We start from the raw sequence: 72,089 nt of genomic DNA on the forward strand, positions 1-72,089 counted from the left end.
GTCGGACTGCCAGATGGTGAAGCGTGATTCATCACTCCAGAGAATGCGTTTCCACTGTTCCAGAGTCCAATGGCGGAGAGCTTTACACCATTTCATCCAACGCTTGGCATTACGCATGGTGATCTTAGGCTTGTGTGCGGCAATGGAAACCCATTTCATAATGCTCCCGATGAACATTTCTTGTGTGGACGTTGCTTCCAGAGGCAGTTTGGAACTCATTAGTGAATGTTGCGACCGAGGACAGATTTTTACACGCTACAACACTCAGCGGTCCCGTTCTGTGAGCTTGTGTGGCCTACCACTTCGCGGCTGAGCCGCTGTTGCACTTACAGTTGATCGGGACAAACTGACTTGTAGGAAAGGTAGCATCCTATGACGGTGCCACGTTGAAAGTCACTGAGCTTTTCAGTAAGGCCATTCTACTGTCAATGTTTGTCTATGAAGATTGCATGGCTGTGTGCCTTATTTTATACACCTTTCAGCAATAGGTGTGGCTGAAATAGCCGAATCCACTCATTTGAAGGGGAGTCCACATACCTTTATCTATATAGTGTATGTGGGATGCTGGTCTGAAGGGAGTTGTAGTTTTCATGAAGCAAATATTCAACATAGTTCAGCGCATAAACGTGGTAATTAAATACAATGACCACAATCCATTGCGCCTGTTCTTCCTTGCTCGAACAGAGCCTGCACAACAGACTGCATGAGAGGAATGTACACAACACGACGAGAGGGATAGAGACATTTCGTGAGGTAGCTCTACCCGATTGATAGTTGTAGGAGCTGGTAATAAGCAGTCTTCAAATTATGCCACATCTTCTTTAAAGAACTAGTCAAATGATTTTGTCAGACAGCTCTGCAGCATACTTAGGCAGCTACCAGCTAGCCACTAGCCTAGCTAAATAGGATGACTAAGAGACGGTAGAGTATGGGAAGCACTGAGATACCGTTAGATGGTTGGCCTGAGCAGAGATGAGATGATCAAATAAAAACGAATAAATATTTTGTTATTTCATAGTAATTTCCTATTGGTGTCTACCTAATGTTGACCTGACACAGACAATGGAATATTTTCAGCCACTTGGGACACTAACAATGTTTGGGTGCTTCCCATTCTTAAGAAAGGCAGGTCACTGCATGAAGATGAGATGGCTGTCACTTCCACACCTCATATCATTGAGGACAATATGAGTACTTGAGGCTGTTAAACAATAAAAAAAAAAAAACATTGTTACATCATTCCACCCCCCAAACAAATTCAAGTACAAATGGCATGCCTACCAGCTGGTAAGAGATCCACCGGACCTCTGACACTTTGTCTGAACAGAGGGTCAGTGCTATTTGTCTGAGGTAGTTATATACATCATCGTGGCTGTACAACTCCATGATCAAGATCAGCTGCCTGTGGACACACACATGAAGACGTTCTGTTCAACACGCACTGGGGTCATCTTACAAAAAGTACATTTTCTTTCTCTGCTATCTTCACTCCATAAGGGAGTCCAACAACACTTCTATATGCAGCGGGAGCTCAGAGTAAATAAAACCAAGAGGGCGACTGCTTTTGTGACAGCATGGAGCGCCATGTTAACCTGAGTGACAGTCTGTTTGTGCTATCATGCCAAGTCCCTGTCACTCATTGTCGTGTTTGGCTTGATGGAGTAGACAAAAGCACAAACAGATACGGGGCCAGGACCTGTATCCACAAAACTGTCTCAGAGTAGGAGTGCTGATCTAGGATCTGTCCATATCATCTTATTACGATCTGAAAGGCAAAACTCATTCTAGATCAGTACTCCTACTCCGAGACACTGAGGATACGGGCCCAACGTTAGGGATTTACTGTCATATACCGTCCTGCTCAGGAGCATAATTCATTGGCTGATCCATCCTGCTGACCTGGATGAAACCCTGTGATCCATTGGAAGGCCCATCCAAGTGGAATACTAAAAGTGGGCATGCCATCACAGTCTGGTGGCAAGTGCGCCCTCTATTGGGAGAAATCTGGAGGCCTCGATCCTAGTAGAATGAGAAAGATTGGCCCTGATCTAAATGAATGGGAAACTCACCCGGCCAGCTGGTATCTAAATGAATGGGAAACTCACCCGGCCAGCTGGTATCTAAATGAATGGGAAACTCACCCGGCCAGCTGGTATCTAAATGAATGGGAAACTCACCCGGCCAGCTGGTATCTAAATGAATGGGAGACTCATTCTGTTGTCCGTCACCCTGAACTCCTGAAGCTGGTACAGGTACTCTCTCCTGTTCTCCGCATGGAGCAGCTGCCACAAGACAAGACATATTATTATTAAATGAAGTGCCCCTTAATATAGACCAAATAGAGAATTCAAGAAGTAAATTTTTTTACATGAATAAAGACTGGCTAAAGTACTAAAATGATGCATTTTTACATGTCGCTCTGTGCACCCTCTGGGACTTCTAGGAAGATTAGAATCCACATAACCCCAAGTTTCCACCATCATTGTAAAGCCCTAGTTATTTTGTTGCTTTGACAAAGTCATTTGTGAAGATTACTAAGATGAAACCGTCAACCCTGTTATGTACAACTCAGTTACTTTATTTGACACTTACTTAAGATGAGAGAATTAGTTTATGACAGAATGATAAAATTGGGTAAAACCAATTTTTTTTTAAATCAAGTTACACATCTCAAATGACACCGAATTGGTGGAAACACCCTTATCATATCTCCCCAAAGCTACCATTATTCATCATTACAAAACCCCTGGACAACAAATTATCATTTATTAGTGACGCAAGGCACAAGTATCAAAAGAAGTGGAGACAAACAATATACGAGTAAAACGAGTCTACCTGTAAACTAAACATGTTATTGTGAAAGAGAAATTGGTTCTATGACAACCATATGAACCCGGTACACAGGTCAAGTCAGGCAGACATCCACATTTAAAATCCACTCTAGATGTACCATGTGACACGTAATATGGTAGCCTGAGTTCCAGTCTGTTTGTGCTCTCATGCCAACTCCTTGTCAATGTTTGGCTCGATAACGAGCAACGTAGTTGGTAAGAATAGCACAAACAGATCTGGGACCAGGCTAGTAAAACAGCACAGCAGGTGGACCAAACGTTTTCATTTGAATGTGTAGCCTATGTAGATAGCCCATTTAGAATCGCTACACAGTTGCTCGTTACACGTATGGTGGTCTCACCTTGAGGAAGTCATAGAGGTGTTTGAGCACGCCGATGCGCACCTCGTCCAGGTCCTTAAGGAAGCCGTTGAAGATGGGCACCAGGTCGGCCGCCGTCAGCTGGTCCCCCAGGATCAGGGCCAGATCGTGGATGGAGAACGCCAGCGTCCGGCGCACTTTCCACTGTAGGGGTAATGAGTACAGCCAGGGGGTTAGCTTGGCTCGTCACAAAACAAGACGTTTCCATGTTAGAGAGAATTAGGAGGAGTATAGTCAACATGACCTGTCAGGTCAGAGGTGGTAATTGAGAGTATAGCCACTGCTATTTCAGCACACTCTCTCCTCTCGACCGCTGTCCCATCTAATTTGCCCAGAAATAAGCAAACATTTGAGGTAACTGAAGTTCCGTACAGCCTTTATGTCAAAATGACAAGCTGTATTGCTTTTGGTTGCAAACTAACAGGTCAATATTACGTCATGAGACCTGTGACCAAGCAGTCACTGGACTGGCCATTAGCATAGCAACGTGCATAGGATTTAAAACACAAATGTAACGGTTGTTTTCTGACGTATCAATCTCCAGTGATGAGATGATGTCAATACAATAGTGTGTTGTTCACTTTTCGTTCCAAACCAAGCTCTTATCAAGACCCTGAGTTTCCTCTGTCGTGTTCTTGGACACGCAAAGGAAAACTTTTGAATCCAAAAGCACCCACCTGTACGTCGGTGGCGAGGGTCTCGTACGTGTCCTTTAGGCAGTGCCAGTTCTGTTGGCCCAGGGTGAGGGCCACGCCAGGTAGGCTGAACGCACAGTGCTTGGCGAGCTCAGTGTCCACCGTCTGGGCCTGCGCCGGGTCCGTCATGGAAAGATACTGGTCCAGCAGCTGCTGGATTTGATTTGATTTGATTTGAATCACATTCTGGAGGTGGGGAAACAAGAGTGGTTCAAACGTGTTACTATCATAGAAATGGCAGCAGCGCTCAGTAGAAAGGACAAAAGGGTCTGGTTTCCTGATTCACATTCAACAGCTGAGACGAGAATGGACTGCTTTAAGTGTTCGTGATCTGAATGGTGTAGTTTTAGAACGTATCATGTCGGATGCTGGAGTTTCCAACTTGACTGGATCATAAATGTCCCTCTATGTGTATAGTAACAAGGCTTATTAGAAATTCAGTGTTTGACAGAACTGACTAACTGACCTGGACCTTGGACTTCTCCTCACACACCTGGTTGAAAGCAGAGTCCTCTTTCCCCTCCAGGCTCTCCATCAGCTCCGACTCCTGACCAACAACAGGAGTAGATACAAAGACAAATATACCAGTCAGCTAGCAAAAACAAACATACCAGTCAGCTAGCACAGACAAACATACCAGTCAGCTAGCACAGACACACATACCAGTCAGCTAGCACAGACACACATACCAGTCAGCTAGCACAGACAAACATACCAGTCAGCTAGCACAGACAAACATACCAGTCAGCTAGCACAGACACACATACCAGTCAGCTAGCACAGACACACATACCAGTCAACTAGCACAGACACACATACCAGTCAACTAGCACAGACACACATACCAGTCAGTTAGCACAGACAAACATACCAGTCAGCTAGCACAGACAAACATACCAGTCAGCTAGCACAGACACACATACCAGTCAGCTAGCACAGACACACATACCAGTCAGCTAGCACAGACAAACATACCAGTCAACTAGCACAGACAAACATACCAGTCAGCTAGCACAGACAAACATACCAGTCAACTAGCACAGACACACATACCAGTCAACTAGCACAGACACACATACCAGTCAGCTAGCACAGACAAACATACCAGTCAGCTAGCACAGACAAACATACCAGTCAGCTAGCACAGACACACATACCAGTCAGCTAGCACAGACACACATACCAGTCAGCTAGCACAGACAAACATACCAGTCAACTAGCACAGACAAACATACCAGTCAGCTAGCACAGACAAACATACCAGTCAACTAGCACAGACACACATACCAGTCAGCTAGCACAGACAAACATACCAGTCAGCTAGCACAGACAAACATACCAGTCAGCTAGCACAGACACACATACCAGTCAGCTAGCACAGACAAACATACCAGTCAGCTAGCACAGACAAACATACCAGTCAGCTAGCACAGACACACATACCAGTCAGCTAGCACAGACAAACATACCAGTCAGCTAGCACAGACAAATATACCAGTCAGCTAGCACAGACAAACATACCAGTCAGCTAGCACAGACACACATACCAGTCAGCTAGCACAGACAAACATACCAGTCAGCAAGCACAGACAAACATACCAGTCAGCTAGCACAGACAAACATACCAGTCAGCTAGCACAGACACACATACCAGTCAGCTAGCACAGACAAACATACCAGTCAGCTAGCACAGACACACATACCAGTCAGCTAGCACAGACAAACATACCAGTCAGCAAGCACAGACAAACGTACCAGTCAGCTAGCATAGACAAACATACCAGTCAGCAAGCACAGACAAACATACCAGTCAGCTAGCACAGACACACATACCAGTCAGCTAGCACAGACAAACATACCAGTCAGCTAGCACAGACAAACATACCAGTCAACTATTACAGACAAACATACCAGTCAGCTAGCACAGACAAACATACCAGTCAGCTAGCACAGACAAACATACCAGTCAGCTAGCACAGACAAACATACCAGTCAACTAGCACAGACAAACATACCAGTCAGCTAGCACAGACACACATACCAGTCAGCTAGCACAAACAAACATACCAGTCAGCTAGCACAGACAAACATACCAGTCAACTAGCACAGACAAACATACCAGTCAACTAGCACAGACAAACATACCAGTCAACTAGCACAGACAAACATACCAGTCAGCTAGCACAGACAAACATACCAGTCAGCTAGCACAGACACACATGATGGAACTTCTGGACCGTATTTCTTTCCATTTAGTGGAACCCTTTTGGCTCAAGAGCATCTCCAGAGGCAAATATAGTCCCTTTAACAGTGTCAAAGTTCCATATAGTCTCTCAGTGTCAAAAAGCAATTCATCAAAGTCATTTTGACTCCACTCCTTCCGGGTCATCCCGTACTAGGACAGGCAGATTTGGGGGTGATTCATGAGGCTCATCTCAGTCTCACCTTCTGCCTCTTTCTCTTTCTGTTCCTCTGTGGGTGCTGGGTCCTTGGCCTGCTGGGTTGGTGGCTCAGGTGTCTGTGTCTCCTCTGTGGTCACTCTGTTCTGGGAGGACTCCTCATCTGGTTCTCCTTCCTCTGGTGTCTGGCTCTCTGACTGACCCCCCCTCCTCTGTACATCAGGTTCGTCCATGTGGGGCTGGAGGCAGTCCAATACCTTCTGGATCTGAGAGCAGGTGGCTGGCTCCAGACTGGACATCTTCCTGTCCTCTACCACCACCTCCTTCTTTTCTCCCTCTGTCCGAGTCCGAGGACCCTGGCCCTTCAGCATCTCCAGCTCCTGGCTGATATCCGCTAACGGAGGCCTCCAGTAGAGGAAAGAGTTAAAATTCTGGTCTGTTTGTTCCGTCACCTTGTTTTTATTATTTGTGGGAGGAAGGTTGCTGTTGTTGCGTGCCTGGCCTTCGTTTTGGTTTTGGGGAGGAGTGTGTGTGGAGTCGCTTTCGCTGTCCCCCCTGGACATGGATTCTAGGGATGGGTTGGAGCGGCCATCTTGGTTAATGGGTGTGTGTGAAGGTCTCACTGTGGGGCCGTTGGAGGACTCTTTGCAGAGGGGGGAATTGCTGCAACAGAGAGCCAACAAATATCAGAGAGCCCCTTTATCTCCCTCCAACTATATCAACATAATTTATTCCAAATGCATTTTTTTTAAATCACAACACAACTTTAACTCAAACCCATTTTACACCAGAACCGCTAAAATCAGTCATTTTGACTGCTCATAAATTGTATTAATTTATTACTCAATATTTTTTTGTCATGCCGTCCTCTGTCCTCGACTTCTCCTAAATAAGTCTATATAACACATTGACGTTGTTAGAATCTTAAAATCAGAACTGGAGTTACAACCAGTTTTCAGGTTAGGGTCCTTTTTTCTGAATTTCCACCTGGCTGACGTGCCCAAAGTAAACTGCCTGTTACTCAGGCCCAGAAGCCAGGATATGCATATAATTGGTACCATTGGATAGAAAACACTTTGAAGTTTGTAGAAATGTTAAATTAATGTATGACACAATAGATATGGTAGGAGAAAATCCAAAGAAAAACCAACTGGAAATTGTTTTTTTTGAGAGCACATGCTCTTACAATGGAAGGTATAGGGGCATATTCAAATCCAGCTCCCAGATTGCAATTCCTATGGCTTCCACTAGATGTCAACAGTCTTTGTTCAAGGTTTCAGGCTTGTTTCTTACCAAACAAGGAAGTTTGTGCAGTCTGTGCGCGCGCCTGCTAATATCATTTACCTATTGAACATACTTCTTTCCGTATTAAATATTATAGTTTAATTACATTTTAGGGTACCTGAAGATTAAATAGAAATGTATTTTGACTTGTTTTAACATAGTTTAGCGGTAGCTTTTTGGATTCCTTTCTCTGCGTGTTGAACGAGCAGATTTCTCAAATCGATGGCACCAACTAATATGACTTTTTGGGACATAAAGAAGGATTCTATCTAACAAAACGACACTACATGTTGTAGTTGGGACCCTTTGGATTGCAAATCAGAAGGAGATTTTCAAAAAGTAAGTGAATATTTAATCGCTATTTGTGATTTTATGAAGCCTGTGCCGGTGGAAAAATATGTTGATGTGGGGCGCCGTCCTCAAACAATCGCATGGCATGCTTTCGCTGTAAAACCTATTGAAAATCAGTGAGATGAACAAGAATTTAAGCTTTTAACCGATATAAGACACTTGTATGTACCTAAATGTTTAATATCCATAATTTTTATGATTATTTATTTGAATTGCGTGCCCTCCAATTTCACCGGAAGTTGTCGACAGGTGTCCCGCTGGCGGGATGCCTAGCCCTAAGAAGTGTTAACCACATGAGGCAGCAGGTGAGAGAGTGTGGGAGAATGTAGTGATGAGCCTTATGGAACCTTATGCTGGCAAGGGGACAAATGTCACCATGGACAATTTCTTCACTTCACGATAATTGGCAAATAAGTTGGCATGTAAAGAAAACAAGTCTGGTCGCACCATGAACAAAGTGAAACAGGAGCTCTCTCCCTCTGCGCAAAATTCAGCACCTACACAGCCATGGTGGAGTACAACAGTGCTGAAGAATGTCAAGAAGATAAAGAGAACCGTAGACTATTATGAACTACAACCAAACAAAGCTATGCCAAAGTGTCAAGCAAGTGAAAGTAACCAAAATTGTGTCAACTGTTAGGACAAGGAATAACAGCTGCTAAAACTCTCGACCATTGTTATACTACCTTCCGGAATGCATATAAGGCCCTCCCCCGCCCTCCATTCGGCAAATCAGACCACGATTCCATCTTGCTCCTCCCCTCCTATTGGCAGAAACTCAAACAGGAAGCACCTGTGGTGACGACTATTCAACGCTGGTCTGACCAATCGGAATTCACGCTTCAAGATTGTTTTGATCACTGGGATATGTTCAGAGTAGCTTCAGAATATAATAGACACATATACCGATACGGTGAATGAATTTATCAGGAACCGCATAGGAGATGCTGTACCCACTGTGACTATTAGAACCTACCCCAACCAAAAACCGTGGATAGATGGGAGCATTCCCGCGAAAACTGAAAGCGCGAACCATCGCATTTAACCAGGGCAAGAAGACTGGGAATATGGAAGAATACAAACAGTGTAGTTATTCCCTCAAAGCAATCAAGCAGGCTAAACGTTGGTATAGGAACAAAGTTGAGATCCAATTCAACGGCTCAGACGCGAGACGTATGTGGCAGGGTCTCCAGACAATCACTTATTATAAAAGGAAAACCAGCCACGTCGCGGACACCAACGTCTGGCTTCCGGACAGGCTGAACACCTTCTTCGCTCGCTTATTCACTAGCTCAACTATTTTGGTGGCTTGTACAAAATTGTTACATACATTGTATTTTGCCAGGTTCTCTCTGTGTTAATCCTGTTGCCCAAATGCAGTGGCTTGCACCCACCTTGGCATTTTTCCTATTTTGTTGCCTTACAACTTGGAATTAAAATGGGATTTTGGGTGGTTTGTACCATTTGATTTACACAACATGCCTACCTCTATGAAGATGCAAAATAGTTTTTCTTGTGAAACAAACAAGAAATAAGACAAAAACTTGAGCGTGCATAACTGTTCACCTCCCAAAGTCAATACTTTGTTAGAGCCACCTTTTGCAGCAATTACAACTGCAAGTCTCTTGGGGTATGTCTCTAAGCTTGGCACGTTTAGCCATTGGGATTTTTGCCCATTCTTCAAGGCAAAACTGCTCCAGCTCCTTCCAGTTGGATGGGTTCCACTTGTGTACAGCAATCTTTAAGTCATACCACAGATTCTCAATTGGATTGAGGTCTGGATTTTGACTACGCCATTCCAAGACATTTAAATGTTTCCCCTTAAACCACTTGAGTGTTGCTTTAGCAGTATACATAGGGTCATTGTCCTGCTGGAAGGTGAACCTCCGTCCCAGTCTCAAATCTCTGGAAGACTGAAACAGGTTTCCCTCAAGAATTTCTATGTATTTAGCGCCATCCATCATTCTTTCAATTCTGACCAGTTTCCCAGTCACTGTGGGGATGGTGTTCTCGATGTGATGAGAGATGTTGGGTTTGCGCCAGACATAGCGTTTTCCTTGATAGCCAAAAAGCTCAATTTTAGTCTCATCTGACCAGAGTACCTTCTTCCATATGTTTGGGGGAGTTGCCCACATTGCTTTTGGCGAACACCAAACATGTTTGCTTATTTTTTTCTTAAAGCAAATTGCTTTTTTTATGGCTACTCTTCCGTAAAGCCTAGCTCTGTCGTGTGTACAGCTTAAAGTGGTCCTATGGACAGATACTCCAATCTCCGCTGTGGAGATTTGCAGCTCCTTCAGGGTTATCTTTGGTCTCTTTGTTGCCTCTCTGATTAATGCCCTCCTTGCCTGGTCCGTGACTTTTGGTGGGTGGCCCTCTCTTGGCAGGTTTGCCTTCCTCTACTAGTACACAGCCCTCTCCCTCTCATCCCTCTACTGGTACACAGCCCTCTCCGTCTCTTCTCCTTCATCTACTGGTACACAGCCCTCTCCCTCTCTCTTCTCCTCCTCCTTCCTCCTCAGGGCCAGTCACGTGTGTTTAGAAGCAGACCTGAACTGGGTGCAGTTTTTGGACGTCGCTGTAGATCACAACCTACAGAAGATCAAAGCTCTGATTCAAGCGTCCAGCTAGACGATGAGTGGCACTCTGGGTACGTATGTATGAGGTGAATGAAAACAAAGAGGTGTGTGAAGAGGACTGGGGGTCTTTTCTCTGACCCTGAGCTCAATAGACTGGGACTTTGTTGAAAGTTACTGAAGTGTGTGTACTTCCCTCTTGTGTGTACATATGCTCTACACCATTTTAACAGCAGATATATTACAATACTGAAAGACAAATATTTGACAAACATACATTTTGCTTCATGAGTGTATGAATATTTACAGATTAATTTAGGCTTTACCACTTTTATTTTGTATTTTAGTGGGACATCATACAGCCAGATGCTTCGTATTTTGAATCAGCAATACAAAATTGGGTTTAATTATTTATTTACTAAATACGTAACTAATCACACAGAATTACATATACACAGAATGAATCATACCTTGATTACATATTACGTCATAAAGGAAAACGTCCCTGGCGGACGGAACAGATATGACAGCTGGTTACACAAAAGAAAAGGGGGCTGGGTTTGAGTGAAAGAGCGGGAAGACTTGAGGAACAAAGGGAGAAGCCATGCTATTGTAAATACAGTATCTTATGCATTCTAAATTACCGCCCATTTGGAAAAGGAAAATGCAATAAATATTTACTCTGAGCTGCACTTTGGTAGGTTGGTGGTAGATGGAAGGCCGTGTTGCCCAACAGAGTCCTTTGTCCTTTGAAGAATGTCTCTGCTGGTAAATTGGATATGTTGTAGTAACGTCGTTGTGTGGTAGACGGAATACTCTGTCTGTTCTTTCCTAGCCCACGTTTGCAGCTGCTGTTGCTAACTCAACGGCTAGGAGGTATCACTTCTGTAGTGAATAAGAGTTCAAAGTTCATACCATTCGCAACCAAAGCTCACACTGAGGTTGGCTTAGTTCTGTAGTTGACATGTTAGTCCTTTTAACGCAGAGGCTGCAGACCTTACGTACTTGGAACAGGAGGTTATATTGTCGTCAAGGCTTTATATAGGAAGGGAGAGGAGGGCGTGTTTGAAAAGTTTTATAACTTTAATTTTATAATTTTATATTCAAACATTTAAATTGAACAACAATTCCATGTGACTCCGATAACTACAATGTGCAGACTTTCCACTGTAGAGTTTATGTCATCCTATCATTGATGAGAATGTCTCAGATGACAACCGAACTGACATCATATTCATTAACCTTTCTTGGGCACGTGAGATGGTAGTGTCCCACCTCTTCAACAGCCAGTGAAACTGCTGGGCGCCAAATTCAAATACAGAAATACTCATTATAAAAATTCAGAAAACAAAACATATTTTACATAGGTTTAAAGATTAACTGCTTGTGAATCCAACCACGGTGCCAGATTTTAAAAATGCTTTACGGCGAAAGCATACCATACGATTATTTGAGAACATAGCCCACTAGACAAATCATTACAAACAGTAGCCAGCCAGGTAGAACAGTCACACAATTTAGAAATAGAGATAAAATTAATCCCTTACCTTTGATGATCTTCATATGGTTGCACTCAGCAGACATTCATTTACTCAATAAATGTTCCTTTTGTTCGATTAAGTCTCTTTATACCAAAAAACCTCTGTTTTGTTCGCGCGTTTTCTTCAGTAATCCACAGGCTCAAACGCAGTCAAAACAGGCAGACAAAAAAATCCAATTTGTATCTGTAAAGTTCATAGAAACATGTCAAACGATGTTTATATTCAAACCTCAGGTTGATTTTAGCCTAAATAATCGATAATATTTCAACCGGACAATAACGTCGTCAATTTAAAAGGTAAACAAGAAACGCACTCTCTCGGTCTGGCGCAGGAAAAAGCTCTGTGACACGGCAGGGTCCACTCATTCAGACTGCTCTTACTTCTTCACTTTTCAGAATACAAGCCTGAAACAATTTCTGAAGACTGTTGACATCTAGTGGAAGGCATAGCAACTGCAATTTGAGTCCTAAGTCAATGGATACTGTATTGGCATTGAATAGAAAACTACAAAACCAAAAAAAAACTACTTCCTGAATGGATTTTCTCAGGTTTTCGCCTGCGAAATCAGTTCTGTTGTACTCACAGACATTTTTTTAACAGTTTTGGAAACTTTAGTGTGTTTTCTATCCAAATCTACCAGTTATATGCATATCATATATTCCGGGCCCGAGATGCAGGCAGTTTAATTTGGGCATGCATTTCATCCAAAATTCCGAATGCTGCCCCCTACCCTAGAGAAGTTAAGTACCACCGCATATGTTCAATTGTTCGGATTACCAGAATATAGTTCATTTCCCCCCACCTTCTGATGTTCCCAGAATCTCTATGTTAACCAAAGGATTATAAAATGTCACATCAGTAGGGTCGAGAGAGGAAAAAAGGGGGGAGAGGTATTTATGACTGTCATAAACCTACCACCGGGCCAACGTCATGACAGCGGAGAAGGTACGGTGGGATTCAAAATGGTTGGTGATCTGTTTGTTGACTTGGCTTTCGAAGACTTTAGAAAGGCAAGGCAGGATGGATTTATGTCTGTAACCGTTTGGGTCAGTGTCTCCCCTTTGAAGAGGGGGATGACTGTGGCCACTTTCCAATCTTTAGGAATCTCAGATGACATACAGCCAGATGCTTTGTATTTTAGTGGGACATACAGCCAGATGCTTTGTATTTTAGTGGGACATACAGCCAGATGCTTTGTATTTTAGTGGGACATACAGCCAGATGCTTTGTATTTTAGTGGGACATACAGCCAGATGCTTTGTATTATAGTGGGACATACAGCCAGATGCTTTGTATTTTAGTGGGACATACAGCCAGATGCTTTGTATTTTAGTGGGACATACAGCCAGATGCTTTGTATTTTAGTTGGACATACAGCCAGATGCTTTGTATTTTAGTGGGACATACAGCCAGATGCTTTATATTTTAGTTGGACATACAGCCAGATGCTTTGTATTTTAGTTGGACATACAGCCAGATGCTTTGTATTTTAGTGGGACATACAGCCAGATGCTTTGTATTTTAGTTGGACATACAGCCAGATGCTTTGTATTTTAGTGGGACATACAGCCAGATGCTTTGTATTTTAGTTGGACATACAGCCAGATGCTTTGTATTTTAGTTGGACATACAGCCAGATGCTTTGTATTTTAGTGTGACATACAGCCAGATGCTTTGTATTTTAGTGGGACATACAGCCAGATGCTTTGTATTTTAGTGGGATATACAGCCAGATGCTTTGTATTTTAGTGGGACATACAGCCATATGCTTTGTATTTTAGTGGGACATACAGCCAGATGCTTTGTATTTTAGTGGGACATACAGCCAGATGCTTTGTATTTTAGTGGGACATACAGCCAGATGCTTTGTATTTTAGTTGGACATACAGTCAGATGCTTTGTGTTTTAGTTGGACATACAGGCAGATGCTTTGTATTTTAGTTGGACATATAGCCAGATGCTTTGTGTTTTAGTTGGACATACAGCCAGATGCTTTGTATTTTAGTTGGACATACAGCCAGATGCTTTGTGTTTTAGTTGGACATACAGCCAGATGCTTTGTATTTTAGTTGGACATACAGCCAGATGCTTTGTGTTTTAGTTGGACATACAGCCAGATGCTTTGTGTTTTAGTTGGACATGCAGCCAGATGCTTTGTATTTTAGTTGGACATACAGCCAGATGCTTTGTATTTTAGTTGGACATACAGCCAGATGCTTTGTGTTTTAGTTGGACATACAGCCAGATGCTTTGTGTTTTAGTTGGACATACAGCCAGATGCTTTGTATTTTAGTTGGACATACAGCCAGATGCTTTGTGTTTTAGTTGGACATACAGCCAGATGCTTTGTGTTTTAGTTGGACATACAGCCAGATGGTTTGTATTTTAGTGGGACATACAGCCAGATGCTTTGTATTTTAGTGGGACATACAGCCAGATGCTTTGTATTTTAGTGGGACATACAGCCAGATGCTTTGTATTTTAGTGGGACATACAGCCAGATGCTTTGTATTTTAGTGGGACATACAGCCAGATGCTTTGTATTTTAGTGGGACATACAGCCAGATGCTTTGTATTATAGTGGGACATACAGCCAGATGCTTTGTATTTTAGTGGGACATATAGCCAGATGCTTTGTATTTTAGTGGGACATACAGCCAGATGCTTTGTATTTTAGTTGGACATACAGCCAGATGCTTTGTATTTTAGTGGGACATACAGCCAGATGCTTTATATTTTAGTTGGACATACAGCCAGATGCTTTGTATTTTAGTTGGACATACAGCCAGATGCTTTGTATTTTAGTGGGACATACAGCCAGATGCTTTGTATTTTAGTTGGACATACAGCCAGATGCTTTGTATTTTAGTGGGACATACAGCCAGATGCTTTGTATTTTAGTTGGACATACAGCCAGATGCTTTGTATTTTAGTTGGACATACAGCCAGATGCTTTGTATTTTAGTGTGACATACAGCCAGATGCTTTGTATTTTAGTGGGACATACAGCCAGATGCTTTGTATTTTAGTGGGATATACAGCCAGATGCTTTGTATTTTAGTGGGACATACAGCCATATGCTTTGTATTTTAGTGGGACATACAGCCAGATGCTTTGTATTTTAGTGGGACATACAGCCAGATGCTTTGTATTTTAGTGGGACATACAGCCAGATGCTTTGTATTTTAGTTGGACATACAGTCAGATGCTTTGTGTATTAGTTGGACATACAGGCAGATGCTTTGTATTTTAGTTGGACATACAGCCAGATGCTTTGTGTTTTAGATGGACATACAGCCAGATGCTTTGTATTTTAGTTGGATATACAGCCAGATGCTTTGTGTTTTAGTTGGACATACAGCCAGATGCTTTGTATTTTAGTTGGACATACAGCCAGATGCTTTGTGTTTTAGTTGGACATACAGCCAGATGCTTTGTGTTTTAGTTGGACATACAGCCAGATGCTTTGTGTTTTAGTTGGACATACAGCCAGATGCTTTGTATTTTAGTTGGACATACAGCCAGATGCTTTGTGTTTTAGTTGGACATACAGCCAGATGCTTTGTGTTTTAGTTGGACATACAGCCAGATGCTTTGTATTTTAGTTGGACATACAGCCAGATGCTTTGTGTTTTAGTTGGACATACAGGCAGATGCTTTGTGTTTTAGTTGGACATACAGCCAGATGGTTTGTATTTTAGTGGGACATACAGCCAGATGCTTTGTATTTTAGTGGGACATACAGCCAGATGCTTTGTATTTTAGTGGGACATACAGCCAGATGCTTTGTATTTTAGTGGGACATACGGCCAGATGCTTTGTATTTTAGTGGGACATACAGTCAGATGCTTTGTATTTTAGTGGAACATCGTACAGCCAGATGCTTTGTATTTTAGTGGGACATACAGCCAGATGCTTTGTATTTTAGTTGGACATACAGCCAGATGCTTTGTATTATAGTGGAACATCATACAGCCAGATGCTTTGTATTTTAGTGGGACATCATACAGCCAGATGCTTTGTATTTTAGTGGGATATACAGCCAGATGCTTTGTATTTTAGTGGGACATACAGCCATATGCTTTGTATTTTAGTGGGACATACAGCCAGATGCTTTGTATTTTAGTGGAACATACAGCCAGATGCTTTGTATTTTAGTGGGACATACAGCCAGATGCTTTGTATTTTAGTTGGACATACAGTCAGATGCTTTGTGTTTTAGTTGGACATACAGGCAGATGCTTTGTATTTTAGTTGGACATACAGCCAGATGCTTTGTGTTTTAGTTGGACATACAGCCAGATGCTTTGTATTTTAGTTGGACATACAGCCAGATGCTTTGTGTTTTAGTTGGACATACAGCCAGATGCTTTGTATTTTAGTTGGACATACAGCCAGATGCTTTGTGTTTTAGTTGGACATACAGCCAGATGCTTTGTGTTTTAGTTGGACATACAGCCAGATGCTTTGTATTTTAGTTGGACATACAGCCAGATGCTTTGTATTTTAGTTGGACATACAGCCAGATGCTTTGTGTTTTAGTTGGACATACAGCCAGATGCTTTGTGTTTTAGTTGGACATACAGCCAGATGCTTTGTATTTTAGTTGGACATACAGCCAGATGCTTTGTGTTTTAGTTGGACATACAGCCAGATGCTTTGTGTTTTAGTTGGACATACAGCCAGATGGTTTGTATTTTAGTGGGACATACAGCCAGATGCTTTGTATTTTAGTGGGACATACAGCCAGATGCTTTGTATTTTAGTGGGACATACAGCCAGATGCTTTGTATTTTAGTGGGACATACAGCCAGATGCTTTGTATTTTAGTGGGACATACAGCCAGATGCTTTGTATTATAGTGGGACATACAGCCAGATGCTTTGTATTTTAGTGGGGCATACAGCCAGATGCTTTGTATTTTAGTGGGACATACAGTCAGATGCTTTGTATTTTAGTGGAACATCGTACAGCCAGATGCTTTGTATTTTAGTGGGACATACAGCCAGATGTTTTGTATTTTAGTTGGACATACAGCCAGATGCTTTGTATTATAGTGGAACATCATACAGCCAGATGCTTTGTATTTTAGTGGGACATCATACAGCCAGATGCTTTGTATTTTAGTGGGACATCATACAGCCAGATGCTTTGTATTTTAGTGGGACATACAGCCAGATGCTTTGTATTTTAGGTGGACATACAGCCAGATGCTTTGTATTTTAGTTGGACATACAGCCAGATGCTTTGTATTTTAGTGGGACATACAGCCAGATGCTTTGTATTTTAGTGGGACATACAGCCAGATGCTTTGTATTATAGTGGGACATACAGCCAGATGCTTTGTATTTTAGTGGGGCATCATACAGCCAGATGCTTTGTATTTTAGTGGGACATCATACAGCCAGATGCTTTGTATTTTAGTGGGACATACAGCCAGATGCTTTGTATTTTAGGTGGACATACAGCCAGATGCTTTGTATTTTAGTTGGACATACAGCCAGATGCTTTGTATTTTAGTGGGACATACAGCCAGATGCTTTGTATTTTAGTGGGACATACAGCCAGATGCTTTGTATTATAGTGGGACATACAGCCAGATGCTTTGTATTTTAGTGGGGCATACAGCCAGATGCTTTGTATTTTAGTGGGACATACAGCCAGATGCTTTGTATTTTAGTTGGACATACAGCCAGATGCTTTGTATTTTAGTGGGACATACAGCCAGATGCTTTATATTTTAGTTGGACATACAGCCAGATGCTTTGTATTTTAGTTGGACATACAGCCAGATGCTTTGTATTTTAGTGGGACATACAGCCAGATGCTTTGTATTTTAGTTGGACATACAGCCAGATGCTTTGTATTTTAGTGGGACATACAGCCAGATGCTTTGTATTTTAGTTGGACATACAGCCAGATGCTTTGTATTTTAGTTGGACATACAGCCAGATGCTTTGTATTTTAGTGTGACATACAGCCAGATGCTTTGTATTTTAGTGGGACATACAGCCAGATGCTTTGTATTTTAGTGGGATATACAGCCAGATGCTTTGTATTTTAGTGGGACATACAGCCATATGCTTTGTATTTTAGTGGGACATACAGCCAGATGCTTTGTATTTTAGTGGGACATACAGCCAGATGCTTTGTATTTTAGTGGGACATACAGCCAGATGCTTTGTATTTTAGTTGGACATACAGTCAGATGCTTTGTGTTTTAGTTGGACATACAGGCAGATGCTTTGTATTTTAGTTGGACATACAGCCAGATGCTTTGTGTTTTAGTTGGACATACAGCCAGATGCTTTGTATTTTAGTTGGACATACAGCCAGATGCTTTGTGTTTTAGTTGGACATACAGCCAGATGCTTTGTATTTTAGTTGGACATACAGCCAGATGCTTTGTGTTTTAGTTGGACATACAGCCAGATGCTTTGTGTTTTAGTTGGACATACAGCCAGATGCTTTGTATTTTAGTTGGACATACAGCCAGATGCTTTGTATTTTAGTTGGACATACAGCCAGATGCTTTGTGTTTTAGTTGGACATACAGCCAGATGCTTTGTGTTTTAGTTGGACATACAGCCAGATGCTTTGTATTTTAGTTGGACATACAGCCAGATGCTTTGTGTTTTAGTTGGACATAGAGCCAGATGCTTTGTGTTTTAGTTGGACATACAGCCAGATGGTTTGTATTTTAGTGGGACATACAGCCAGATGCTTTGTATTTTAGTGGGACATACAGCCAGATGCTTTGTATTTTAGTGGGACATACAGCCAGATGCTTTGTATTTTAGTGGGACATACGGCCAGATGCTTTGTATTTTAGTGGGACATACAGTCAGATGCTTTGTATTTTAGTGGAACATCGTACAGCCAGATGCTTTGTATTTTAGTGGGACATACAGCCAGATGCTTTGTATTTTAGTTGGACATACAGCCAGATGCTTTGTATTTTAGTGGAACATCATACAGCCAGATGCTTTGTATTTTAGTGGGACATCATACAGCCAGATGCTTTGTATTTTAGTGGGACATCATACAGCCAGATGCTTTGTATTTTTAGTGGGACATCATACAGCCAGATGCTTTGTATTTTAGTGGGACATCATACAGCCAGATGCTTTGTATTTTAGTGGAACATCATACAGCCAGATGCTTTGTATTTTAGTGGGACATCATACAGCCAGATGCTTTGTATTTTAGTGGGACATCATACAGCCAGATGCTTTGTATTTTAGTGGGACATACAGCCAGATGCTTTGTATTTTAGGTGGACATACAGCCAGATGCTTTGTATTTTAGTTGGACATACAGCCAGATGCTTTGTATTTTAGTGGGACATACAGCCAGATGCTTTGTATTTTAGTGGGACATACAGCCAGATGCTTTGTATTATAGTGGGACATACAGCCAGATGCTTTGTATTTTAGTGGGACATACAGCCAGATGCTTTGTATTTTAGTGGGACATACAGCCAGATGCTTTGTATTTTAGTGGGACATACAGCCAGATGCTTTGTATTTTAGTGGGATATACAGCCAGATGCTTTGTATTTTAGTGGGACATACAGCCATATGCTTTGTATTTTAGTGGGACATACAGCCAGATGCTTTGTATTTTAGTGGGACATACAGCCAGATGCTTTCTATTTTAGTGGGACATACAGCCAGATGCTTTGTATTTTAGTGTGACATACAGCCAGATGCTTTGTATTTTAGTGGGACATACAGCCAGATGCTTTGTATTTTAGTGGGATATACAGCCAGATGCTTTGTATTTTAGTGGGACATACAGCCATATGCTTTGTATTTTAGTTGGACATACAGCCAGATGCTTTGTATTTTAGTGGGACATACAGCCAGATGCTTTCTATTTTAGTGGGACATACAGCCAGATGCTTTGTATTTTAGTTGGACATACAGTCAGATGCTTTGTGTTTTAGTTGGACATACAGCCAGATGCTTTGTATTTTAGTTGGACATACAGCCAGATGGTTTGTATTTTAGTGGGACATACAGCCAGATGCTTTGTATTTTAGTTGGACATACAGCCAGATGCTTTGTATTTTAGTTGGACATACAGCCAGATGCTTTGTATTTTAGTGTGACATACAGCCAGATGCTTTGTATTTTAGTGGGACATACAGCCAGATGCTTTGTATTTTAGTGGGATATACAGCCAGATGCTTTGTATTTTAGTGGGACATACAGCCATATGCTTTGTATTTTAGTGGGACATACAGCCAGATGCTTTGTATTTTAGTGGGACATACAGCCAGATGCTTTCTATTTTAGTGGGACATACAGCCAGATGCTTTGTATTTTAGTGTGACATACAGCCAGATGCTTTTGTATTTTAGTGGGACATACAGCCAGATGCTTTGTATTTTAGTTGGACATACAGCCAGATGCTTTGTGTTTTAGTTGGACATACAGCCAGATGCTTTGTATTTTAGTTGGACATACAGCCAGATGCTTTGTGTTTTAGTTGGACATACAGCCAGATGCTTTGTATTTTAGTTGGACATACAGCCAGATGCTTTGTGTTTTAGTTGGACATACAGCCAGATGCTTTGTGTTTTAGTTGGACATACAGCCAGATGCTTTGTATTTTAGTTGGACATACAGCCAGATGCTTTGTATTTTAGTTGGACATACAGCCAGATGCTTTTTGTTTTAGTTGGACATACAGCCAGATGCTTTGTGTTTTAGTTGGACATACAGCCAGATGCTTTGTATTTTAGTTGGACATACAGCCAGATGCTTTGTGTTTTAGTTGGACATACAGCCAGATGCTTTGTGTTTTAGTTGGACATACAGCCAGATGGTTTGTATTTTAGTGGGACATACAGCCAGATGCTTTGTATTTTAGTGGGACATACAGCCAGATGCTTTGTATTTTAGTGGGACATACAGCCAGATGCTTTGTATTTTAGTGGGACATACGGCCAGATGCTTTGTATTTTAGTGGGACATACAGGCAGATGCTTTGTATTTTAGTGGAACATCGTACAGCCAGATGCTTTGTATTTTAGTGGGACATACAGCCAGATGCTTTGTATTTTAGTGGAACATACAGTCAGATGCTTTGTGTTTTAGTTGGACATACAGCCAGATGCTTTGTGTTTTAGTTGGACATACAGCCAGATGGTTTGTATTTTAGTGGGACATACAGCCAGATGCTTTGTATTTTAGTGGGACATACAGCCAGATGCTTTGTATTTTAGTGGGACATACAGCCAGATGCTTTGTATTTTAGTGGGACATACGGCCAGATGCTTTGTATTTTAGTGGGACATACAGTCAGATGCTTTGTATTTTAGTGGAACATCGTACAGCCAGATGCTTTGTATTTTAGTGGGACATACAGCCAGATGTTTTGTATTTTAGTTGGACATACAGCCAGATGCTTTGTGTTTTAGTTGGACATACAGCCAGATGCTTTGTATTTTAGTTGGACATACAGCCAGATGCTTTGTGTTTTAGTTGGACATACAGCCAGATGCTTTGTGTTTTAGTTGGACATACAGCCAGATGGTTTGTATTTTAGTGGGACATACAGCCAGATGCTTTGTATTTTAGTGGGACATACAGCCAGATGCTTTGTATTTTAGTGGGACATACAGCCAGATGCTTTGTATTTTAGTGGGACATACGGCCAGATGCTTTGTATTTTAGTGGGACATACAGGCAGATGCTTTGTATTTTAGTGGAACATCGTACAGCCAGATGCTTTGTATTTTAGTGGGACATACAGCCAGATGCTTTGTATTTTAGTGGGACATACAGTCAGATGCTTTGTGTTTTAGTTGGACATACAGCCAGATGCTTTGTGTTTTAGTTGGACATACAGCCAGATGGTTTGTATTTTAGTGGGACATACAGCCAGATGCTTTGTATTTTAGTGGGACATACAGCCAGATGCTTTGTATTTTAGTGGGACATACAGCCAGATGCTTTGTATTTTAGTGGGACATACGGCCAGATGCTTTGTATTTTAGTGGGACATACAGTCAGATGCTTTGTATTTTAGTGGAACATCGTACAGCCAGATGCTTTGTATTTTAGTGGGACATACAGCCAGATGTTTTGTATTTTAGTTGGACATACAGCCAGATGCTTTGTATTATAGTGGAACATCATACAGCCAGATGCTTTGTATTTTAGTGGGACATCATACAGCCAGATGCTTTGTATTTTAGTGGGACATCATACAGCCAGATGCTTTGTATTTTAGTGGGACATACAGCCAGATGCTTTGTATTTTAGGTGGACATACAGCCAGATGCTTTGTATTGTAGTTGGACATACAGCCAGATGCTTTGTATTTTAGTGGGACATACAGCCAGATGCTTTGTATTTTAGTGGGACATACAGCCAGATGCTTTGTATTATAGTGGGACATACAGCCAGATGCTTTGTATTTTAGTGGGGCATACAGCCAGATGCTTTGTATTTTAGTGGGACATACAGCCAGATGCTTTGTATTTTAGTTGGACATACAGCCAGATGCTTTGTATTTTAGTGGGACATACAGCCAGATGCTTTATATTTTAGTTGGACATACAGCCAGATGCTTTGTATTTTAGTTGGACATACAGCCAGATGCTTTGTATTTTAGTGGGACATACAGCCAGATGCTTTGTATTTTAGTTGGACATACAGCCAGATGCTTTGTATTTTAGTGGGACATACAGCCAGATGCTTTGTATTTTAGTTGGACATACAGCCAGATGCTTTGTATTTTAGTTGGACATACAGCCAGATGCTTTGTATTTTAGTGTGACATACAGCCAGAAGCTTTGTATTTTAGTGGGACATACAGCCAGATGCTTTGTATTTTAGTGGGATATACAGCCAGATGCTTTGTATTTTAGTTGGACATACAGCAAGATGCTTTGTGTTTTAGTTGGACATACAGCCAGATGCTTTGTATTTTAGTTGGACATACAGCCAGATGCTTTGTGTTTTAGTTGGACATACAGCCAGATGCTTTGTGTTTTAGTTGGACATACAGCCAGATGCTTTGTATTTTAGTTGGACATACAGCCAGATGCTTTGTATTTTAGTTGGACATACAGCCAGATGCTTTGTGTTTTAGTTGGACATACAGCCAGATGCTTTGTGTTTTAGTTGGACATACAGCCAGATGCTTTGTATTTTAGTTGGACATACAGCCAGATGCTTTGTGTTTTAGTTGGACATAGAGCCAGATGCTTTGTGTTTTAGTTGGACATACAGCCAGATGGTTTGTATTTTAGTGGGACATACAGCCAGATGCTTTGTATTTTAGTGGGACATACAGCCAGATGCTTTGTATTTTAGTGGGACATACAGCCAGATGCTTTGTATTTTAGTGGGACATACGGCCAGATGCTTTGTATTTTAGTGGGACATACAGTCAGATGCTTTGTATTTTAGTGGAACATCGTACAGCCAGATGCTTTGTATTTTAGTGGGACATACAGCCAGATGCTTTGTATTTTAGTTGGACATACAGCCAGATGCTTTGTATTTTAGTGGAACATCATACAGCCAGATGCTTTGTATTTTAGAGGGACATCATACAGCCAGATGCTTTGTATTTTAGTGGGACATCATACAGCCAGATGCTTTGTATTTTTAGTGGGACATCATACAGCCAGATGCTTTGTATTTTAGTGGGACATCATACAGCCAGATGCTTTGTATTTTAGTGGAACATCATACAGCCAGATGCTTTGTATTTTAGTGGGACATCATACAGCCAGATGCTTTGTATTTTAGTGGGACATCATACAGCCAGATGCTTTGTATTTTAGTGGGACATACAGCCAGATGCTTTGTATTTTAGGTGGACATACAGCCAGATGCTTTGTATTTTAGTTGGACATACAGCCAGATGCTTTGTATTTTAGTGGGACATACAGCCAGATGCTTTGTATTTTAGTGGGACATACAGCCAGATGCTTTGTATTATAGTGGGACATACAGCCAGATGCTTTGTATTTTAGTGGGACATACAGCCAGATGCTTTGTATTTTAGTGGGACATACAGCCAGATGCTTTGTATTTTAGTGGGACATACAGCCAGATGCTTTGTATTTTAGTGGGACATACAGCCAGATGCTTTGTATTTTAGTGGGACATACAGCCATATGCTTTGTATTTTAGTGGGACATACAGCCAGATGCTTTGTATTTTAGTGGGACATACAGCCAGATGCTTTCTATTTTAGTGGGACATACAGCCAGATGCTTTGTATTTTAGTGTGACATACAGCCAGATGCTTTGTATTTTAGTGGGACATACAGCCAGATGCTTTGTATTTTAGTGGGATATACAGCCAGATGCTTTGTATTTTAGTGGGACATACAGCCATATGCTTTGTATTTTAGTTGGACATACAGCCAGATGCTTTGTATTTTAGTGGGACATACAGCCAGATGCTTTCTATTTTAGTGGGACATACAGCCAGATGCTTTGTATTTTAGTTGGACATACAGTCAGATGCTTTGTGTTTTAGTTGGACATACAGCCAGATGCTTTGTATTTTAGTTGGACATACAGCCAGATGGTTTGTATTTTAGTGGGACATACAGCCAGATGCTTTGTATTTTAGTTGGACATACAGCCAGATGCTTTGTATTTTAGTTGGACATACAGCCAGATGCTTTGTATTTTAGTGTGACATACAGCCAGATGCTTTGTATTTTAGTGGGACATACAGCCAGATGCTTTGTATTTTAGTGGGATATACAGCCAGATGCTTTGTATTTTAGTGGGACATACAGCCATATGCTTTGTATTTTAGTGGGACATACAGCCAGATGCTTTGTATTTTAGTGGGACATACAGCCAGATGCTTTCTATTTTAGTGGGACATACAGCCAGATGCTTTGTATTTTAGTGTGACATACTGCCAGATGCTTTTGTATTTTAGTGGGACATACAGCCAGATGCTTTGTATTTTAGTGGGATATACAGCCAGATGCTTTGTATTTTAGTGGGACATACAGCCATATGCTTTGTATTTTAGTGGGACATACAGCCAGATGCTTTGTATTTTAGTGGGACATACAGCCAGATGCTTTCTATTTTAGTGGGACATACAGCCAGATGCTTTGTATTTTAGTTGGACATACAGTCAGATGCTTTGTGTTTTAGTTGGACATACAGGCAGATGCTTTGTATTTTAGTTGGACATACAGCCAGATGCTTTGTGTTTTAGTTGGACATACAGCCAGATGCTTTGTATTTTAGTTGGACATACAGCCAGATGCTTTGTGTTTTAGTTGGACATACAGCCAGATGCTTTGTATTTTAGTTGGACATACAGCCAGATGCTTTGTGTTTTAGTTGGACATACAGCCAGATGCTTTGTGTTTTAGTTGGACATACAGCCAGATGCTTTGTATTTTAGTTGGACATACAGCCAGATGCTTTGTATTTTAGTTGGACATACAGCCAGATGCTTTTTGTTTTAGTTGGACATACAGCCAGATGCTTTGTGTTTTAGTTGGACATACAGCCAGATGCTTTGTGTTTTAGTTGGACATACAGCCAGATGCTTTGTGTTTTAGTTGGACATACAGCCAGATGCTTTGTGTTTTAGTTGGACATACAGCCAGATGGTTTGTATTTTAGTGGGACATACAGCCAGATGCTTTGTATTTTAGTGGGACATACAGCCAGATGCTTTGTATTTTAGTGGGACATACAGCCAGATGCTTTGTATTTTAGTGGGACATACGGCCAGATGCTTTGTATTTTAGTGGGACATACAGGCAGATGCTTTGTATTTTAGTGGAACATCGTACAGCCAGATGCTTTGTATTTTAGTGGGACATACAGCCAGATGCTTTGTATTTTAGTGGGACATACAGTCAGATGCTTTGTATTTTAGTGGAACATCATACAGCCAGATGCTTTGTATTTTAGTGGGACATCATACAGCCAGATGCTTTGTATTTTAGTGGGACATCATACAGCCAGATGCTTTGTATTTTAGTGGGACATCATACAGCCAGATGCTTTGTATTTTAGTGGGACATCATACAGCCAGATGCTTTGTATTTTAGTGGGACATACAGCCAGGTGCTTTGTATTTTAGTGGGACATACAGCCAGATGCTTTGTATTTTAGTGGGACATACAGCCAGATGCTTTGTATTTTAGTGGGACATACAGCCAGATGCTTTGTATTTTAGTGGGACATACAGCCAGATGCTTTGTATTTTAGTGGGACATACAGCCAGATGCTTTGTATTTTAGTGGGACATACAGCCAGATGCTTTGTATTTTAGTGGGACATACAGCCAGATTCTAACAGTGGTATAAGCTTGTTTGGATATCCTTCTTTGAGTGACAGATGTGAATTCTGAAAGAACAATAAGTTAACAATAAGTTAATCAGGATATTCATGCAACTTATGCATTTGATTTTATTTGACAATTTAAAATGAATTAGGAAGCCACACCAGTCACCAATACACGTACAGCAATTACAGAGGATTACATAGACAAAGTCAAGCCTTGTTCCCATTGTGGTCCATTATGAAGGAAAGAGATTTCTGTGTACTTCTGTTGCCCACACTTGAATCATTTGACTTTTTGCAGATTATTGTTCAACAATTTGACTATCAACAGTAATAAAGACCATGCTATATATAGTGATTTTATTTGACAATTTAAAATGAATTAAGAAGCCACACCAGTCAACAATACATGTACCACAATTACAGAGGATTACATGGACAAAGTCAAGCCTTGTTAGACTTGTTTTCAACAATAATGTATACAGTAAGATGTACAGTAGGCCTGAACATGTTTCATCTTCATGTGTGACAGACCAGCTCGATTCAGTCTTCTGTAGCAAAATTTGAAATAGTTTTTTTTACATTGGATAAAACTAGAGACTCAGAATTAGAAAATGTTATATCATACACCACAGTTGAAGAACAATGCTTAAGTAATTCTGCTTTGAAAGTTGATAAACTTGTTAACTCACTTTTGAGAAAATGACCCTTGTATATTTGGTACACCTACTGGAGAGCTCTTCTTTGTCTGCACCCATTCAGCATCGTTCACACCCTCTTAAGCCTTAGCCCCACCTATCTCTTTAAGGATTCACATGTGAGGCTATGTACTAAACAAGCAAAGATTTCAAGACTAAAGGCTGGTTTAAACTACGTGTATCGACAGTTGTTGCGGTGACATCATAAACATGAACATATTGTTGTCCGATATCAAATTTGTTATTGGCTCTATGAAAAACTATAAACACAAAAACTACAGGCTGCATGACATCAATAGCCTGGGGGTCAAAAATAGCATAACTTGAAAATAGCTAATGGTTGTGTGCGATGAAATAGAAGCAGGACATTCTACCAGAGATTTATAGAACTTGGACACTAACGTTATATTCTAATTTGACTTAACAGGAATTTAAGGTATAAATTGGAGAACTTATTTGAGTTATTCTCACAAGGGATTTACTATCTACGGCAGTCGGGGGACAACACCGGTGACGGGTTTGATGTACACATTGCAGCTTGCCTTAATGTCCCTGAATTGATCACAGTTGAAGCCGGCCACTAGCTTCTTAGGACCGGGTCTGTATGGAGTAAAGGGCATCTTCACACGTAGTCGTTGCCCTTGTTTTAGCAAAGGCATTCTGAGGAGACACATGTGAAACAAATTATACCTCAAGGCAGCTTTAGATCTCTAAACTTCAACACACTAGGAAGTGTAAAATATTTCAGATGGAAAAACTCTAAACTTTAACCACATGAACAGCCCATGAATGCAGGTTCTTTCTAGTTTAGCCAAGAGCTAAATAATCTCTTGTGGACAGACTACGTAACAGAAATTGTATTGAATCATCTGTCAAAAGACTGATGCCACAGCTAACAAGGAACCGTAGTTCCGGTGCTTTGGTGTCCTCACTAGATATCTGGACATATCAGGATTGGGTGGAGGTGGTGCTAAAAGTATGGGAGGGGAATTCAAGCAATAATTTCAGACAATGATTTCAAGGTGAAAGTTTTCAGAAGGGGGGCTTGGCTGAGAGTTTCTGTTTAGGGGGCTGGTGATTTCGCTAGTCTCATTGGTATCTTTTGTCAAACATTTTCCCTCAGAACCTAATCAAACATCTTACACAATTACCTGAGATTTTAGGTCTGGGTTTCTGAGATTAAGAGCTAAATTGTCAACTTGACGAGCAAAGTTTCGGTTTGTCATAAAACCCGAATCCATCCCACTTGGCAAAAACTGGGTCCACATCCAGGATTCAAATCTGGACACATTTCACTGGACACAGACGTCAGTTCAACGTCTAGTTCTGATTTACATTTGGTTGAGTTATCACCTAATGTGAATTAGAACTCAACAAAAAAGGTTAAAAGTTTACTTTTTGCAAATCCAATCAGTTTTCCATGTTGATTCAACATCATCACACTGATTTTTTGGGTTGAAATGACATGGAAACAATGTTGATTCAAGCAGTTTTTGCACAGTGGAATGGATTCAGGTTTTATGACAAACTGAAACCTTGCTTGTAAAGACATCAGAGAAATGTCACAAAGGCCTACCTGGCTTCCATTGTTTCAGTCAGCAAGCCACTGCCGGTCACTGTTATGAAGCAGTCTCTTAGACCTTCGGATAGAGGGTTCTCAAACACCACCTCTGCCGTCATGTCACTATACTGCAATTCAGATCCAATGGCCTAAAAGAGAACACACATTCGAAGAAAAGCATTTGCTAAATAGTATATTATATTTTAACTACCACACTGAATAAACCCCATCTCCAGTTTAATGGCTGTTACTGATATTGGCGTTGTATTTAATAGATCAACTGTTCAGATGACAGTCTAACACTTTAGATTTTCATCATCACAACATGTTTATTCACAGGCCAACCGTTATTTTCCGTGCCTATTGCTATTCTCGCTACTAGTGTGTTTGTCACCTATAAATTAAAATGGTAACCCAAGAGTATGTAAAGACCCTCGGGGCTTGTTCACTAATGACCCCAATGAATGTCACTCAGAGAAAGTTGAGCTGTTCTAAGTGGGTTATTGGAGTGGCTTAAGGATCTGACAGACTGTGAAATGACAATGTTGGGAAATGCAGTACTCACTTTGATGGTGAGCAAAGGGCTCTCTGGCACAAGGTCTTTCTCTGTGATGTACACTGCCCCACCCTTGTCCTTGTCTGTGGCCACAGCCGAAACCTTGATGCTGTTGCTCTCCCGCATTTTCTCACCGTACACAGAGAAGGGGATGTGGATGGGTATAGTCAGATCTGCCAACAGAGACAATGCATTTGATTGTCAAGGTATCACAAACACTAACATTCTGTGGTGTCCTCAGTACAACAGTATTAACCCTAACATTCTGTTGTGTCCTCAGTACAACAGTATTAACCCTAACATTCTGTTGTGTCCTCAGTACAACGTTAGCAACCCTAACATTCTGTTGTGTCCTCAGTACCACGTTAGCAACCCTAACATTCTGTATCATCCTCAGTACCACGTTAGGAACCCTAACATTCTGTAGCGTCCTCAGTACCACGTTAGCAACCCTAACATTCTGTAGCGTCCTCAGTACCACGTTAGGAACCCTAACATTCTGTATCATCCTCAGTACCACGTTAGGAACCCTAACATTCTGTATCATCCTCAGTACCAAGTTAGCAACCCTAACATTCTGTAGCGTCCTCAGTACAACGTTAGCAACCTGACAGCCGTAAGAGTTAGTCAGTCGATTTGCTACAACGCTATGGCAGCTATACATGAGACTTTACAGCTTTGTTAAATTGACCAGTTAGACTCTAACTATATGCACTCCTGAAACACACCACCATCATTGAGATTGATATATGTGTCATACCAAGGATGTTGACAAAGAATTGTAAAGGTGAATAGCTGCAATGTGCTCTTGGTTTTGTTAAGCGTTTCAGTTCTCTTTGTTCTGTGATGTAAATGTCTCCCTGTGTGCACTACTGTGTTAGTTCAACCTTGTAAGCCTACTCATGGAAAGAGCTTGAAACATTTTCACACTACCTTGGTTGGGAAGGAGCTTCTGTTCTTTCAATTCGGTCTGTATCTGGGAGGATGGGATCCCGTTGTATCTCATGGCCTGAACGTTGACATTGATCACTAGAGTCCGAGTTTCACTGTCGTTGCTGTTCAGTACAAGCTTGAGGTCGATGTCTTTGCCGCTGACCGGCTTGGTCAGCTCCACGATCTTCATGGAAACGCCATGGATCCCGTTTGAATCCTCTTCGGGTATGTTGACTCTTTTCACAGCTAGATTGTACACATCCCTCTCCTTTTCCGTGCCTGTTTGAAATGTGTGACATTTTGGATGAGTATCTGGTGACTCAAGCAGTTGCTCTCACTCACCTGGGAGAATTATCTTGTGACAGGTGGCCACAGCATCTTTCTGTCTCATCTCTTAAAAAAGTACAGAACTATTTCCCAAACCAACTGTAGTTCTCAAATATATAAAATACACTTATACCCTTATGATAGGCATAACCCTTGTAACGCTGCATTATTTCCGTAATCAATTGATAACAGTTCAATTTTGATATAGTCAGACTCTCGGTTCATTCAATACCAACCCTCTGCATGTTTATAGTTGGCCGTGATGTCCACTCTCTTGTCGCTGCCCACTGCCTTGGTGCTGATGTTCTGGCCTACGGACACACTGTCCGTGGAGATCTTTTTCTTGGAGCCGTCAGCGAACACCATCCAGGTTACACGGTCGGCGTTGACTTCGGCGAAGACAAAGGGCACATCGTGTTTGAGGTCAACGTGACCCTGCAGTATGGCCTTGACTGGAGCAGGGCCGCAGCAGTATACACCTGGGGGAGGGGTAGAGAAAACAACATGAGCGTATAACAGGGAGTTCCCTTCATGTCTCCCAGACCCAGGACACGACCTCAGAACCATCTGCACAATAACACAACATACAGTACATACAACCTCCAGAAGTGTGTTATTATGTAAGATGTTGTGAGATGAGATGGAAGTTGGACCGTACCAGTGCTTTTCTCCTGGGGGGTGGGGTCCACAACCTGCCAGCCGTCGTATAAGGAGTCTGCTGAGAGATCGGGCCGTCTCATCCAGGCCTCCACCCACACATGGTAGTTCCTGAGCAGAAACACCAGTCTTCAAAACTTCATGCTATTGGCATCACTATTCATACTGTATCCACAATGACCTCATGTTACACTTACCATACACTGTCAGGGCTCTGTTTGGGTCCTACTCCATAGTCGGAGAAGAAGTCGTCAATTGTCAGGTTTTTGTCGGTGTCGTGGGCTGACTGGAAGTTGGTAACCACTCGACATGGGATTCCCAAACACCTCAGTACTGACATGGAAATACATTTCAGGCATACTGGTTAACTAAAACAACACATTCAAAGAATACAGGTTGACTAAAACAACACATTCAAAGAATACAGGTTGACTATAATAAACACATCCAAGGCATTGCCACGCAGCCTCTCCTCTGGTCAGAGGTAAATCGGACACAAATGGAGGGTAATCTTGCCATCCCTCTCAACAACCAATCACAGCCCTGGGTCTGAGCACATGCAATACTCTGTGCTATTTAAATAACATTGTATTGATTGATTGACTAAAATAATAATTGAAGAGATTGGACAGTGATAGCCTACCTGTGCACATTACAGCGGCGAACACCCAACACTGTCCATACTTGACTGGATTGCCGCCATTTTTGAGCCACCTCCTTAGTACCTCCACACTGCCGTTCCAATGAGTGGGGGACATGCCACCATCGTATTTACCATCCCACCGCCCCATCAGGACACCTCCTTCATCGTTAGCGTTGATCTGGGCAAGGAAAATAATGTTAAAATTAGATTCCAGAACTGTCATTTGGCTGAGTGAATGTGTTTTTGTACTATCTAAAATGTAGTTGCTTTCCTGGATCTAGATTTAGCATAGCCTTGGACTAAAAAGCATGGTCAGTGTGGAAAGTTATTTTTAGTCCAGGACTAGATTTAATCTGGGTCCGGGAAACCAGTCCTATATGTGTAACAACACCTTAATTAGTGGCACTGGACCCATTTATAGTGAACAGGGCTAGATGATGTTCCAGAAATGAACCAATGTATTTTCTTGTGCTGTTCATACAGAACTATGAGCTGATGATGATTTAAAGAATGTCACTGTTACTAGTGGGGGTCAATAATGATGTCACTGTTACTAGTGAGGGTCAATAATGATGTCACTGACTACTTTGGTTCAATAATGTTGTCACGGTTACTAGTGGGGTTCATTAATGTTGTCACTGACTACTTTGGTTCAATAATGTTGTCACGGTTACTAGTGGGGTTCATTAATGATGTCACTGACTACTTTGGTTCAATAATGTTGTCACCGTTACTAGTGGGGTTCATTAATGTTGTCACTGACTACTTTGGTTCAATAATGTTGTCACCGTTACTAGTGGGGTTCATTAATGTCACTGTTACTGGTGCGGTTCAATAATGTTGTCACTGTTACTAGTGGGGGTCAATAATGTTGTCAATGTTAAAACAATAATGTTGTCACCGGCTAGGATCGCCATCCAAGTGGCGACAGATATTCATACGAATATTCTAAAATCATAAAAGCATAAAAATAATTTGCGCTCCTTTTCCCACCAGAGATGTGTTTCCATTAAATGTACGTTTTTTTCAGATAAAAGGCTGTGTGTGATGAGATAAAAAACAACAACTTTTTCTGTTAAATTCGTTGTGACTCGTTTCAGGAACCTTGGTGCATGTCGCACGTCACTACTTCACATTTCAACGTAAACATAATTTTAAAATTCAAAATAAGTTTTTTGGGGCAGAAATGACTTCTAGAACATGTGAACTTTCATGTGCCTTAATTAGAAACTTGTATTCCATCCATAAATACGAATAAAATTGTTAATTTACGAGCCTAGTTGGTTTAGCCATGGAAAAAGGCAGGAACCTTCCTGCTAGCCATGATTGGCTGAGATAATGTATGGGCTGGACCTGAGTTTGGATTGGTCTGCCATGTAGCATGCTTCTGTCTATAACATGAGCTCAGAATGTGTTGACAGTCATTTCTACTGCACCAATTTTGATAGATATAATGTTAGCCATCGAGAACTACAACGGTTTTGCTACTTTTCTCAACAACATTGATGTCCTGAATTTATCAGGTGCTATCAACAGATACATTTTTTATCTATCCATTATTTTACCAGGTAAGTTGACTGAGAACACGTTCTCATTTACAGCAACGACCTGGGGAATAGTTACAGGGGAGAGGAGGGTGAATGAGCCAATCGTAAACTGGGGATTATTAGGTGACCATGATGGTTTGAGGGCCAGATTGGGAATTTAGCCAGGACACCGGGGTTAACACCCCTACTCTTACGATGTGCCATGGGAGTTTAATGACCTCAGAGAGTCAGGACACCCATTTAACGTCCCATCCGAAAGACAGCACCCTACACAGGTGCATGTGACAAATTAACTTAGATTTTATTTGATATAGCGTGTGTTTACCCCATGACCTCACATATGAATCCTTAAAGAGATTAATGGGACTAAGGCTTATGAGGGTGTGAACGATGCTGAATGGATGTAGACAAAGAAGAGCTCTCCAGTAGGTGTACCAAAACATTCAAGGCTATTTTCTCTAAAGTGGGGTTTCAAAGCAGAATACTTCCCCATTGTTCCTCAACTGCAGTGTATGATATACTATTTTCTATCTCTGAGTCTCTACCTTTATCCAATGTAAAAAAAAAAATATATTATAATCACATTTTGCTACATGAGATCGAGGCGGTCGGTCACATTTTAGAATAAAGCTGTAATGTAACAAAACGTAGAAATTGTCAAGGGGTCTGAATACTTTCCGAAGGCACTATAGCCTACATGATGAGATTATGTTTTATTTGTCAAACGTCAGCCAAGCATCGAGAATCATGTTACCAGAATAAGGCCCTCAATATTTAATAGAAATAAATAAAGCTCATCACCTTGCACATTGACCACCCTGTGAACTTCATCATTTATCTGTAGCCTGATAAACGGCTTTCCCGATGAGTCGTAGTGGGACCACCACACAAGATGTCATTAAGTGATTCCAAGTTTACTTCGATATGATGGTTATTAAATCAATATTTGCGCATAAAAGCATTTCCACCAACATTTCTCCCATAGTTAATTTTACCGACTCAAAAACATCCCACCTTGTCTAGCGAATTCTGTTTTGTCAACATTTGTAAAGTTGAGCGTCACATTTTCCATCAGCACTTTCATGAAATGTCATGAAATGTTTTATCTGACATGTACTTTACTCGCATAAAAAGGTTGGATGGAAACCTGTTTACTGTTACTAGTGGGGTTCAATAATGTTGTCACTGTTACTAGTGGGGGTCACATCTCCAATCTTACCATGGCACTGACCACCCTACTGACATAGATGGGGTTGCAACGAGCAGAGAAGTCCTTGGCGGGGTCACGCAGACACTTGGGATTCACGTCAAGCAGCTTCAGGCAAATGTCCACTATATCGTCTTCAAACTGGAGAAACAATACATTTGGACAGGTTAGCTAGCAAGCCTTCAACAATTTCTAAAATGTCTTGTCTATACTAACTTACAATTTAGTCACTTAACAGACGCTCTTATCCAGAGCGACTTACAGTATTGAGTGGATAAATGTTCGAATTGGTCTCCCGGTAATCGAAACCCACAACCCTGGCGTTGCAAGAGCCATGCTTTACCAATGGAGCCACACAGGACTCTAGCCAATCATGTAGACTAAGATATCGTGTGACACTTGGGGTCGGTTTCCTGGACAACAGATTAGTCCTGGACTTCTCCAGAGTAAAAATACTTTTGGATGGAGATTCTCCATTGAGTTTGCTTTTTAGTTGAGGAATGTATTTAATCTGTATCCAGGAAACAAGCCCTATTTGTTATGAACAGCTAGCTAGTACTTTTCAACTGTACAATACTGTATGTTTTGTTCTGTGTACCTGTCCGAAGTTCCACGCCATAGAGCTGATGTATTTCTCAGAACCTCTGTACACCAGGCCTTGTTCTCTCATCACATACTCCTGCCTCTCCTCCTCTTTAGGTAGATGCACCCAGTCCTCTACAGCCCGCAACAAAATACAGCCGTTTTAAAACATGAATTATAAGAATTTGTTCCACTGACTTGACTGGTTAAATAAAGGATAAATAAAAATACATTATTATACAAACTGAAATGAAAGGGTATCTGGACAATGTTTTAATTGCGAGTAACTTTAACATGTTATCATGCTGTTATTGTGTTATGACCACTGTCTCCCATGCTAGAATGTAGTGTTACCAAGCTGTGTTACCAGTATGTTACCAGACTGTATCATCAGGATGTTAGCAGGCTGTGTTACCAGAATGTTACCAAGCTGTTACCAGGATGTGTTACCAAGCTGTGCTATCAAGCTGTGCTACCAGGCTGTGCTGCCAAGCCTTGCTAATAGGCTGTGCTACCAAGCCGTGCTAATAGGCTGTGCTACCAAGCCTTGCTAATAGGCTGTGCTACCAAGCTGTGCTGCAAGGCTGTGCTACCAAGCTGTGCTACCAGGCTGTGCTACCAGGCTGTGCTACCAGACTGTGCTACCAAGCTGTGCTGCAAGGCTGTGCTGCAAGGCTGTGCTGCCAAGCCTTGCTAATAGGTTGTGCTACCAAGCCATGCTAATAGGCTGTGCTACCAAGCTGTGCTGCCAAGCCTTGCTAATAGGCTGTGCTACCAAGCCATGCTAATAGGCTGTGCTACCAAGCTGTGCTGCCAAGCCTTGCTAATAGGCTGTGCTACCAAGCCTTGCTAATAGACTGTGCTACCAAGCTGTGCTGCAAGGCTGTGCTACCAAGCTGTGCTACCAGGCTGTGCTACCAGGCTGTGCTACCAGACTGTGCTACCAAGCTGTGCTGCAAGGCTGTGCTGCAAGGCTGTGCTGCCATGCCTTGCTAATAGGCTGTGCTACCAAGCCATGCTAATAGGCTGTGCTACCAAGCCGTGCTAATAGGCTGTGCTACCAAGCTGTGCTGCAAGGCTGTGCTGCCAAGCCTTGCTAATAGGCTGCGCTACCAAGCCTTGCTAATAGGCTGTGCTACCAAGCTGTACTGCAAGGCTGTGCTGCCAAGCCTTGCTAATAGGCTGTGCTACCAAGCTGTGCTACCAGGCTGTGCTACCAAGCTGTGCTACCAGGCTGTGCTACCAGACTGTACTACCAAGCCGTGCTACCAGGCTGTGCTACCAGGCCATGCTACCAGGCTGTGCTACCAGGCTGTGCTCTCAAGCTGTGCTACCAGGCTGTGCTACCAGACTGTGCTACCAAGCTGTTACCAGGATGTGGTATAATGTATATAATGTGGCTCTTATGTTGTGGCCCATTGATTGTATCTGTGTGTCTATTATGTCCCAAAACAGTTATGAGGCGTCTTTCCTACCCATACAGAGACATGGGTTCCAACAATCTCTTTAAAGTTAGCCATTTCCAGCTTTTAAACTGATAAGAACATTCAGGAATGCAGTATTTGACACCCTCTGGATACTGTATCAACTATTGACTATGTGTTACCATGGCTGTATTGATGCATTCACAGCATTTGTTGTCCTTTGTGTGATTAAAAAGGTTAATTTATCACAGTTCTTGTGAACATTTTTATGAATGCTTTATACTCCAATCTAATGTATTACATATGCTTTACCATACTCTCAAATCTCGTTCGCAGGATATGAATAAATTGTCCCAGAAATCCCCATGTGGGATAATGAAGTTGTTTTGAATTGAATTGTGTTTACCTTGGCACCAGGGGTTAAACAGCAGAAGGAGCTTGCCCAGGCTGCTGCGCACTGAGGTGGCGGCGCTGGTCTTTACAGACAGGCTGTACTCTCCCACTGGGGCGTCTGCTGGGCTGGTGATGTCCAGGGTGATTGAACCCGCCGGGAGCACTGAGCCCTGGTGAACCTTGACCTTCCAGGAGGAACCCTTCCCACAGCCCTCAGGTAGCCCGAACACTGACCTGGTCCTCAATGCCTCCGAAGGCTGGGGCCCTGGATGGAGAAGGGAGGATGTTTTGGGTTGTGTTCCGTAGGAATGAAATTGATGAAAACTTTCAGAAACAGTGATGTACTATACACTGGGAGTACAAAAAATTAGGAACACCTTCCTAATATTGAGTTATCTCCACTTGCCCTCAGAACAGACTCAATTCGTCGGGTCATGAACACTACATGGTGTCGAAAGCGTTCCTCAGGGATTCTGGTCCATGTTAACGCCAATGCTTCTCAGAGTTGTGTCAAGTTAGCTGGATGTCCTTTGGGTGGTGAACCATTCTTGATACACATGGAAAACTGTTGAGTATAAAAACCCAGCAGCGTTGCAGTTCTTGACACAAACTGGTGCGCTTGGCACCTACTACCATACCCTGTTCAAAGGCACTTAAATCTATTGTCTTGCCCATTCACCCTCTGAATGGCACACATACACAATCCATGTCTCAGTTGTCTCAAGGCTTAAAAATACTTATTTAACCTGTTTAACCTCCCTTTCATCTACACTGATTGAAGTGGATTCAATGAGGGATCATAGCTTTCACCTGGATTCACCTGGTCAGTGTATATCATGGAAAGAGCATGTGTTCCTAATGTTTTGTACACTCAGTGTATTTGTCCAATAAGATTCAATATTTTCATGTCAGCGTAACTTTGATGTCAGGATTACATATACATTACAAGTCGAGGTATCTCAAGTCCTGTCATTGGTGCAATTCAGTCTTTAGATTAGATTGAATTGACCCCAACTCAGGTATGTACAGCGTTTACAAGGATTTGTTTAATTGTCATTAGTACTGCACGAGTCTGTCTTGTCAAAGGGGACTAACATAGGGCCGGTTTCCCTGCCCTAGCCTAGATTCATCCTAGTGTGTTTTAGTCCAGGACTAGCATAATCTGGGCCTGGGAAACTTTTAATACAAACAGCCCTAATAAATAGCAGCGATAAATAAAGTTATTCTATTTTCTATTCTAGATAGCTCACCTGTCTCCACCTTCAACTCCAGAAAGTCTGTTGTGGGCCTGGAGTGGTCATGGAGTTCAAAGGTGACCAGGAAGGACTGGCCTCTCCTGACTATCAGTCTGTTCACTGAGATGTCATTGGTTTTGTTGGCTGTGTTGTTCTTCTCACAGTGGAGCTCTACTTTACCAACATCTTCAAGAAAAAAAGAAATTAATACATATATAGATTTTTTTTAAATCATTTGAAACTGAATTATCCCTTAGTCAAAATCCAGATGTTCTATTTTTCCTGATAATATAACTTTTTTTTTGTTCTAGTGTGGGTGTCTGTTTCTGCGTTTGTTGCCGTTGTCTTGCCCAATGTTTGTCACATTTTTGCCTGACAGCAACATAGCAGAAACAGACTGTCAGTTGGGGTAGTTTAGACCACTGAATAGAAAAAACACTTGTAGCCTATCACCATGCATAATGCATAATAAATATGCAGAAAGAAAAATAGACTTAGGAAAAAAGACCATAGACTTAGGAATGAGAATTTAATATGATCTGTATGTAAAAGACAGCCTTGGGCCAGTATGAAATGTTATGAGGAACCTATGACAATAATTCAAGTGAAACATCTATTTTTCTAGTTTGCTTAAGTGTTATCTTTGCCAGTGTTTCCCAAATTTTTTATAGTCCCGTACCCTTTCAAACATTCAACCTCCATCTGTTACCCCCTCTAGCACCAAGGGCAGGGCACTCTCAAATGTTGTTTTTTGCCATCATTGTAAGCCTGCCATATACACACTATATGATACATTTATTAAACATAAGAATGAGTGTGAGTTTTTGTCACAAACCGGCTCATGGGAAGTGACAAAGAGCTCTTATAGGACTAGGGCACAAATAATAATATAATAATTATCAATAATTGTGCTCTTTATTTAGCCATCGTACATATAAAACCTTATTTGTTCATCAAAAATTGTGAATAACTCACCACAGGTTAATTAGAAGGGTGTGCTTGAAAGGATGCACATAACTCTGCAATGTTGGGTAGTATTGGAGAGAGTCTCAGTCTTAAATCATTTTCCACACACGGTTTGTGCCTGTATTTAGTTTTCATGCTAGTGAGGGCCGAGAATCCACTCTCACATAGGTACGTGGTTGCAAAAGGCATCAGTGTCTTAACAGCACGATTTGCCAAGGCAAGAAACTCTGAGCGCAGCCCTATCCAGAAATCTTGCAGTGCTCGTCTCTCAATTTAAAAAAAATGTGTCAATACTTTTCCATTGATAACCAGTGCACTTCTGTATGTTGTAAAAGCGTTACATGGTTGCTGCCCATATCATTGCATAATGCAAAAAATACACAAGAGTTCAGAGGCCTTGCTTTAACAAAGTTAACCATTTTCACTGTAGTGTCCAAAACGTCTTTCAAGCTGTCAGGCATTCCCTTGGAAGCAAGAGCCTCTCGGTGGATTCTGCAGTGTACGCAAGTAGCGTCGGGAGAAACTGACTGCACGTGTGTTATCACTCCACCATGTCTCCCTGTCAGGGTTTTTGCGCCATCAGTACAGATACCAACACATCTTGACCACCAAAGTCCATTTGATGTCACAAAGCTGTCCAGTACTTTAAAAATATCCTCTCCTGTTGTCCTGGTTTCCAGTGGTTTGCTGAAGAGGATGTCTTCCTTAATTGACCCCCCATAAACGTAACGAACATATACCAGTCTGTTGACTCATCCAGCTGTAATGCATAGAATTCACTGGCTTGTATGCGAAACAGTAATCGTTTCAAAACATCTCCAGCCATGTCACTGATGCGTTGTGAAACAGTATTGTTTGATAAAGTGATTGTCTGTATAGTTTTTGGGCTTTTTACCCAGCATTGTCCCAGCCATATCCGCGGTAGCAGGAACAATTAAGTCCTACACAATAGTATGGGGCTTGCCTGTCCTAGTCACTCGGTAGCTCACCATATAAGATGCTTCTAGCCTCTTCTTATTAATCATATCTGTTGCTTTTATACATGTCTTACTACTCAAAAAACTCCTGCGGCATGTCATGTTTGGTCTCTAAATGTCTGCACAAGAGTGAAAGTTTCCCGCGAGCAAGTAACAGTTAATGTGATTGGATGTTAATTATTTGACTAGGCTACCTGTATTTGACATTGTGTTGTTATTTCGCTGAACACTAGATGGTTTAATTTTATTTTTGGCTGTGAAACGAGGCTACTCAGGCGAGAAAAAAACCTCACCCAAATGTATAGCACCTTTGGAAAACATACATTTACTGTTTGAAAATGTTATTTTTTTGTATTTTTGTATTTTTTATGTGAATCACATTTTTATTTGGCGTACCCCAATTTGGGAATACCTGATCTATGCAATACATTACAGGCCAACTTTGCATATTTTCTTTAATGGCTCATAAATAATAAAAGCTGTCAGAAATCATAATTTAACAGATGAACAAACTACAACAAGGATGATCTTTCTTTGCAAGAAAATGTTCCATTCTACAAGTCAAGTCACCCAATTACCCATTCACTGTACTATATTACCCTCTGTCACTAAACATGACATAGGCTACCTTGACAATGCAATATCAAAATTTTTCAGCATCTGAAAAATCTTGCAACGAGCAGTGTTAGTTGACTTACCAAAACCCATTGAAGCTGTCTCTCACGTCGTTGTGTTGGTAAGTGGATCGAGTTGCTTGTTGTAGTACTGCAGTACTGTAACTAATGAAAGGATGCCAGGACTTTTAAAGGGAGCCCTACCCATGTCATAGGAATGTCTCAAATTTCACACAGTTACAAATGTACACCCCTTTTCTTACTTTCAGGAAAATGTGTCATTACATAGTCATCATCACCACATCAGCATCTACATTTAACTAGAAATGTGAGTTTATGTGCTGTGCTGAGATTGAACTGCTGTAGTTAGCACTCTCTTGATGGTTTGAGTTGTATTACATTGTTCAATGTGTTTTTCTGTCATGTGGTGACTTTAACCACAGACAATCAGCATGGCAGTGAATCAGCACAGTGACTACTACTATCATGAGTGTCATCTTGAGGTTCAAAAGGTGGTTATCCCACAGTACACTGATAGAAAACATAACATATATTAATACAGTCGTCGTACATCAGGGATTGACATTAAGGGTTACGCTATTGCCCAGGGTAAGAGACTTGAGCAGTCACACAATTTGAGCCTGCTCTGAGGTTGCCCCATTGGGGAGGGGATTTGTATTTACTTATAACCAAAACACAAATAATTGCATTAGTCTGGTCTTTCTGGTTCCTCCCCTATGTGTAGGTGAAAATAGCTATTTTACATTATTGAGCAAGTGATCATAATCTTCATGCCTTTCAGACCTTAATGTCATTCCCCTTCCATGATTCTGGTTCAAATGTACATTTAGACCTTCTATTTGCCAAATTAGCATCTATTTCAGATCCAATCAGAGTATCTGTCAGTTGCCCAGAATACAGCAGGTGTAAACAGTACAGTGAAATGCTTGCTTGCTCTTCCTCAACGTTGCAGTAATACTATGTCATATAAAATAAAAACACACAAGACATTTTTTAAAGTACAATGTATTGACATGTAGAATATATTGACATGCAGAATATATTGACATGCAGAATATATTGACATGTATACAAGAGTATTGTGACTATCAAAAATAGACACTATTGACATCTATATACATCTTGATTTCTACGCAGGGCAAATGACACATCAAAGATGAATACTAGTCTCAGTCCACAGTATACAGTGCATTCGGAAAGCATTTAGACCCCTTGACTTTTTCCACATTTTGTTACTTTACAGCCTTATTCTAAAATGGATTAAATCGTTTTCCCCCTCCAATCTACAAGCAATGCCATAGTGACAAAGCAAAAACAGGTTTTAATTTTTTGGGGCAAATGTATAAATAAATAAAAACTGAAATATCACATTTACAGAAGTATTTAGCAATTTACTCAGTACTTTGTTGAAGCACCTTTCGCAGTTGGAAGGTGAACAGTCTGAGGTCTGAGCGCTCTGGAGCAGGTTTTCATCAAGGTTCTCTGTACTTTAATCCGTTCATCTTTGCCTCGATCCTGACTAGTCTCCCAGTCCCTACCGCTGAAAAACATCCCCACAGCATGATGCTGCCACCACCATGCTTCACCGTAGGGATGGTGCCAGGTTTCGTCCAGATGTGACGCATGGCATTCAGGCCAAAGAGTTCAATCTTGGTTTCATTAGACCAGAGAATCTTGTTTGTCATGGTCAGAGTCCTTTAGGTGCCCTTTGGCAAACTCCAAGCGGGATGTCATGTGCCTTTTACTGAGGAGTGGCTTCCGTCTGGCCACTCTACAATAAAGGCCTGATTGGTGGAATGCTGCAGAGATGGTTCTCCTTCTGGAAGGTTCTCCCATCTCCACAAAGGAACTCTGGAGCTCTGTCAGAGTGACCATCGGCTTCTTGGTCACCTGCCTGACCAAGGCCCTTCTCCCCCGATTGCTCAGTTTGGCTGGGTGGACAGCTCTAGGAACAGTCTTGGTGGTTCCAAACATCTTCCATTCAAGAATGATGCAGGCCACTGTGTTCTTGGGGACATTCAATGCTGCAGAAATGTTTTGGTACCCTTTCCCCAGATCTGTGCCTCGACACAATCCTGTCTCAGAGTTCTACGGACAATTCCTTCTACCTCATAGGTTGGTTTTTGCTCTGACATGCACTGTCAACTGTGGGACCTTATATAAACAGGTGTCTGCCTTTCCAAATCATGTCCAATCAATTGAATTTACCACAGGTGGACTCAAATCAAGTTGTAAAAACATCTGAAGGATGATCAATGGAAACAGGATGCACCTGAGCTAAATTTTGAGTCTCATAGCAAAGGGTCTGAATAACTATGTACTGTAGATAAGGTATCTCTGTTTGTTTTTTTATACATTTGCAAAAATGTTCGCTTTGTCATTATTAGGTATTGTGTGTAGATTGATGTGTGAAAAAATTATTGAATACATTTTAGAATAAGGCTGTGAAAAAAAGTCAAGGGATCTGAATACTTTCCGAAGGCACTGTATGCTGCCATGGTGCAACAGCAATGCATTTGTTTGATAGAACAGTTCACATGACTACAATCATTTAAACTTTAAAGGTACTTTATTCCCCATTTAATAGTTTAACTCCATTTGAATTGGCTTTTATCATACAGTATTTATATTTTTTATCATATTGTTCTCATCTCTCTGGTTTCTACTTTTATTCACCAATAAGCAGTGTCACATTCTGTCGTCCAGGTTGCTCAAGACATCTTATTCCCCATCTCTGACTAATGTAATTATACCCTTTTGCTGCACCTTTTTTCACTGGTTTATCTTGATTATAAATATCCGTTCATCTACTTTTCTGCCTCTTGATGATTTCATGAAGGAAGTCTTGCTGCTCGGAACCATTGTGAAAGCGCTTACTCAACGTCTGACGTGGGAGAGGTAGGCAAACTTCTGACTTCTGACTAAATGATGAAGGGGGAAACATTGTCTGTTAGCAGGTTTTTGTTCCAACCCAACACGAAAACATATGATTCAAATGATCCGACCGCTAATGCGATTCAATCCAGAGTAGTTAGGAACTGGTGTGTTAGTTCTGGGCTGGAATAAAATCCTGTGTACACGGCTCTCCAGGACCAGGCTCTTGGCCATCCACCCTGTTCTTGACCTGCAGCTCTGGTCACGCCTCCCCCATCCACGCCCTCCTTGCCTGGGCCCTCATGGCTGTGTTCTGCGGCGGCCCCAGCTGCCTCACTCCTGCCAGTGGAGGAGGAAGAGCTGCCGGGGGTACTTCCTCTGGCCCCAGCGCGTGGCGGTTCTCAGAGGTGTCATGCCCTCGGCGTCCTCCAGTTGGAGTGGGGCGTCGCGCACCAGTAGCTCCTGGATGGACTGCAACTGGCCCTCGGTGGCGGCCGCGTGGAAGGCCCCAAGTTTGTTAGGCTGAAAGAAATAAACTAGACTGAAACAAGGAGGGACTAGCTTGACTTTTGCTAAAAGTTTTCTTTTGCATGGCCTAATTAACATGACCCAGATGTCGCCAGCGTCCCGGGAAAACCCTGTATCTCCAAAAAGTTAAATCGCCAGGAATAAAAAATAATAACATACAGGTTTTTTTTCAGACCTATGGCTATACATTAATTGAAGTTCACTAGGCATTTTATAATTATTTATATTAGTCCTAGAGAAATATTTTTTTTATTATTGCTTGCTTTTCTGAAGTCTACCAACGTTGCCAGCAGTAATGACAGCTAAGATAGTTAGACAAGCTAGCTACTCTTACTTGATTGATAGGCTGAAATGGCTTCTTGGTAGTTGGGAGATCGGGAACCTATCTGGGCTAGCTAAAGCCAACTTCATAAAATTGCTAGTGGCTAGTAGTATAACAGAGATTATTACATGTTTTTCTGTATAATTTTTTTTACATTACAAATCTGAGGGTGCACCTGCCCCTGCTATGGGATTGACGCCTCTGAGAGGGATGTCTAGATTCAATTTATGTAAAAAATATTTATCAAAATCACCCCAATTGAGATACAAGGTTTTTCCAGTGCGCCGGTGATATCCAGATGTTTTGCCTCTGCGGTTGTGGGTACCTTGTTGGAGCAGGAAGCGGACAGCGGGCATGTGTCCACGGTGGGCACTGATGAACAGAGCAGAGAAGAGACGGTGAGAGAGCCAAGAGGGAGCTCCACTCATACAACCAATAGCACTGAGATGGGAGGAACGTGGCGCTGCTGGTTTGGACATCACACTCTTGAGCTACATGAAATAAAGAGAAAATAGTCATTTTTATGTGTGAAAAGTTGATGGGAAATGTTCATCCTAAAAAAAGGGAAGAGTGAAGTAAATAAGGTCTACAGGTTGTAATAGCAGCTGTGAGATGCTGTTTAGATGTGCAGTATTTACAGGCTAGCCACATTAGATCAAATAAGGAGGTGGGTCTTTCAGCAAGTCTGGTAAAGAAATGCAGTATTGCTATTACTATTTTTGGTGATGATGGTTATTTAAAAAAAACTTTGTTCAATAATGACCTGGGCCATAGAGAGTCTCTGTGTATGACTGCTGTAGACTATTCTAGGTTTTTCTTTCATGCCACATCACCTTGAATACATCCCCAGTAGCTGCAGCTATCACAAGCTCAGCCCATCCATCATAAGGCCAGATCATCAGGGTGACAGTAGTTCCAGGGAAGATGTCATTACAGTTAATAGTGGTGTCATCACATAGGTTGGGTGGAGAGAGTACACATTAGGTCTGGTCAGAGAAGCACATCATTAGATAATTAGTCTGACTGGGAAACACCCTCAATAAAATGTTCACCATGACGGGCCTGTCACAGCTAGCCTACTTTTGAGATTTATAAGGGACGTGATTCTAACTTCATTGTACCCAATAAAAATCAATGGATAGCCTGGCACCAAGAATGACCTTGACTTTCTTCGACTGGTCACTGTAAATTGCACTTTTGGGTCTCGGTACACTCTTCAAGTTGATGTCGCGGTAAATCATCGCATGTTTGGGTCTCGGTACCTGAAGTGAAATCCTCTTCGTTGAGGTGTTAAAATGATACTTGCATTCATTATAATGAGGTATTCGGAGTGGACTTCTTGTCCGGTTCAGGAGCGCACACCATCCACCGCTTCCGAGTATATTACTCGCTAATGTTCAGTCTCTGGATAATAAGGTAGACGACCTCAGGGCGAGAATCTCCATCCAGAGAGACATCAGAGATTGTAACATACTCTGTTTCACGGAAACATGGCTCTCTCGGGATATACTGTTTTTGTCCATACAGCCAGCTGGGTTCTCAGTATCTCACGCAGACAGGAAAAAAGCAGTCTCCAGGAAGAAGAAATGCGTGGTGTATGTTTCATGATTAACCACTCATGGTGTGATTGTGATAACATACAGAAACTCAAGTCCCTTTGTTCACTCGACCTAAAATACCTTACAATCAAATGCCAACCATATTACCTCTCAAGAGAATTCTCTTCGGTTATAGTCACAGTTGTGTATATTCCCCCTCAAGCCGATACCACAACGGCCCTCAAAGAATTTCACTGGACTTCTTGCAAACTGGAAACCACATATCCTGAGGCCACATTTATTGTAGCTGGAGATTTTATCAAAGCAAATTTGAAGAAAACGCTACAAAAATTATACCAACACATTGACTGCAGCACTCACTCTGAGAAAACATTAGACCACTGCTACTCAGCTTTTCGAAATGCCTACAAGGCCCTCCCCCGCCCTCCCTTCGGCAAATCTAATCACGACTCCATTTTTCCCCTGCCAGGAAGTACCCGAGCTAAAACAGGAAGTACCTGTGCTCAGGACTATTCAACGCTGGTCTGACAAATCGGAATCCACGCTTCAAGATTGTTTTGATCACGCGGACTGGGATATGTTCCGGGTAGCCTCTAAGAATAACATTGAAGAATACACGGATACAGTGACTGATTTTATCAGGAAGTGTATAGGAGATGTTGTACCAACTGACTATTAAAACCTACCCTAACCAGAAACCGTGGGTAGATGGCAGCATTCTCGCAAAACTGAAAGCGCAAACCACAGCATTTAACCATAGCAAGGTGACTGGGAATATGGCCGAATACAAACAGTGTAGTTATTCCCTCCGCAAGGCAATCAAACAGGCAAAACGTCAGTATAGAAACAAAGTGGAGTCGCAATTCAACAGCTCTGACACGGGACGTATGTGGCAGGGTCTACAGACAATCATGGACTACAAAGGGAAAACCAGCCACGTCGTGGACACCGACGTCTTGCTTCCGGATAAGCTAAACACCTTCTTCGCCCCCTTTGAGGATAACAGTGCCACAGTCGCGGCGCGCAACCAAGGACTGTGGGTTTTTCATTGACTATAGCTCAGCATTCAACACTATAGTACCGTCCAAGCTCATCATTAAGCTCGGGGCCCTGGGTCTGAACCCCGCCCTGTGCAATTGGGTCCTGGACTTTCTGACGGGCCACCTCCAGGTGGTGAAGGTGGGAAACAACACCTCCACTTCGCTGATCTTCAACATAGGGGCCCCACAAGGGTGCATGCTCAACCCCCTCCTGTACTCCCTGTTCACCCATGACTGGGTGGCCACGCACTCCTGCAACTCAATCATCAAGTTTGCAGACAACACAACAGTAGTAGGCCTGATTACTGTTACGCACGCCTCTGAGAAGAGGGAACGCAACTCCCTGCTACAACTCAACTCTCTGTGAAGTGCAAGAGGTATGGACTGTAGGTGGGAGAAAGGACGACAAAGGCAGAATTTACCGTTTACTAGGATTTATTTCCTACACGGTAATATGGGGAAAAGGGGCTGGACGGAACCAAAGCAAAGAAAGTAAATATCAAAGTTCCCCCTCTCCTATCTAACCTGCCTACCCACTACTTACCTATCTTAACACCACCTGGTGCCCTAACCAAAATACAGGGGGTGGTCCGCCCAGGTCTTACCTAGTGTGCCTAGACAGTGAATATACTACGGGTATATGTATGCCCGCGGGCCTCTTGCCTAAGCACTCCCTAGGTGCCTTCCCCTTCCCCCCTGGGAACAAATGAAACAGAATAATTATTAACAATTTCACAAACACAGGACATAGCAAAGCTGCTACCAACAACAACTAACATAGTACATACTCACGACCAATATGGTTTAACCCTCAGCAATGCTCTATATAACATTCAATGTCAACCTACAATGATCTCGCTCTAATCACTAATATTTCTCCGAAACATTTACTCTCCCTCTAATCTCTTCTCTCTTTCAATCAAACTCTCTGCATTCCTCAGCCTTCAATGATCTCTCCCTGCCTATCCTCTCTCTCTAATAAGTTCTCTTTCTCTTAAACAGAACACTGGCTTTTATATCTTCAGGTGGCTATTAGCTGATTAGAGTCAGCTGCTTCTTGACGAGGGGGCGGGGTCAGCTCTCCAATCATCAATTAGCCATTGAGTCGACCAATCAGCTGGTTGGGGAGTACTTCAGGAAGCCATCTCCTGAAACACACACTCTAAAATACAAAAACTACAACACAGAAACCGGAGAACGTAATGACAAGACAGCCTACAAGGAGGTGGTGAAAAAAGTAAAATAAAAATAAAATAACCTCTCACTCAATGTCGAGAAAACAAAGAAGCTGATCGTGGACATCAGAAAACAGCATAGGGAGCATTCCCCTATCCACATAGATGGGACCGCAGTGGAGCAGGTGGAAAGCTTCAAGTTCCTCGGCGTACACATCACTGACGATCTGAAATGGTCCACCCACACAGACAGTGTGGTGAAGAACCTCAGGAGGCTGAAGAAATTTGGCTTGTTACCTAAAGCCCTCACAAACTTTTACAGTTGCACAATTCAGAGCCTAATGTCTGGCTGTATCACCGCCTGGTACGGCAACTGCACCGTCCGCAACCGCAGGGTTCTCAAGAGGGTGGTGCGGTCTGCCGAACACATCATCAGGGGCATACTACCTGCCATCCAGGACACCTACAGCACCCGATGTCATAGGAAGGCCAGAAAGATCATCAAGGACAACAACCACCCAAGCCACTGCCTCTTCACCCTGCTATCAACCAGAAGGCAAGGTCAGTACATCAAAGCTGGGGCCGAGACTGAAAAACAGCTTCTATCTCAATGCCATTAGACTGTTAAATAGCCATCACTTGGCAGCTTCCACTCGGTTACATAACCCTGCACCTTAGAGGCTGCTGCCCCATATACATAGACTTGAAATCACTGGCCACTTTAATAATGGAACACTAGTCACTTTAATAATGTTTACACATTTTTGCTATACTCATCTCATATGTATATACTGTATTCTATTCTACAGTATTTAGTCTATGCCATTCCGACATCACTCATCCTAATATTTATATATTCCTTAAATCCATTATTTTACTTTTAGGTTGTGTGTATTGTGTTTATCGTTGTGAACTGTTAGATATTACTGCACTGTTGGAGCTAAAAACACAAGCATTTCGCTACACCGCAATAACATCTGCTAAACACGTGTATGTGACAAATAAAATTTGATTTGAGAAGAGAGAGGGAGAGGCCTGTGTACTGGTAGAGGAAGGAGAAGAGAAAGAGAGGGTTGTGTACTAGTAGAGGGAGGAGAAGAGAGGGAGAGGGCTGTGTACCAGTAGAGGAAGGAGAAGAGAGGGAGAGGGCTGTGTACCAGTAGAGGAAGGAGAAGAGAGGGAGAGGGCTGTGTACCAGTAGAGGAAGGAGAAGAGAGGGAGAGGGCTGTGTACCAGTAGAGGAAGGAGAAGAGAGGGAGAGGGCTGTGTACCAGTAGAGGAAGGAGAAGAGAGGGAGAGGGCTGTGTACCAGTAGAGGAAGGAGAAGAGAGGGAGAGGGCTGTGTACCAGTAGAGGAAGGAGAAGAGAGGGAGAGGGCTGTGTACTGGTAGAGAAAGGAGAAGAGAGGGAGAGGGCTGTGTACCGGTAGAGGAAGGAGAAGAGAGGGAGAGGGCTGTGTACCAGTAGAGGAAGGAGAAGAGAGAGAGAGGGCTGTGTACCAGTAGAGGAAGGAGAAGAGAGAGAGGGTTGTGTACTAGTAGAGGAAGGAGAAGAGAGGGAGAGGGCTGTGTACTAGTAGAGGAAGGAGAAGAGAGAGAGAGGGCTGTGTACCAGTAGAGGAAGGAGAAGAGAGAGGGAGAGGGCTGTGTACCAGTAGAGGAAGGAGAAGAGAGAGGGAGAGGGCTGTGTACCGGTAGAGGGAGGAGAAGAGAGGAAGAGGGCTGTGTACCAGTAGAGGAAGGAGAAGAGAGGGAGAGGGCTGTGTACCAGTAGAGGGAGGAGAAGAGAGGGAGAGGGCTGTGTACCAGTAGAGGAAGGAGAACAGGTGTACCATTTGCTGGGGACAATAAAAGGCCACAACACAATGTCACAGATGTCTCAAGTTTTGAGGGAGCGTGCAATTGGCATAATGACTGCAATACTGTCCACCAGAGTTGTTTCCAGAGAATTGAATGTTCATTCTCTACCATAAGCTGGCTCCAACATCGTTTTAGAGAATTTGGGACTCACAACCGCAGACCACGTGTAACCACGCCAGCCCAGAACCTCCACATCTGGCTACTTCACCTGCGGGATCATCTGAGACTAGCCACACGGACAGCTGATGAAACTGAGGAGTATTTACGTCTGTAATAAAGCCCTTTTGTGGGGGAAAAAATTATTCTGATTGGCTGGGCATGGCTCTCATGTGAAATCCTTAGATTATGGCCTAATTTATTTATTTCAGTTGACTGATTCCCTTATATGAACTGTAACTTAGTAAAAATGTTGTAAATTGTTGCATGTTGCGTTTATATTTTTGTTCAGTATAGATTATATGTACCAAAGAGAGCACGTCCATTGACACATTAGGAAGAAATATCATGAAAGTAAATATTGCTTTAACAGTAGAATCCATGCCAAACATACTTCAGCAGCTAATTCATTATGTTAATAATTAGAGTTGGAGCCAGCTTCCCTATTATGTTTTGACTACTCTTCCAATAAAGCCTTTCATACCTGGGGTGGCAGGTAGCCTAGCGGTTAAGAGCGTTGGGCCAGTAACAGAAAAGTCGCTAGTTAGAATCCCCCAGCCAACTAGGTGAGAAAAAATGTATCAGTCGATGTGCCCTTGAGCAAGGCACTTAACCCTAATTGCTCCTGTAAGTCACTCTGGATAAGACCGTCTGCTAAATGACAAAATTGTAAACTTATTAAGAAACACCAACTAACAGTAACTAGGGGTTAAAGGTCAACTGACCCTAAAAAGCAACTTCTTGTTTTGAAAACGGCCTAGGTGGCATCGATATGAGTCAGAAACATTTTCTTCATAATTGTGTAATTTAGTGAAGGTCCCTAACTAGCCCCGGAGCTAGGAAAACCAACTCTACCACGGTTGAGCTAATTGCCTAAATAATTTAGCTAACTATTCCCACCTGCGAACACACATACACACGAGAAACCCACATCAAACCACACCCCGAAACTAACTCACTTTTCAAATCAGTCATGGCCTCTAGCATTTCTTAATGAACCAAATCTAAAACGAGACCAAAATCAGGAAGTGCAGTCTACCACTGTAAACCGATGCTGGCACTAAGACGGCTCTCAACGAGCTGTATAGGGCCATAAGCAAACAGGAAAATGCTCATCCAGAAGCGGCGCTCCTAGTGGCCGGGGACTTTAATGCAGGGAAACTTAAATCCGTTTTACCTCATTTCTACCAGCATGTTAAATGTGCAACCAGAGGGAGAAAAAAAACTCTAGACCACCTTTACTCCACACACAGAGACGCGTACAAAGCTCTCCCTCGCCCTCCATTTAGCAAATCTGACCATAACTCTATCCTCCTGATTCCTGCTTACAAGCATGGTCTTACTGGTTTCATATCAGGGCATGGAACCCATAAAGCCACAGAAATAGGTTCATGCATGTAGGACCATAGTAACAGACCTTGGCACTCTACAGAAATAACCATAAATGTCATCCTGTTAACTCCTCTGAAAGGGACACCCCTGTTCTGGAAAATACCCAAGAGGTGTAACAATAGCAACAGCACATAGTTGGCCATAACACAGTTACAGGAATAACCGTGTCCAACCCCCAGACAGATGCATGTCTAATGGTGTCTAATGACCCAGAGCACATATAGAGTGCACTAGTTTTGCTGGCTCCTTCTGAAATAAATAATTGCCACATATGTTCTGACAAATTCACAATAGTACCAGTAATTCGCTCAATAAGGAAGGGATCAGAGGACGCAGATGCTAAGCTTGCACAGACTGGAAAATGTTCTGGGATTCTTCCGATAGCATTGAGGAGTACACCACGTCAGTTGCTGGCTTCATCAATAAGTGCATCGATGACGTCGTCCCCACAGTGACTGTACGTACATACCCCAACCAGAAGCCATGGATTACAGGCAACATCTGCACTGAGCTGAAGGGGAGAGCTGCCGCTTTCAAGGATTGGGACTAACCTGGACGCTTATAATGAACCATGAAACAGGTAACCAGTCAGGATGCTCTCGATGGCGCAGCTGTAGAACCTTTTGAGGATCTGAGGACCCATGCCAAATCTTTTCAGTCTCTTGAGGGGGAATAGGCATTGTCGTGCCCTCTTCACAACTGTCTCAGTGTGTTTGGACCATGATAGTGTTTTGGTGATGTGGATACCAAGGAACTTGAAGCTATTAACCTGCTCCACTACAGCCCAGTCGATGAGAATGGGGGCATGCTCTGTCCTCCTTTTTCTGTAATCCACAATCATCTCCTTTATCTTCATCATGTTGAAGGAGAGGTTGTTATCCTTTTGTCAATAGGGGGAGCTGTTAGCACTTTCTTTTTTTACATTTCCAAATTAAACTGCCTCGTACTCAATTCTTGCTCGTACAATATGCATATTATTATTACTATTGGATAGAAAACAATCTCTAGTTTCTAAAACCGTTTGAATTATGTCTGTGGGTGAACCAGAACTCTTTCTACAGCGAAAATCATGACAGGACATGCGAAGGTCAGAAAAATAGTCTCTGTTCTCAGATCAGTTTAAAGCTCTGTGTGTGCCCTATGGATCGAAATGAACTGCACCCGCCTTCCCCTGGATGTCAGTAACCAATGAGAAGTGGAATGGAGTCTCTACGAATTTCTCAGAGTTTATAAAAGGCAATGGAGTGACATGTCCTTTCTTTTGGACGCTCACCAAGGCGCAAGAGAGGACATCAGAATGGCATGCTGAAAAGCTCCTGTTATCGGTCTAAGATATATCCGTCTGTGATTTAATTCGAAATAGGTGTTAGAAACATCATAACAAAGTTATTTGAAACCGATTTATATCAGTTTATGCGAGTATATTGCTATTTTCGGAATTTTCGTAGTATTGCGTTTGAGGATTTGGACATGTGTGTGCCACGTAGCTATTGTTAGTTGCTAGTTCCGAAGTTGAAGAGGACATTTTACAACAAAGCAACGATTCTTTTGGAGAAAGGACACCTTGCCCAAGATTCTGATGGAAGCTCGTCCAAAAGTAAGAGCTATTTATGATTTTATTCCGTATTTATGTGGAAAAATGTAAACGCATTTTTTCGGCCATTATTGCGGCACTAGTCTGGCTGTAACGCACAATGTATAGTAACTAGTAACGTTAATTTTAAAAATCTAAATCAGCGGTTGCATTAATAACCAATGCATCTTTCATTAGCTGTCCAACCTGAATTTTTTTAGTCAATCTAATCGATAAATATTCGTAAACTTAGGTGCCTTTCCAAGATGGCGCCGGCCAGAATGCATGCCATGTTTTGACAGATTACATTGCATAACCACGATTTGTGATGCTAAATATGCACATTTTCGAACAAACTCTATATGCATTGTGTAATATGATGTTACAGGACTGTCATCTGAAGAATTCTGAGAAGGTTAGTGAAAAAATTAATATATTTTGGTGGCGATAACGTTATCGCTCTTTTTGCCTTGAATCAATGCTGGGGTGATGTTAGCTCATGTGGTATGCTAATATAACGATATATTGTGTTTTCGCTGTAAAACACTTAGAAAATCTGAAATATTGTCTGGATTCACAAGATCTGTGTCTTTCAATTGCTGAATGCTGTGTATTTTTTAGAAATGTTTTATGATGAGTAATTAGGTAATACACGTTGCTCTCTGTAGTTATTCTAGTCGCTTTGGTGAGTTTTGTGATAATGGCTGCAATGGTAAACTATGATTTATACCTGAAAAATGCACATTTTTCTAAAAAAACATATGCTATACCATAAATATGTTATCAGACTGTCATCGTATGAAGTTGTTTCTTGGTTAGTGGCTATATATATCTTTATTTAGTCGAATTAGTGATAGCTACTGATGGAGTAAAAAACTGGTGGAGTAAAAAGTGGTGTCTTTTGCTAACGTGGTTAGCTAATAGATTTACATATTGTGTCTTCCCTGTAAAACTTTAAAAAAATCAGAAATGATGGCTGGATTCACAAGATCTGTGTCTTTCAATTGCTGTATGCTGTGTATTTTTCAGAAATGTTTTAGGATGAGTATTTTGGTAATTGACGTCGGTCTCTGTAATTATTCCGGCTGCTTCCAACGCTATTTCAGATTGCAGCTGCAATGTAGAACTGTGATTTATACCTGAAATATGCACATTTTTCTAAAAAAACATATGCTATACCATAAATATGTTATCAGACTGTCATCTTATGAAGTTGTTTCTTGGTTAGTGGCTATATATATCTTTATTTAGTCTAAATTGTGATAGCTGCCCATGCAGGAAAAAAATGGTGGAGAAAAAAAAGTTGTGTCTTTTGCTATCGTGGTTAGCTAATAGATTTACATATTGTGTCTTCCCTGTAAAACATTTTAAAAATCAGAAATGATGGCTGGATTCACAAGATCTGTATCTTTCATCTGGTGTCTTGGACTTGTGATTTAATGATATTTAGATGCTAGTATTTACTTGTGACGCTATGCTAGGCTATGCTAGTCAGCTTTTTTACTGTGGGGGGTGCTCCCGGATCCGGGATTGGGAGGAACTATAAGTTATCCTGGCACCATCCTGCCACCATCCTGCCAGCCTATAGGGCTGTCTCATCGTTGTCAGTGATCAGGCCTACCACTGTTGTGTCGTCGGCAAACTTAATGATGGTGTTGGAATCGTGCTTGGCCATGCAGTCATTGGTGAACAGGGAGTACAGCAGGGGACTGAGCACGCACCCTTGAGGGGCCCCTGTGTTGAGGATCAGTGTGGCAGATGTGTTGTTATCTACCCTTACCACCTGGGGGCGGCCCGTCAGGAAGTCCAGGATCCAGTCCCAGGGTCCTTAGCCTTGTGATGAGCTTTGAGGCCACTATGGTGTTGAACGCTGAACTGTAGTCAATGAATAGCATTCTCACGTAGGTGTTCCTTTTGTCCAGGTGGGAAAGAGCAGTGTGGAGTGCAATAGAGATTGCATCATCTGTGGATCTGTCGGTGTGGTTTGCAAATTGCCGTGGGTCTAGGGTTTCTGGGATAATGGTGTTGATGTCAGACATGACCAGCCTTTCAATGCACTTCATGGCTACTGTCATAACTCTCCTGTGACGGTCTGAAGGATCAGGTTACAGTGGGTCAACTCTACAGAGTGCTCTCTTTCTAGAGGGGGAGAGCGGGAAGTCGGCTTTTTTATGGCGGTCGTAAAATACAACCCTCTATGCTCTGTAGCGTTTGAGATTGGAATATAAACTGTGGAACACAGAAAGACACTTGGACATCAAAGTTTGAATAATTAAACAATAGTTCTATTTTTGAGAATGTGGGAGTGGTCCGTGGACACTTACGGGACAGTCATGTTGAGTGTGTTTCATTTGGTGATCTCATGAAGGACAGGGAACACACTTTTCTGTGTCTTTGATTGTGTACACTTCTCAATTATGTGGTTTACATCAACATTTGGGGAAATGTATATGATTACATATGAAACTATTTGTGAACAGATGAAATGTGATGTTAGCCTTCTAAATGAGAGTATGGATTTTAATATAAAGTTTTACTATTCAGTGGCCACGCCCACGTGAGTACAGACATTTACATCGGCGTCATGGAAACGCCCCCTTCTTCCACAGAGTATATAAAACCACCCGTGACAAAATTGACATTTTATGCCAAATAGACCCACGGTAAGCCGGAGGCCTCAAAATGCCTTGAATGGTTAAGAAGACTAGAAAACATGGAGCTGACGCTACGTTTTTGAAATGGTTAAGAACTACAACTCTACCAAAGGACAAGACCAGAGAATGTGGAGATCATTCCCCACGTTGAAATGGCTAAGAAATCTACACACTAAAGAATAATTATTCAGACTGCAGCTGTTTAAATACTTTAGTCGGATCTAAGAGCATTTCCAAATGGTACTCTGAAGTATCCATTCTAACAACCTACGACTATAATCTCTGGTGGACAAACCAGAGGCTCTCTGTTGACTGACTGTCCAGCAGACGGACTGGCATTCGCAGAGAGGGACAACAAAGGCAGACACTTAGAAATATGTAAATTGCAATTTCTTTTCGACTGTTAAAAGTATTAGCAATTTCTATGTATGTAGTGAATCCACTCTGAGTTTCCGCTCTTGAACTGCCCCACCCCTTTCCTTTGTCTACCAAGCCATCATATCATGATTGTAACCAATGTATGACCTATTGTGTGTGTGTGTGTGTTTACATAATTATGTGATTTTTTTTTAGTTAGTTAGTAAATAAATAATTTAATTAATTTGTATATCGCTGATTCATTATCTAGGCTAGGGTTCATGCAGATATCCAAGGGTTTGCGACGTTCATTAATGAGACTGGTAATAAAAGTCATTAATAAGCGACAGTTTTGATAAGATATGAAAATATCTGAAGAGTTATATTCGGGAAATTGACACTTTAAAACCTCTCTAGGCTAGGGGGTGGTATTTTCACGTCCGGGTGAAAAGCGTGCCCAAAGTAAACTGCCTGCTACTCAGGCCCAGAAGCTAGGATATGCATATTATGTGTAGATTTGGATAGAAAACACTCTGAAGTTTCTAAAACGGTTTGAATGATGTCTGTGAGTATAACATAACTTATTTGGCAGGCGAAACCCCGAGGGCAAACCATCCAGGATTTTTTTGAGGTGACAGTGTTTTCAATGGGTTTTCTATGTGGATCTAGATTTCTGAGGCACTTGCTTGCAGTTCCTATCGCTTCCACTGGATGTCAACAGTCTTTAGAAATTGGTTGATGTTTTTCCTTTGTGTAATGAAGAAGTAGGGCTGTTCAGAACGAGGGTCGAGTCTAGTGTACTGTTGTGGTTGGGGCACACGACCTGAAAGCTCGCTCCACTTTGTTTTCGTCCGGTATTGAACGCAGTTTATCCCGTCTTAAATTCTATCGATTATTTACGTAAAAAAATACCTAAAGTTATTACTGCATTGTCGGAACTAGAAGCACAAGCATTTCGCTACACTTGCATTAACATCTGCTAACCATGTGTGTGTGACAAATAAAAGTTGATTTGATTTGATTTAAAGTTGTATTAGGAAAGTTGTTTGAAATGTTTGGACAAAGATTACAGGTAACTTATTAGATATTTTGTAGTCATGTTGCGCGAGTTGGAACCAGTCTTTTTCTGGATCAAACGCGCCAAATAAATGGACATTTTGGAGATATAACGACGGAATTAATCGAACAAAAGGACCATTTGTGATGTTTATGGGACATATTGGAGTGCAAACAGAAGAAGCTCTTCAAAGGTAACGCATGAATTATATCGTTATTTCTGAGTTTTGTGTCGCGCCTGGCGGGAAGAAATATGATTGTCTGTGTTTGTTTGATGGGGTGCTGTCCTCAGATAATAGCATGGTTTGCTTTCGCCATAAAGCCTTTTTGAAATCTTACAAGGTGGCTGGATTAACAAGAAGTAAAGCTTTAATTTGGTGTATTGCACTTGTGATTGTATGAAAGTTAAATATTTCTAATAATTTAATTTTAATTTGTCCATTTCACCGGAAGTTGTCAAACGTCCGGTAACTTAGGGATTTGATCCCTAAGTTAAACAACATTTTCCCGTGGTGCCCCGACTTTCTAGTTAATTAAAGTTACATGGTTAGTTTTAATCAGGTAAATAAATTACACATAGATAATTGATTTGATAATATATAGTCTTCGCATTTAATGATAATCAACAACATTTTATATCTTTATTTAACAAGGCAAGTCAGTTAAGAACAAATTCTTACTTTCAATGATGGTCTAGGAACAGTGCCTTGTTCAGGGGTAGAACAACAGATTTTTACCTTGTCAGCTCAGGGATTTGATCTTGCAACCTTCCGGTTACTAGCCCAATGCTCTAACCACTAGGATACCTGCCGCCCCTCACAACAGACGTGAGCGCTACAGGTCGGTAGTAATTTAGGTAGGTTACCTTGGTGTTCTTGGGCACAGGGACTATGGTGGTCTGCTTGAAACATGTTGGCATTACAGACTCGGTCAGGGACAGGTTGAAAATGTCAGTGAAGACACCTGCCAGTTGGTCAGCGCATGCTCGGAGTACACATCCTGGTAATCCGTCTGGCCCTCCGGTCTTGTGAATGTTGTGACCTGTTTAACTTCTTACTGCTGAGATCGGCTGAGATTCCGTTAACGCGATCGACTTGATAACAGCCAGTGAAGGTGCAGGGCGCCAAATTCAAACAACAGAAATCTCATAATTAAAATTCCTCAAACATACCAGTATTTTACACCATTAAAGATAAACTTGTTGTTAATCCCACCACAGTGTCCGATTTCTAAAAGGCTTTACGACGAAAGCACACCATCTGATTATGTTAGGTCAGTACCTAGTCACAGAAAAACACAGCCATTTTTCCAGCCAAAGAGAGGAGTCACAAAAAGCAGAAATAGAGAAAAAAAATTGATCACTAACCGTTGATGATCTTCATCAGATGACACTCATAGGACTTCATGTTACACAATACATATACAGTGGGGAGAACAAGTATTTGATACACTGCCGATTTTGCAGGTTTTCCTACTTACAAAGCATGTAGAGGTCTGTAATTTTTTTAATCATAGGTACACTTCAACTGTGAGAGACGGAATCTAAAACAAAAATCCAGAAAATCACATTGTATGATTTTTAAGTAATTCATTTGCATTTTATTGCATGACATAAGTATTTGATCACCTACCAACCAGTAAGAATTCCGGCTCTCACAGACCTGTTAGTTTTTCTTTAATAACCTTTTCTCAATAGGGGGGCGCCATTTCGACTTTGTAAAAATTCGTTCCCAAATTAAACTGCCTCGTACTCAATTCTTGCTCGTACAATATGCATATTATTATTACTATTGGATAGAAAACACTCTCTAGTTTCTAAAACCGTTTGAATTATATCTGTGAGTAAAACAGAACTCATTTTGCAGCAAACTTCCTGTCAGGAAGTGAGAAATCTGAAATCGGGCACTCTGTTCCAGGGTCAGTTTATTAATTTGCATGTAATCTATGGGTCGACATGCACTGCATACGCCTTCCCCTAGATGTCAGTAAGCAGTGAGAATTGGAATGGAGTGTCTAGGTAGATCTGAGGCCGTACAAAAGCTCTTGGAACCGGGGGTGCAATCTTTTCAACGTTCGTCATGACGTGAGACAGACCTCAGGATTGCATTCTGAAAAGCTCTCGTTATAGGAGTTAGATTTATCCGGCTCTGATTTTATTCGATATAGGTGTTAAAAACATCATAATGTATTTAATTTAAACCGAGTTATATCAGTTTATATCAGTATATTGCGATTTTCGGTATTTTGTTTGTGCTGCGTTAATAGTAAAAACTATTTATGATGTTAATTCGTTGTTAAACTATTATTCCGCCATTAATTTCGGTGCGGTCTCGCTTTAACGCACGCTGTATGTCGTAGTAACGTTAATTTTAAAAATCTAACACAGCGGTTGCATTAAGAACTAATGTATCTTTCATTTGCTGTCCAACCTCTATTTTTTTGTCAAGTTTATGATTAGTTATTGATTAGATTAGGTGCCTCTCCCAAGATTTCTCCCGACATTTTGTTTGCAGTTTGGCTACTATTCTCATTGTATAACCACGATTTGTGCCGCTAAATATGCACATTTTTGAACAAACCATATATGTATTGTGTAATATGATGTTATAGGACTGTCATCTGATGAAGTTTTGAGAAGGTTAGTGAGAAATGTAATATCTTTTGCTGGTTTATTCGCTATCGCTAACGTGCATGAATCAATGCTGCTGTGTGGTTGGCTATTGTAGTAAGCAAATATAATGCTATATTGTGTTTTCGCTGTAAAACACTTAAAAAATCTGAAATATTGGCTGGATTCACAAGATGTTGGTCTTTCATTTGCTGTACGCTGTGTATTTTTCATAAATGTTTTATGATGAGTATTTAGGTAATTCACGTTGGTCTCTGTAGTTATTCTAGCTGCTTTGGTGAGATTTTGTGATGGTGGCTGCAATGTAAAACTATGATTTATACCTGAAATATGCACATTTTTCAAACAAAACATATGCTATACCATAAATATGTTATCAGACTGTCATCTGATGAAGTTGTTTCTTGGTTAGTGACTATTTATATCTTTATTTGGTCGAAATTGTGATAGCTACCTATGCAGTAAAAAAATGGTGGAGAAAAAAAGTTGGGTCTTTTGCTATCGTGGTTAGCTAATAGAAATACATATTGTGTCTTCCCTGTAAAACATTTTAAAAATCAGAAATGATGGCTGGATTCACAAGATGTGTATCTTTCATCTGGTGTCTTGGACTTGTGATTTCATGATATTTAGATGCTAGTATTTACTTGTGGCGCTATGCTAGGCTATGCTAGTCAGCTTTTTTACTGATGAGGGTGCTCCCGGATCCGGGATGTGTACCAAGTAAAAGTTAAGAAGCCCTCCTGTTCTCCACTCATTACCTGTATTAACTGCACATGTTTGAACTCGTTACCTGTATAAAAGACACCTGTCCACACACTCAATCAAACAGACTCCAACCTCTCCACAATAGCCAAGACCAGAGAGCTGTGTAAGGACATCAGGGATAAAATTGTAGACCTGCACAAGGGATCAGTTCTGGGATCAGCCCAGAACTACACGGCAGGACCTGGTCAATGACCTGAAGAGAGCTGGGACCACAGTCTCAAAGAAAACCATTAGTAACACACTACGCCGTCATGGATTAAAATCCTGCAGCGCACGCAAGGTCCCCCTGCTCAAGCCAGCGCATGTCCAGGCCCGTCTGAAGTTTGCCAATGACCATCTGGATGATCCAGAGGAGGAATGGGAGAAGGTCATATGGTCTGATGAGACAAAAATAGAGCTTTTTGGTCTAAACTCCACTCGCCATGTTTGGAGGAAGAAGAAGGATGAGTACAACCCTAAGAACACCATCCCAACCGTGAAGCATGGAGGTGGAAACATCATTCTTTGGGGATGCTTTTCTGCAAAGGGGACAGGACGACTGCACCGTATTGAGGGGAGGATGGATGGGGCCATGTATCGCGAGATCTTGGCCAACAACCTCCTTCCCTCAGTAAGAGCATTGAAGATGGGTCGTGGCTGGGTCTTCCAGCATGACAACGACCCGAAACACACAGCCAGGGCAACTAAGGAGTGGCTCCGTAAGAAGCATCTCAAGGTCCTGGAGTAGCCTAGCCAGTCTCCAGACCTGAACCCAATAGAAAATCTTTGGAGGGAGCTGAAAGTCCGTATTGCCCAGCGACAGCCCCGAAACCTAAAGGATCTGGAGAAGGTCTGTATGGAGGAGTGGGCCAAAATCCCTGCTGCAGTGTGTGCAAACCTGGTCAAGAACTACAGGAAACGTATGATCTCTGTAATTGCAAACAAAGGTTTCTGTACCAAATATTAAGTTCTGCTTTTCTGATGTATCAAATACTTATGTCATGCAATAAAATGCAAATGAATTACTTAAAAATCATACAATGTGATTTTCTGGATTTTCATTTTAGATTCCGTCTCTCACAGTTGAAGTGTACCTATGATAAAAATTACAGACCTCTACATGCTTTGTAAGTAGGAAAACCTGCCAAATCGGCAGTGTATCAAATACTTGTTCTCCCCACTGTATGTTTTGTTCGATAAAGTTCATATTTATATCCAAAAATCTTAGTTTACATTGGCGCGTTATGTTCAGTAATGTTTTGCTCAGTAATGTTCAGTAATGTTACATCCTTTGATTTTGCAGAGAGCCACATCAATTTACAGATAAAAGATACAAGTGTTATACATGGAACTTCAGATAAACTTCTCCTTAATGCAACCGCTGTGTCAAATTTAAAAAAAAACTTTATGGAAAAAGCACACCATGCAATAATCTGAGTATGGCGCTCAGACACAAAAACAAGCCATACAGGTACCCGCCACGTTGTGGAGTCAACAGAAGTCAGAAATAGCATTATAAATATTCACTTACCTTTGATGATCTTCAACAGAATGCACTCCCAGGAATCGCAGTTCCACAATAAAAGTTTGTTTTGTTCGATAAAGTCCATAATTTATGTTCAAATACCTCCTTTTTGTTCGCGCGTTTAGTTCAAAAATCAGAATTCTTGACGCGCTGGCCAGACGAAAAGTCAAGAAATTCCATTACAGTTCGTAGAAACATGTCAAACGATGTATAGAATCAATCTTTAGGATGTTTTTAACATAAATCTTCAATAATGTTTCAACCGGAGAATTCCTTTGTCTGTAGAAACGAAAAGGAACGCAGCTACCTCTCACGGGTACGCACCTGAGTGAGCTTATGACACTCTGCCAGACACCTGACTCAATCAGCTCTCATTCCCTCATCCTTCACAGTAGAAGCTTGAAACAAGGTTTTAAAGACTATTGACATCTAGTGGAAGCCTTAGGAAGTGCAATATGACCCCATAGACACTGTATATTGGATAGGCAAACCTACAAACCTCAGATTTCCTACTTCCTGGTTGGATTTTTTCTCAGGTTTTTGCCTGCCATATGAGTTCTGTTATACTCACAGACATCATTCAAACAGTTTTAGAAACTTCAGCGTGTATTCTATCCAAATCTACTAATGATATGCATATCTTAGCTTCTGGGCCTGAGTAGCAGGCAGTTTACTCTGGGCACCTTATTCATCCAAGCTACTCAATACTGCCCCTAGCCATAAGAAGTTAAAGGTCCTACTCACATTGGCTACGGAGAGCGTGATCACACAGTCGTACAGAACAGCTGATGCTCTCATGCATGCTTCAGTGTTGCTTGCCTCGAAGCGAGTATAGAATTTATTTAGCTCGTCTGGTGGGCTCGTGTCACTGGGCAGCTCGCAGCTGTGCTTCCCTTTGTAGTCCGTAATAGTTTGCAAGCCCTGCCACATCTGACGAGCGTCTGAGCCGGTGTAGTACGATTCAATCTTAGTCCTGTATTGGCCCTTTGCCTGTTTGATGGTTCGTCAGAGGGCATAACGGGATTTCTTATTAGCGTCTGGGTTAGAGTCCAGTTTCTTGAAAGAGGCAGCTCTAACCTTTAGCTCAGTTTGGATGTTGCCTGTAATCCATGGCTTCTGGTTGGGGTATGTACGTACAGTCACTGTGGGGACGACATCATTGATGCACTTATTACATTTAAGTCATTTAGCAGACGCTCTTATCCAGAGCGACTATTGATGAAGCCCGTGACTGATGTGGTGTACTCCTCATTGCCATCGGAAGAATCCCAGAATATATTCCAGTCTGTGCTAGCAAAACAGTCCTGTAGCTTAGCATCTGTGTCCTCTGACCGCTTCCTTATTGAGCGAGTCACTGGTACTTCCTGCTTTAGTTTTTGCTTGTAAGCAGGAATCAGGAGGATATAATTATGGTCAGATTTGCTAAATGAAGGGCGGGGGGGAGCTTCGTATGCGTCTCTGTGTGTGGAGTAAAGGTGGTCTAGAGTTTTTTTCCCTCTCGTTGCACATTTAACATACAGGTAGAAATGATGTAAAACAGATTTAAGTTTCCCTTCATTAAAGTCCCCGGCCACTAGGAGCGCCGCCTCTGGATGAGCATTTTCCTGTTCGCTTATGGCCTTATACAGCTCGTTGAGTGTGGCCTTAGTGCCAGCATCGGTTTATGGTGGTAAATAGATGGCTCCGAAAAATAAAAAACTCTCTTGGTAAATAGTGTGGTCTACAGCTTATCATGAGATACTCTACCTCAGATGATCAAAACCTACAGACTTCCGTAATATTAGATTTTGTGAACCAGCTGTTATTGACAAATAGACACAGGCCGCCACCCCTTGTCTTACCGGAGGCAGCTGTTCTATCTTGCTGATGGACCGAAAACCCAGCCAGATGTATGTTATCCATGTCGTCGTTCAGTTACAACTCAGTGAAACATATTAGTTTTTAATGCACCGTTGGCAGGATATCCTTGATTCAATCTCATCCATTTTGTTATCCAAAGATTGCACGCTGCCTAATAGGACTGATGGTAGAGGTGGTTTACTCACTCGCCTACGAATTCTCAGGAGGCCGCCTGACCTCCTCCCCCTTTTCTCAGTCTTTTCTTCACGCAAATGACAGGGATTTCGAGGTGAGTAATCGCTGTTCTGATGTCCAGAAGTTATTTTCCGTCATAAGAGACAGTAGCAGCAAGACCATGTACAAAATAAGTAAACAAATAAGTTATAAAAACTAAAAAAACTAAAAAATAGCACAGTTGGTGAGGAGCATGTAAAACGGCAGCCATCCCCTCCGGCGCCATTCTTAACTCTGTGTATGACTGCTGTCGACTATTCTAGGTTTTTCTTTCATGCCACATCACCTTGAATACATCCCCAGTAGCTGCAGCTATCACAAGCTCAGCCCATCCATCATAAGGCCAGATCATCAGGGTGACAGTAGTTCCAGGGACGATGTCATTACAGTGAATAGTGGTGTCATCACATACAGTGTATTCAGACCCCTTGACTTTTTACACATTTTGTTACGTTACAGCCTTATTCTAAAATGGATTAAATACTTTTTTCCCTCATCAATCCACACACAGTACCCCATAACGATAAAGCAAAAACTGTATTTTTTTACATTTTTGATTGTAATAAAAAATGGAAATATCACATTTACATCAGTATTCAGACCCTTTAGTCAGTACCTTGTTGAAGCACCTTTGGCAGCGATTACAGCCTCGAGTCTCCTTGGGTAGGACGCTACAAGCTTGGCACACCTGTATTTGGGGAGTTTCTCGCATTCTTCTCGTTAAAGGACCAGACCCTTTACTCAGTACTTTGTTGAAGCACCTTTGGCAGGAAATACAGCCTCGATTGTCATTGGGTATCATGCTACAAGCTTGGCACACCTGTATTTGGGGAGTTTCTCGCATTCTTCTCGTTAAAGGACCAGACCCTTTACTCAGTACTTTGTTGAAGCACCTTTGGCAGGAAATACAGCCTCGATTGTCATTGGGTATCATGCTACAAGCTTGGCACACCTGTATTTGGGGAGTTTCTCCCATTCTTTTTGGTCAGAGAAGCACATCATTAGATAATTAGTCTGACTGGAAAACACCCTCAATAAAATGTTTACCATGACGGGCCTGTCACTGCTAGCCTACTTTTGAGATTCATAAGGGCCGTGACTCTAACTTCATTAAACCCAATAAAAATCCATGGATACATATCTAATTAATGAATCAACAACAACTCCCCATTCCTCATTAAAATATGTCAACAGTTAAACCAGCAAGTGAGATGAAACGTATTTATTTGACCATTATCCAGGTAGCATACTCTCTGGAAGTCTGTGGGAACCCCAACCACTAATTCCATGGCGTTTTTTAGCTCTCTGATTCTCATATTGTGATGGCAGTCGGGAACAACGAACATCTCTCCCGTTTCACGCAGCCTGGCACCAAGACTGAACTTGACTTTCTTCGACGGGTCACGGTAAATTGGACTTTTGGGTCTCGGTACACTCTTCAAGTCGATGTCGCGGTAAATCATCGCTCTTTTGGGTCTCTGTACCTGAAGTGAAATCTTTTTCGAGGTGTTAAAATGACACTTACATTCAGTATAATGCCATTATTGCTTACAATGCCGAGTTTCACTATTAAGATGAAAAATGATCAGTCCTTCTGTACATCTTACTGTAGAAAGTACAGTTGAAAACAAGTTTAGGTTGGAACTGTTGCTGTTAAAATACAAGTAATAATTTTTATTCTTAACTGGAATAAACTGATTGAAGCAAGATGCTTTTTGAGGTAAACACAGTTCTGAGGTGCTCATCGAAAGCAGGAAGCGGTGTCCTGCCTGACTGAGATAGCAGTAGATGTTCTGATCCAGTTTGGCACAACATACCTCAACTCAGAAACAGACTCAATGCTGAGCATGACCTCAGGGTTGCACAGTCAAAAACTTATGCCAGAATAGACATGATTGTTGAAAACCTCTCATTAGGACTGTGTGTTTTTTCTGGTCTACATCTGTTCAGAATAAAAAGGATTTATTGTATTTTAACAGCAACAGTTCCAACCTAGACCTTTTTTTCAACTGTACTTTCTACAGTAAGATGTACAAAAGTACTGATCATTTTTCATCTGTACTGTTACTTAGGGTTGCACTATCAAAAAGCCTGTGTGTGTGTTCTGTTATACATCTGTGTGATGTGATCAATCAGTTTATTCCAGTTCAGAATTACTTTTTTATTGTATTTTAACAGCAACATTTCCAACCAGGACAGATATGTAAGAGAGTTTTTAATGGGGAAAAATCAACATGAATTGCTATTTATATGGGTATTTATTTTCATTGTTATTTGTTTTTGTCTGTATTGCATTTGTTTTAGGCATAAGGGAAATTAAATGTACTGATATTTACGTATAGCATGTTTTCATAAGTTTGGGTCCTAGGAAAACACAGAATTTCTCATTTGGATCCCAGGCTGAAAAAGTTAATGAACCCCTGTCCTTTAATAATATGCTGTTTTATCCCGTTATATCCTCCACCCACGATGTTTGAGTGCAAGGCTAAGGCGAGTACATATTTTTTGTTGTTGATACATTGTGCATTTCATTGAGATTTAATAAAATCACTATATATAGCATGGTTTTTATTACTGTTGATAGTCAAATTGTTGAACAATAATCTGCAATAAGTCAAATGATTCAAGTGTGGGCAGCAGAAGTTCACGGAAATCTCTTTCCTTCATAATGGACCACAATGGGAACAAGGCTTGACTGTCTATGTAATCCTCTGTAATTGCTGTATGTGTACTGTTGTGGCTTCCTAATGCATTTTAAATTGTAAAATAAAATAAAATGCATAATTTGCTTAAATATCCTGATTAATTTATTGTTCTCTCAGAAATCAAGTCTGTCACTCAAAGAAAGATTTCCAAACAGGCTTATACCACTGTTAGCATCTGGCTGTATGTCCAACTAAAATACAAAGCATCTGGCTGTATGTCCCACTAAAATACAAAGCATCTGGCTGTATGTCCCACTAAAATACAAAGCATCTGGCTGTATGTCCCACTAAAATACAAAGCATCTGGCTGTATGTCCCACTAAAATACAAAGCATCTGGCTGTATGTCCCACTAAAATACAAAGCATCTGGCTGTATGTCCCACTAAAATACAAAGCATCTGGCTGTATGATGTCCCACTAAAATACAAAGCATCTGGCTGTATGATGTCCAACTAAAATACAAAATAAAAGTGGTCAGGCCAAAATTAATCTGTAAATATTCATACACTCATGAAGCTAAATGTATGTTTGGCATTAAAAAAGTCATCCTTTTTAGATGAAACTGTAATAAATATTTTCATATGTCACCAAATAATTGATTAAAATACACTGTTTTGCAATGAAGGTCTACAGTAACTTCAACAGCACTATCTGGGGTAGCACCTATCAGCTATCTTCAGTCCTCCTCTGGCCACATTGACTGCAATACAAAACCTTTTGAAGGCCTCATCCCCTTCCATAGACAAACATGGTAATTATGACCACTTCCGGAGGACGTCCTCCAACCAATCAAAACTTGTGCAGTATAAACTGACATGTTGTCCATCCAATCATAGAATTAGGATCAGAGAATGAACCTAGTGAGTTGTATTGGGATTGTGCCACAGAGCATTATGGAAGTTCTATGTTTTGTCAAGCTTGGTGACATTGTTGGATAGAGATTAAGAGTGAAAAGTGATAGTTGAGCATTTATTTTGATATTATTCAATTCAAATTAGTTTTTTTCTATTTACAGGAGACGGAGGAAGTATATTCTAAATTGTTTTCTTGGTTTAAGAACTGTATTTATGTGTCCAGTTAGTGAAATGTATTTAAATGTTCCTTGCTAACTTCAGTAGCTAAACAAAACCCCCGTTCATTCTCTGGGATACACGGTGCAAATTAAAAGCGAGGGCCAACCTCTGCCTGCGATCAGTTTCATGAAGAAGGATGAGAAGGTGAGGGCGTTCAACACCACCTGGTATCAAAAGTATAACGTTAGCTGCTTAACAAGAAGTCTTTCATCAAGCCGCCTGTATTGCTTTGCCTTGTCTGCTTTTTGGAAAGTCTGAGCCTTGGGCGAAAGAGGGGTACCGTGACCTGAAGAACATCGATCGTTCAGCTGGCAGCATATAAATGCCCACATCAGATTCAAGTTTGTGGGAAAAAAACTGCATCGATCATGACGAAGGTCTGCGTATTCAAACTGTGCGACACAACGAGAAAGTTAGAAGAAACAGGGATGTTCCCAAGCGGTTTATCAACACCACTGCGTTTTTGGGGCCTGAAATAATTTGCTTTTAGAGGATACTACGAGAGGGAAAGTTCCGCCGACAAGCGAAACTACAATGAACTTGCAGAGGTAATTGCACGTAACAATGCTTTACTTGCTGAACATATCGAGTTTTCGACTGTCTTTTCTGGGATGTCGAAATCAATTACGAATGATTTTATAGCTTCCATCGGCATCATCCATTAAAAGTTAGATTAAAGAGAGAGGTTAATGCAGGGCATGTTTTCGTGTGCACTCAAGTAGGCTTTCACTTTCCTCCGGTATTTATTTAGCAAAGATGAAAACACATATTCACACAAGCAAAAACTCACGATCTGATGGGATGAAAACTACAATTTTTCAGTCTGATCAACTGTAGGCTACTAATAAGAGCAGATGCATACAGCTTATGTGCCCTGTTCATCTGGTCAGGGTAAACTAATTGGTTACATTATGTATTTATAGTCCATTTGCGTGTCAGGAGAAAATGTGAATGTGATCAAATTTGGTTTATATTCAAAATTGGGCTGGCTAGGCTGCCTATACATTTTCAATCCAAAATTATTTACTGGAATTAATCAATCAACATAATAATGATGACATACGTGAGGTCATTTTGTTTTTATACGGCCTACAGTTGCATAGAACTGCATGACTGCAACATGCATAAAGCAAGCTCAGCCCTGTGAGTTGTATTGTCTTCCCCCCCAGGATGAAAGGCCGGGAGTTTTTTTCTTCTTCAGTTTTTTAAAACCATGTGACCAGATTAGGAAAAACCGGTCCCATTTTAGCCCATATAAAACCTTTTTACAACTGATTAATCACTGTCATAGGATCCAGAGTTTTCCTGGTTAGGTTAACAGATAAGGAAAAACTCCAGGTCCCAGGGGGTAAAAATTGCCTCCCCCCAATCTGGGACCTATGGTGCCACCAGTCTGCTTGCAGTTGTCAGTTATCGTCAGGTATGTGGAGGATCAGGGTGTTGGTCAGGGCGTTATTCAGGAATGTTTATTGGGCTAGTTTGATGTGTGAAGTGGGCAAGATGCCAACTCTGTGTTTAACTTCACGGAGAAACTTGTCCAAACCTATGATGGCCCAGTTGTAATGGAACGTATCAGCCATTTGTATTTCCAGCTAAGTCCCCTCCTGTTCCATGACAACCCTCTATGCTCTGTAGCGTTTGAGATTGGAATATAAACTGTGGAACACAGAAAGACACTTGGACATCAAAGTTTGAATAATTAAACAATAGTTCTATTTTTGAGAATGTGGGAGTGGTCCGTGGACACTTACGGGACAGTCATGTTGAGTGTGTTTCATTTGGTGATCTCATGAAGGACAGGGAACACACTTTTCTGTGTCTTTGATTGTGTACACTTCTCAATTATGTGGTTTACATCAACATTTGGGGAAATGTATATGATTACATATGAAACTATTTGTGAACAGATGAAATGTGATGTTAGCCTTCTAAATGAGAGTATGGATTTTAATATAAAGTTTTACTATTCAGTGGCCACGCCCACGTGAGTACAGACATTTACATCGGCGTCATGGAAACGCCCCCTTCTTCCACAGAGTATATAAAACCACCCGTGACAAAATTGACATTTTATGCCAAATAGACCCACGGTAAGCCGGAGGCCTCAAAATGCCTTGAATGGTTAAGAAGACTAGAAAACATGGAGCTGACGCTACGTTTTTGAAATGGTTAAGAACTACAACTCTACCAAAGGACAAGACCAGAGAATGTGGAGATCATTCCCCACGTTGAAATGGCTAAGAAATCTACACACTAAAGAATAATTATTCAGACTGCAGCTGTTTAAATACTTTAGTCGGATCTAAGAGCATTTCCAAATGGTACTCTGAAGTATCCATTCTAACAACCTACGACTATAATCTCTGGTGGACAAACCAGAGGCTCTCTGTTGACTGACTGTCCAGCAGACGGACTGGCATTCGCAGAGAGGGACAACAAAGGCAGACACTTAGAAATATGTAAATTGCAATTTCTTTTCGACTGTTAAAAGTATTAGCAATTTCTATGTATGTAGTGAATCCACTCTGAGTTTCCGCTCTTGAACTGCCCCACCCCTTTCCTTTGTCTACCAAGCCATCATATCATGATTGTAACCAATGTATGACCTATTGTGTGTGTGTGTGTGTTTACATAATTATGTGATTTTTTTTTAGTTAGTTAGTAAATAAATAATTTAATTAATTTGTATATCGCTGATTCATTATCTAGGCTAGGGTTCATGCAGATATCCAAGGGTTTGCGACGTTCATTAATGAGACTGGTAATAAAAGTCATTAATAAGCGACAGTTTTGATAAGATATGAAAATATCTGAAGAGTTATATTCGGGAAATTGACACTTTAAAACCTCTCTAGGCTAGGGGGTGGTATTTTCACGTCCGGGTGAAAAGCGTGCCCAAAGTAAACTGCCTGCTACTCAGGCCCAGAAGCTAGGATATGCATATTATGTGTAGATTTGGATAGAAAACACTCTGAAGTTTCTAAAACTGTTTGAATGATGTCTGTGAGTATAACATAACTTATTTGGCAGGCGAAACCCCGAGGGCAAACCATCCAGGATTTTTTTGAGGTGACAGTGTTTTCAATGGGTTTTCTATGTGGATCTAGATTTCTGAGGCACTTGCTTGCAGTTCCTATCGCTTCCACTGGATGTCAACAGTCTTTAGAAATTGGTTGATGTTTTTCCTTTGTGTAATGAAGAAGTAGGGCTGTTCAGAACGAGGGTCGAGTCTAGTGTACTGTTGTGGTTGGGGCACACGACCTGAAAGCTCGCTCCACTTTGTTTTCGTCCGGTATTGAACGCAGTTTATCCCGTCTTAAATTCTATCGATTATTTATGTAAAAAAATACCTAAAGTTATTACTGCATTGTCGGAACTAGAAGCACAAGCATTTCGCTACACTTGCATTAACATCTGCTAACCATGTGTGTGTGACAAATAAAAGTTGATTTGATTTGATTTAAAGTTGTATTAGGAAAGTTGTTTGAAATGTTTGGACAAAGATTACAGGTAACTTATTAGATATTTTGTAGTCATGTTGCGCGAGTTGGAACCAGTCTTTTTCTGGATCAAACGCGCCAAATAAATGGACATTTTGGAGATATAACGACGGAATTAATCGAACAAAAGGACCATTTGTGATGTTTATGGGACATATTGGAGTGCAAACAGAAGAAGCTCTTCAAAGGTAACGCATGAATTATATCGTTATTTCTGAGTTTTGTGTCGCGCCTGGCGGGAAGAAATATGATTGTCTGTGTTTGTTTGATGGGGTGCTGTCCTCAGATAATAGCATGGTTTGCTTTCGCCATAAAGCCTTTTTGAAATCTTACAAGGTGGCTGGATTAACAAGAAGTAAAGCTTTAATTTGGTGTATTGCACTTGTGATTGTATGAAAGTTAAATATTTCTAATAATTTAATTTTAATTTGTCCATTTCACCGGAAGTTGTCAAACGTCCGGTAACTTAGGGATTTGATCCCTAAGTTAAACAACATTTTCCCGTGGTGCCCCGACTTTCTAGTTAATTAAAGTTACATGGTTAGTTTTAATCAGGTAAATAAATTACACATAGATAATTGATTTGATAATAT

General features: G+C 41.4%; 1 protein-coding gene and 1 pseudogene across 1 annotated transcript; both read right to left on the reverse strand.

Annotated features, from left to right (window-relative positions):
- Nucleotides 1-2,161: 2,161 nt before the first annotated feature.
- Nucleotides 2,162-9,342, reverse strand: LOC139535310 (serine/threonine-protein phosphatase 4 regulatory subunit 1-like; annotated as a pseudogene).
- Nucleotides 9,343-26,465: 17,123 nt separating this feature from the next.
- LOC139536322 (protein-glutamine gamma-glutamyltransferase 2-like) lies at nucleotides 26,466-40,828 on the reverse strand. The gene is made up of 13 exons (XM_071336760.1): nucleotides 40,762-40,828; nucleotides 38,136-38,306; nucleotides 36,899-37,150; nucleotides 35,085-35,203; nucleotides 34,499-34,627; nucleotides 31,733-31,910; nucleotides 31,287-31,422; nucleotides 31,091-31,200; nucleotides 30,669-30,911; nucleotides 30,106-30,384; nucleotides 29,182-29,345; nucleotides 28,632-28,765; nucleotides 26,466-27,715 (listed from the first exon to the last, which is right to left on the reverse strand). The coding sequence occupies exons 1-13, from the start codon at nucleotides 40,769-40,771 to the stop codon at nucleotides 27,541-27,543; spliced, it is 2,100 nt and encodes a 699-aa protein (XP_071192861.1). The 5' UTR covers nucleotides 40,772-40,828; the 3' UTR covers nucleotides 26,466-27,540.
- Between the last annotated feature and the right edge of the window lie 31,261 nt (nucleotides 40,829-72,089).

The sequence above is a fragment of the Salvelinus alpinus genome, chromosome 12, assembly GCF_045679555.1.
Source record: "Salvelinus alpinus chromosome 12, SLU_Salpinus.1, whole genome shotgun sequence".
Lineage (NCBI taxonomy): Eukaryota > Metazoa > Chordata > Actinopteri > Salmoniformes > Salmonidae > Salvelinus > Salvelinus alpinus.

Excerpts from the sequence above, each read along its gene's own strand:
- LOC139536322 (XM_071336760.1), bottom strand. Across the intron at positions 37,151-38,135 it reads GGAGTTGAAGGTGGAGACAG|GGCCCCAGCCTTCGGAGGCA; the intron begins GTGAGCTATCTA and ends TTCTCCATCCAG. Across the intron at positions 31,911-34,498 it reads GTAGGGTGGTCAGTGCCATG|ATCAACGCTAACGATGAAGG; the intron begins GTAAGATTGGAG and ends TTCCTTGCCCAG.